Here is a 72,089-nt window from a genome sequence, read left to right on the forward strand (position 1 = left end):
AGAGACACTACAGTAGGGAGTCATTTAGCAGAGGCTCTTATCCAGAGACACTACAGTAGGGAGTAATTTAGCAGAGGCTCTTATCCAGAGACACTACAGCAGGGAGTCATTTAGCAGAGGCTATTATCCAGAGACACTACAGCAGGGAGTCATTTAGCAGAGGCTCTTATCCAGAGACACTATACAGTAGGCAGTCATTTAGCAGTCGCTTGTCCAGAGACACTACAGTAGGGAGTCATTTAGCAGTCGCTTGTCCAGAGACACTACAGTAGGGAGTCATTTAGCAGAGGCTCTTACCCAGAGACACTACAGTAGGGAGTCATTTAGCAGAGGCTCGTATCCAGAGACACTGCAATAGGGAGTCATTTAGCAGAGGCTCTTATCCAGAGACACTACAGTAGGGAGTCGTTTAGCAGAGGCTCTTATCCAGTGACACAACAGTTGGGAGTCATTTAGCAGTTTCTTATCCAGAGACACTACAGCAGGGAGTCATTTAGCAGAGGCTCTTTTCCAGAGACACTACAGTAGGGAGTCATTTAGCAGTCGCTTGTCCAGAGACACTGCAATAGGGAGTCATTTAGCAGAGGCTCTTATCCAGTGACACAACAGTTGGGAGTCATTTAGCAGTTTCTTGTCCAGAGACACTACAGCAGGGAGTCATTTAGCAGAGGCTCTTTTCCAGAGACACTACAGTAGGGAGTCATTTAGCAGTCGCTTGTCCAGACACACTACAGCAGGGAGTCATTTAGCAGAGGCTCTTTTCCAGAGACACTACAGTAGGGAGTCATTTAGCAGAGGCTCTTACCCAGAGACACTACAGTAGGGAGTCATTTAGCAGTCGCTTGTCCAGAGACACTACAGTAGGGAGTCATTTAGCAGAGGCTCTTATCCAGAGGCACTGCAGTAGGGAGTCATTTTGCAGAGGATCTTACCCAGAGACACTACAGTAGGGAGTCATTTAGCAGAGGCTCTTATCCAGAGACACTACAGCAGGGAGTAATTTAGCAGAGGCTCTTATCCAGAGACACTACAGTAGGGAGTAATTTAGCAGAGGCTCTTATCCAGAGACACTACAGCAGGGAGTCATTTAGCAGAGGCTATTATCCAGAGACACTACAGTAGGGAGTAATTTAGCAGAGGCTCTTATCCAGAGACACTACAGCAGGGAGTCATTTAGCAGAGGCTATTATCCAGAGACACTACAGCAGGGAGTCATTTAGCAGAGGCTCTTATCCAGAGACACTATACAGTAGGCAGTCATTTAGCAGTCGCTTGTCCAGAGACACTACAGTAGGGAGTCATTTAGCAGTCGCTTGTCCAGAGACACTACAGTAGGGAGTCATTTAGCAGAGGCTCTTACCCAGAGACACTACAGTAGGGAGTCATTTAGCAGAGGCTTGTATCCAGAGACACTGCAATAGGGAGTCATTTAGCAGAGGCTCTTATCCAGAGACACTACAGTAGGGAGTTGTTTAGCAGAGGCTCTTATCCAGAGACACTACAGTAGGGAGTCATTTAGCAGAGGCTTGTATCCAGAGACACTGCAATAGGGAGTCATTTAGCAGAGGCTCTTATCCAGAGACACTACAGTAGGGAGTCATTTAGCAGAGGCTCTTACCCAGAGACACTACAGTAGGGAGTCATTTAGCAGAGGCTTGTATCCAGAGACACTACAGCAGGGAGTCATTTAGCAGAGGCTCTTTTCCAGAGACACTACAGTAGGGAGTCATTTAGCAGTCGCTTGTCCAGACACACTGCAGTAGGGAGTCATTTAGCAGAGGCTCTTACCCAGAGACACTACAGTAGGGAGTCATTTAGCAGAGGCTCTTATCCAGAGACACTACAGCAGGGAGTAATTTAGCAGAGGCTCTTTTCCAGAGACACTACAGTAGGGAGTCATTTAGCAGTCGCTTGTCCAGAGACACTACAGTAGGGAGTCATTTAGCAGAGGCTCTTACCCAGAGACACTACAGTAGGGAGTCATTTAGCAGAGGCTCGTATCCAGAGGCACTGCAATAGGGAGTCATTTAGCAGAGGCTCTTATCCAGAGACACTACAGCAGGGAGTAATTTAGCAGAGGCTCTTATCCAGAGACACTACAGCAGGGAGTCATTTAGCAGAGGCTCGTATCCAGAGGCACTGCAATAGGGAGTCATTTAGCAGAGGCTCTTATCCAGAGACACTACAGCAGGGAGTAATTTAGCAGAGGCTCTTATCCAGAGACACTACAGCAGGGAGTCATTTAGCAGAGGCTCTTATCCAGAGACTCTACAGCAGGGAGTCATTTAGCAGAGGCTCTTTTCCAGAGACACTACAGTAGGGAGTCATTTAGCAGTCGCTTGTCCAGAGACACTACAGTAGGGAGTCATTTAGCAGAGGCTCTTATCCAGAGACACTACAGTAGGGAGTAATTTAGCAGAGGCTCTTATCCAGAGACACTACAGCAGGGAGTCATTTAGCAGAGGCTATTATCCAGAGACACTACAGCAGGGAGTCATTTAGCAGAGGCTCTTATCCAGAGACACTACAGCAGGGAGTCATTTAGCAGAGGCTCGTATCCAGAGGCACTGCAATAGGGAGTCATTTAGCAGAGGCTCTTATCCAGAGACACTACAGCAGGGAGTAATTTAGCAGAGGCTCTTATCCAGAGACACTACAGCAGGGAGTCATTTAGCAGAGGCTCTTATCCAGAGACACTATACAGTAGGCAGTCATTTAGCAGTCGCTTGTCCAGAGACACTACAGTAGGGAGTCATTTAGCAGTCGCTTGTCCAGAGACACTACAGTAGGGAGTCATTTAGCAGAGGCTCTTACCCAGAGACACTACAGTAGGGAGTCATTTAGCAGAGGCTTGTATCCCGAGACACTGCAATAGGGAGTCATTTAGCAGAGGCTCTTATCCAGAGACACTACAGTAGGGAGTCGTTTAGCAGAGGCTCTTATCCAGTGACACAACAGTTGGGAGTCATTTAGCAGTTTCTTATCCAGAGACACTACAGCAGGGAGTCATTTAGCAGAGGCTCTTTTCCAGAGACACTACAGTAGGGAGTCATTTAGCAGTCGCTTGTCCAGACACACTGCAGTAGGGAGTCATTTAGCAGAGACTCTTACCCAGAGACACTACAGTAGGGAGTCATTTAGCAGAGGCTCTTATCCAGAGACACTACAGCAGGGAGTAATTTAGCAGAGGCTCTTTTCCAGAGACACTACAGTAGGGAGTCATTTAGCAGTCGCTTGTCCAGAGACACTACAGTAGGGAGTCATTTAGCAGAGGCTCTTACCCAGAGACACTACAGTAGGGAGTCATTTAGCAGAGGCTCGTATCCAGAGGCACTGCAATAGGGAGTCATTTAGCAGAGGCTCTTATCCAGAGACACTACAGCAGGGAGTAATTTAGCAGAGGCTCTTATCCAGAGACACTACAGCAGGGAGTCATTTAGCAGAGGCTCGTATCCAGAGGCACTGCAATAGGGAGTCATTTAGCAGAGGCTCTTATCCAGAGACACTACAGCAGGGAGTAATTTAGCAGAGGCTCTTATCCAGAGACACTACAGCAGGGAGTCATTTAGCAGAGGCTCTTATCCAGAGACTCTACAGCAGGGAGTCATTTAGCAGAGGCTCTTTTCCAGAGACACTACAGTAGGGAGTCATTTAGCAGTCGCTTGTCCAGAGACACTACAGTAGGGAGTCATTTAGCAGAGGCTCTTATCCAGAGACACTACAGTAGGGAGTAATTTAGCAGAGGCTCTTATCCAGAGACACTACAGCAGGGAGTCATTTAGCAGAGGCTATTATCCAGAGACACTACAGCAGGGAGTCATTTAGCAGAGGCTCTTATCCAGAGACACTATACAGTAGGCAGTCATTTAGCAGTCGCTTGTCCAGAGACACTACAGTAGGGAGTCATTTAGCAGTCGCTTGTCCAGAGACACTACAGTAGGGAGTCATTTAGCAGAGGCTCTTACCCAGAGACACTACAGTAGGGAGTCATTTAGCAGAGGCTCGTATCCAGAGGCACTGCAATAGGGAGTCATTTAGCAGAGGCTCTTATCCAGAGACACTACAGCAGGGAGTAATTTAGCAGAGGCTCTTATCCAGAGACACTACAGCAGGGAGTCATTTAGCAGAGGCTCGTATCCAGAGGCACTGCAATAGGGAGTCATTTAGCAGAGGCTCTTATCCAAAGACACTACAGCAGGGAGTAATTTAGCAGAGGCTCTTATCCAGAGACACTACAGCAGGGAGTCATTTAGCAGAGGCTCTTATCCAGAGACTCTACAGCAGGGAGTCATTTAGCAGAGGCACTTTTCCAGAGACACTACAGTAGGGAGTCATTTAGCAGTCGCTTGTCCAGAGACACTGCAATAGGGAGTCATTTAGCAGAGGCTCTTATCCAGAGACACTACAGTAGGGAGTCGTTTAGCAGAGGCTCTTATCCAGTGACACAACAGTTGGGAGTCATTTAGCAGTTTCTTATCCAGAGACACTACAGCAGGGAGTCATTTAGCAGAGGCTCTTTTCCAGAGACACTACAGTAGGGAGTCATTTAGCAGTCGCTTGTCCAGAGACACTACAGTAGGGAGTCATTTAGCAGAGGCTCTTATCCAGAGGCACTGCAGTAGGGAGTCATTTAGCAGAGGCTCTTACCCAGAGACACTACAGTAGGGAGTCATTTAGCAGAGGCTCTTATCCAGAGACACTACAGCAGGGAGTCATTTAGCAGAGGCTCTTATCCAGAGACACTACAGCAGGGAGTAATTTAGCAGAGGCTCTTTTCCAGAGACACTACAGTAGGGAGTCATTTAGCAGTCGCTTGTCCAGAGACACTACAGTAGGGAGTCATTTAGCAGAGGCTCTTATCCAGAGACACTACAGTAGGGAGTCGTTTAGCAGAGGCTCTTATCTAGTGACACAACAGTTGGGAGTCATTTAGCAGTTTCTTATCCAGAGACACTACAGCAGGGAGTCATTTAGCAGAGGCTCTTTTCCAGAGACACTACAGTAGGGAGTCATTTAGCAGAGGCTCTTATCCAGTGACACAACAGTTGGGAGTCATTTAGCAGTTTCTTATCCAGAGACACTACAGCAGGGAGTCATTTAGCAGAGGCTCTTATCCAGAGACACTATACAGTAGGCAGTCATTTAGCAGTCGCTTGTCCAGAGACACTACAGTAGGGAGTCATTTAGCAGTCGCTTGTCCAGAGACACTACAGTAGGGAGTCATTTAGCAGAGGCTCTTACCCAGAGACACTACAGTAGGGAGTCATTTAGCAGAGGCTCGTATCCAGAGACACTGCAATAGGGAGTCATTTAGCAGAGGCTCTTATCCAGAGACACTATACAGTAGGCAGTCATTTAGCAGTCGCTTGTCCAGAGACACTACAGTAGGGAGTCATTTAGCAGTCGCTTGTCCAGAGACACTACAGTAGGGAGTAATTTAGCAGAGGCTCTTATCCAGAGACACTACAGCAGGGAGTAATTTAGCAGAGGCTCTTATCCAGAGACACTATAGCAGGGAGTCATTTAGCAGTTTCTTATCCAGAGACACTACAGTAGGGAGTCATTTAGCAGAGGCTCTTATCCAGAGACACTACAGCAGGGAGTCATTTAGCAGAGGCTCTTATCCAGAGACACTACAGCAGGGAGTCATTTAGCAGAGGCTCTTATCCAGAGACACTACGGCAGGGAGTCATTTAGCAGAGGGTCTTATCCAGAGACACTACAGCAGGGAGTCATTTAGCAGAGGCTCTTACCCAGAGACACTACAGTAGGGAGTCATTTAGCAGAGGCTCTTATCCAGACACAACAGAAGGGAGTCATTTATCAGTCTCTTATCCAGAGACACTATAGCAGGGAGTCATTTAGCAGAGGCTCTTATCCAGAGACACTACAGTAGGGAGTAATTTAGCAGAGGCTCTTATCCAGAGACACTACAGTAGGGAGTCATTTAGCAGTTTCTTATCCAGAGACACTACAGTAGGGAGTCATTTAGCAGTTTCTTATCCAGAGACACTACAGTTGGGAGTAATTTAAAAGAGGCTCTTATCCAGAGACACTACGGCAGGGAGTCATTTAGCAGAGGCTCTTATCCAGAGACACTACAGCAGGGAGTCATTTAGCAGAGCTTCTTATCCAGAGACACTGCAGTAGGGAGTCATTTAGCAGAGGCTCTTATCCAGAGATACTACAGCAGGGAGTCATTTAGCAGAGGCTCTTTTCCAGAGACACTACAGTAGGGAGTCATTTAGCAATCGCTTGTCCAGAGACACTACAGTAGGGAGTCATTTAGCAGAGGCTCTTATCCAGAGGCACTGCAGTAGGGAGTCATTTAGCAGAGGCTCTTACCCAGAGACACTACAGTAGGGAGTCATTTAGCAGAGGCTCTTATCCAGACACAACAGAAGGGAGTCATTTATCAGTCTCTTATCCAGAGACACTATAGCAGGGAGTCATTTAGCAGTTTCTTATCCAGAGACACTACCGTAGGGAGTCATTTAGCAGTCGCTTGTCCAGAGACACTACAGTTGGGAGTCATTTAGCAGAGACTCTTATCCAGAGACACTACAGTTGGGAGTCATTTAGCAGAGACTCTTATCCAGACACAACAGAAGGGAGTCATTTAGCAGAGGCTCTTATTCAGAGACACTACAGTTGGGAGTCGTTTAGCAGTTTCTTATCCAGAGACACTACAGTTGGGAGTCATTTAGCAGAGGCTCTTACCCAGAGACACTGCAGTAGGGAGTCATTTAGCAGAGGCTCTTACCCAGAGACACTACAGTAGGGAGTCATTTAGCAGAGGCTCTTATCCAGAGACACTGCAGTAGGGAGTCATTTAGCAGAGGCTCTTATCCAGAGGCACTACAGTAGGGAGTCATTTAGCAGAGGCTCTTACCCAGAGACACTACAGTAGGGAGTCATTTAGCAGAGGTTCTTATCCAGAGACACTGCAGTAGGGAGTCATTTAGCAGAGTCTCTTATCCAGTGACACTACAGTAGGGAGTCATTTAGCAGAGGCTCTTACCCAGAGACACTACAGTTGGGAGTCATTTAGAGTGACTTACTTACTGTACATTCATATTAAGATAGCTAGATGAGACAACCACAAATCACAGTCAAATACAAGATACGAACATTGCATTCCAGCTAAACACTGGGTATATAGCGTTTTTCATAACATTTTCATAACCATCTCAAATCTATGAATAAAAAATCAGAGAACAATAATATTTTATACACACATGAAGGTCCCCCCCATAAGAACACCTCTCCTTTGTGTAAGATTTCATTAACCAGATAGAGTAAAACTAATGATGCCCTCAAATCAGGACTTGTAATCTTGTTGTTACATTGTTATCGATATGTAGCTTTTTATTACACTGAATAGCATGAAAAGAACAATCCCCAATGATATATTGAACAAAGTGATATCAGCTTCCCAACACCACCCTTTGTCAGGTCTCAGAAAGAACGAAACATTGAGAATCACAACATGGACACACCAATCACTTCTAAAGGATTCTTTATTGCCATGTCCTCCAGTTCACAGTACATGAACAACATTTAGTCAGTTGACTTCCTGTGAGGGAAAGAACAGGTTTAGAGGTGGCATCATACTGAAAACATGTTTTTGTGTTTTACAATACATTCCCGCAGTGTGCCACTGCCTGGTTATGGTAACGTCAGCTCTTTAACTGGCTGAGCTGAGTGCATAATGTGTGCTACCGTTCTGACCTGATGTGTAGCCCAGGCCTGCCGTAAACCTACACCAGGATATGACTTCATGTGTAGTTCTACTGGTAATCATGTCCTGTATTCTATCTTGACATTCCAGCTCTGTGTGGTAAGTAGGGCATATACTGATGCCATGGTTTCCTGTAAGGATGGTGCCATGACATAAAAGGCAAACCAATAAGAGGATAACAGGAAAACACTGTTCATTTATCTGTGCTCTTACAGCATGGAGGGGAGGAGGGAACAGCCACATGTCTCTACCAGGGATCTTTCTCACAGGTTTCCTATTGGCTGGTTGGAGATCATTTGCCAGCTGAAGTAGCCTACAGCAGGTGAGAGCCTATTGAATTGTTACTATCTGTAATGTGTTGTTAGGTGTCAGACATACGTTCTGTGTTAGGTGTCAGACATACATTCTGTGTTAGGTGTCAGACATACGTTCTGTGTTAGGTGTCAGACATACGTTCTGTGTTAGGTGTCAGACATACGTTCTGTGTTAGGTGTCAGACATACGTTCTGTGTTAGGTGTCAGACATACATTCTGTGTTAGGTGTCAGACATACGTTCTGTGTTAGGTGTCAGACATATGTTCTGTGTTAGGTGTCAGACATACGTTCTGTGTTAGGTGTCAGACATACGTTCTGTGTTAGGTGTCAGACATATGTTCTGTGTTAGGTGTCAGACATATGTTCTGTGTTAGGTGTCAGACATACGTTCTGTGTTAGGTGTCAGACATATGTTCTGTGATGCATAAATGGGTCTTCAAAGTGCACTCAAGAGTGTGATTTGGAGGATGGTTTATACTTGTCCAAATGATTGTGGAAAGTTGCGTTTTTCTGCATCAAATGATTATATTTTGATAGGGTTGGAGATACTGGTCTTTAACCAGTGCTATACAGAATAATTCCCATTAGCCTAACAAAACACAAACTTCATATCGTCTTCATATAACCCATTTGACAATTTCCTGGGGTCCCTAAACCCATCTTACTCTAGGTCTTCTTTTAGATTTAATTAGGGCTGCAGAGCGGACCCTGGAGAGACCCCATACAAACCAACCGTACATCTGCGTCTGTCATGTGGCAGACACACCTGTCTATTCTGGAGGGTACATGACAACCTGTCACTGTCTGCTACCATAAAGAACTGAAATGAAGACACCAAGCTGAGTTACCGTTCATTACACTTTCAGGTAGGCAGAATGTCTGAGAGAGAAGCCTTCACATGAACCAGTCTGACCATGTTGTCTGTCCGGTCCTCTGTGGACAGTCTGAGAGTCACTCTTTGACACGTACCTAGTGGCTTTAGAGACCTTATTGAATGTGAACGTAGGAGCTCTGAATGAATAGCTCAATAGTAATATGATAATGATAACCAATATTATTTCCCCAAGAAATACTAGAACATTGCAGAAATATATTTCCTGCTGTCTTCTTATGCTTGAATTTCTAACAAAAAAAGATTATTCCTTAAAACCAACCCCCACCATACCAGTTTAACTTTTTAGCACATGTAATTGCTTCCTCCCTCCCCCCCTTGTATTAAAACATCCAACAAGAAATTCCACATTTGCAAGATTAATAAGTTATTACATTTTTATACATACATACATACATACACACACACACACACACACACACACACACACACACACACACACACACACACACACACACACACACACACACACACACACACACACACACACAGAGAGAGAGGGGAGCTAGGAAGTTGCCTGGTGCAGTATCATGCTTCAACAACCTCCTAGAATCTAAAGAACTATACAGAAGAACACAGTAAAACATCAGATATTCTTCCACTTCTCAACTCTACTAATCATTTCCAACAAGGCATCACCATTTCAGACAGCATGTATCAAACAGCCTGTTCGGCCACATTTACACTGGTCTGCATATTAAACCATTTACACTGGTCTGCATATTAAACCATTTACACTGGTCTGCATATTAAACCATCCTGCAATGGACAACATACACAACCGAATGCGCTATGTCACATTGAACACTTCAGCTGTATATGTCATATTCACATATAGATCAAGTTTAGATGTTTTATTTCATTAGAATATATGGTAATCTGCTGGTACCGGGCAATCACAGTGACTCTAAAATAAAATCACAAGAGGAAGTAAAAGGGTAGGTCTTTAAAAAGTAGCATTGAGACAGTGTGATTGACGATTGTTTGGCATCCCTTCCAAATTTTAAGTCTAGTTATTTTGGGCGTGTCACAGCTGGGTCCAGTGGTCTGAGTGGGGTGTAGGAGATCTGCCCTGGCGTCTTTTGGCAGAATAGTCTTGGAGGAGGAATAATCCCGTCCTCCTCTGATCTCATATTGTTATTGGCGTCATCAGCAGTGGACCTGAAGATGAGGTGGGGTGAGATCAAATCCACTTTCATTTTTCAAGCAAGGCATAAACCTGGGCAGGAGGTTAAATAGTGCCCTGGCCCATGCCCATATAGGTTATGCTAAAAGTGCAAAAACAACGCAGAAACACATACAGTAGTTACACACACAGAAAGATGAAATGAGGGAATCCCTCACCCACAGTCAACCACTCTAGAACCTTTCCGAATACATTTCAAATACACGAATTATCATTGTAGCCAGCAAACAAACAAACACAAAATATAATTGAACACAGATGGCTGTGTTCACTAAAGGAATCCTGTTCAGTTTACATTAAATCTCTACAATGTTTTTTTTCTTTGAAAGGAGAGCTGCCGTGTGGCAATGCATGGCTCAGTCCAGCAGGAGGTGTACTTTCTACAGTGTAGCTTCTACAGCCATTCTTTAAGGGATAAAGTTCCATTGTTTCATCCTCATCCAAGGTATTATCCACTTCCATATCCATCTCAAGTACTCGCACGGAACACCACCAGCTCTCTGAGTGCATTCGGTGAGTCAATTCCCTTATAACTAAATTGCATCTCATTCCCTGAAAGCAGATGTGAAATACTATTGTTCCATAACCCTTCAAATGAAGCTGAGGCGGTAGGGAGGGGAGAGAATAGTGTCTCTACACAATGAACTAACCATTCTGTGAGCAGGTTGGCAGAGAGAGGCAGGGTCTGTATGCATCAGTCCGTCTTTTCAAGCAGGCTGCCTGCATGCATGTCATTTTCCCTATGTAGCTCCAAGGCCATCCCCTCTAATGGTGCACAGCTGAGCTGTTTGTTCTCAGTCCGAGACGTTGCATATCATGGAGAGGGTTGAGCAGAGAGGAGAGAGACTACTGTTTACATACTGTACACACACTTTGGGTCAATTGAAATAAACAGCCATCAAACATGCTGCACATGTGTCTCTTCATCTAAATCAATTGGGTAGCTTTACGCAATTGCTATTCTGCCCAACTTGTCAAGTATGTGAAGCAAGATAAAATAACCATGGTGATGCACGCACGCGCACACTCACGGTACAAAGAAACACACTATTGGGTAAAGAGCAACCCTGGATATGCCTCTCAACTGGTCAAGCTATTGAGAAGACCATCAGATGGTGAGAAATGACTCAGGGATGTTTTTCAGTTGGTTTGACACTCATGGGCTGGTCCAGAGTTCAAATATCATTCTACAGAATGCAGAGTATTATGCATGTGTGTGTGTGTGTGTCTGTATTAATATACAGTGAGCAACAGTAATAGAGTATGTTGATGTATTGTGCATGGGTGTTTGTATACAATATTGAATGTGGTGTGTCCGGAATGTGTTTATGATCTTGATTGTCTGCGTTTGTTTGTGTGTGTGTGCGTTTGTTTGTGTGTGTTTGTGTGTCTGTGTACACATATTGTGTACTGTGACAGAACTAGCAGGGCTTGTTGACATTGCACAGCAGCTCGGTGACTTTGATGAGGCGGGCCACGGTGCTCTGGGATTCCTCCTGCAGCCGCTGGTTATTCTGCCTGAGGCTCTGCACCTCGGCCTGCAGCACCGCCTTGTCCTCCTTCTCCTGCCAGGGAGTGGCACACAACAACACCCGTCTGTCAGACCACCATGGCTGGGATGGATGGAGGGGTGAGAGGGGTCTGGGTGTGGGTGGAGGTGGGTGAGGGCTGGCTTGGACTGGGCTGGACAGCAGGCACGCACAGACAGACAGGTTCACAAACATACACATACATGCCTTGTGGTAGCAGTGCAAGCAAGACAGGGTACTAGAGAAGTATACACACACACCAGATACACGCACGCACTCAATCACGCAAATACAAACCAATTTCCTTCTATAAAAGCACTCCATAGGGAGAAGTGGAGTATGGAGGAAATGTTTAGACAGATTTACTATGGCAACCACTTGTTCCAGACCAAACAACCAATTAATAAATCAATCTCTCATTAAACGAGAGCAGAGGAATTGGCATAACATTTTATTTCCAATGTAGCTGATTGTTATACAAGTGAGATTTCCATAAAGACCCAAGCTCCAAAATGTCTTGCATTCCTCATCAACCAAGCAGCAGGGGTCACCCTAATCTCTCACTACTTGGAATTCAGTTTGAAATCAGCTATTGCAATTTTTAGAGCGGTGATTTGCCATAGTAAATGCTTCCTGTTTGCTATTTCACAAACTGTATCAAGAGTTGTGACAGAGACAGGAAATCGGAGGCTTAGGGTAGACAAACAGACAGGGGCCACTACCAGCACAACCAGTGTTACCAACAGCATTATTGTTTTAACACTAAACCTTTTAACTGACAGGTATGACAAAACATTTATTTTTACTGCTCTAATTACGTTGGTAAACCGTTTATAATAGCAACAAGGCACCTCAGGGATTTGTGGTTTATGGCCAATATACCACTGCCAAGGGGTGTATCCAGGCACTGCGTCATGCATAAGAACAGCCTTATGCTGTGGTATATCGGCCATTTACTACACCCCCTCGTACCTTATTGCTTAATTATATTGCCTCCCCACACCTTTGACTTATGTAATGATGTCGATATGTTTTAATATCTACACAGAGGGGGGGTTCTATCCAGACTGACCCCTGTCAATCTGTCTCGTCTGTCTGTCTGTCCGTCTCTGTCCATCTGTCTGTCTGGTGTGATGTGATGTCAGTGAGTCGTGGGATGAGGAGGAGACAGGTTACGGATAGTTGACAATAACAATTCATGATTGATGAGACCAGTTATCATCAATCTGGGTCAATAGGAATTATCTTTGGTAGCAGCAGTACTGTATGGCTTTGCTGGTTCAACTCCCTAGTGGACCATAATGCAACTGTGCCCTGGAGCAAGTCAATACACCTGAAATAACAAGTACTCAGCCTCAGAATTGGAAAATGAATAAATGTAAAGATGAGAGTCCACCAGAAAGCAAAGTAACCAATGATCATCACCACATCAGGTGGGTGTTCATTGGGCCATACTACACTATCTCCAGTCCCGTCAACCCTCCTGCCTTGGCAGTCAGACAGAAACCAAAGACTAACCAAAAGTAGTCCATGTTTCACATCACACTTCTGAATGGAACCTAACCAGCTACTCTGAGGTAACACAATTCCCACAGTCTCAGCTAATTCCTACTTGTTTCTGCTGGACATACTATAGGACTAGGACAGCCCATAACCAACCATGCTCACTCACTCTACCAGGGCAGAAGGTAAACAACAGAGAAAATGGATCATCTGATGTGGCATGTCCCTGTTAGGTCATCTTCCTTCCTTGTTCATTGTCCCTGACTGTTAATGTCTGTGTGTTGTCTAGATTGATGATAACACTGTGTTAATGGTGAGTGTTCAGAGGAAGAGTAGGGAGTCACGAAAACAGAGGGTAAGACTTTGTTTATGTTGGTGTTATAGCCACAGGATTGTGACCATAATATCTGCAGAGTTTGATTTGTATGTGTGCTTCATGTCTCACATGTTTCAAGAAGTTGAGCGAATAGCATTTGCACTAAAATCCTTAGAATGCCATTCACTTAGTTGGATAGCAGTTTTAAACACTGGCAGTGTGGCGTCTCTTTGATATTTGAGTGGTGAAAAGGACTACGTTGGAGATATAGCACACTGCATACCATAGGGTTTCAGTTGACCTCAGAGATGAAACACCTTCGTTACTGTAACAAAGGAATCATGTCTCACCCAAATGTGTTTAAAGTTGCTTGGGAGGCTTCCAAACCCTCTTCATTTCTCTCTCCTTCTTTCACTCTTTCTCACCCTTTCTCCTATTTGCTTCAGTCTTCCTTTCCTCTCCAGATGCTCTACATTGTGTAACCAACACTACAAGAGCAGCTAGTCATTCAGTAGTTCTGAAGGCTTCAAAGGTCATCCATCCCCAAGTCCCCATGTTTCCCAGAGAAGAGCCTGTGAATGGAGAAATGGTGCTGAGGTCCTGAGGCTGCACACAGGGATGACTGACAGCCTGTCAGACCTTCAGGGTTGCGAGGAGGAACTTTGCTTACATCGTTCACATCCATGAAGGACCCCACAGGTCATTTTGGGTTATTGGGTTAATTAACTCAGGTCTGTTTTTTAGTAGTTCCATTTCCAATTGTTATTTTGTTCTCAACGCAACAACAGAGGAAAAATCTCATGCTGTACTTGCCTCTACTGCCATTGGCCACTTAGTGTTGAGAGAGTGAGCATGGTTGCCCAAAGTCCCTCCAGCCAATCTTCTCACCTCCTCTGTTCACCCTGCCCAATGACAAGACAGGTTTCTTTTGCTTGGCCCACCCTACTTCTACATTCCGTCTGTCTGTCTGTCTGTCTGTCTGTCTGTCTGTCTGTCTGTCTGTCTGTCTGTCTGTCTGTCTGTCTGTCTGTCTGTCTGTCTGTCTGTCTGTCTGTCTGTCTGTCTGTCTGTCTGTCTGTCTGTCTGTCTGTCTGTCTGTCTGTCTGTCTGTCTGTCTGTCTGCATTAGGAATCAGGGGGTTGGGTGAGGAGAAGGGAGGGTGGGGTACAAGGTAGGGTGGGGGGTAAGTGGACGGGATGGGGGGGTCGTGGGGTCACTGTGTGGGCAGGATGCTGTGGGGGGGGGGGGGGGGGGGGTCTGGGGAGGGGCTGTGGTTGGCCATCTGAATGGGGAGTACCTTTTGCAAGTCGTCCTGCAGCCTCTTCAGCATGTCCTCCAGCTGGGACACCTTCTCCTCCAGGTGGCCCGGTGAGTCACTGGCGAAACGGGACAGAGACACACACTAAGTATAATGCACATAGTTTGGTGCTCTCTGTATGTTTCCTGTATCCAGGGTCGGCCCTAGCCTTTTGGGGGCCTTGAGCAAAATTTTGTTGGGGGGCCACACCACCTCGCAGGCAAAACATTTTAGTGGCCCTGTCGATAATTCAACCACAAGTTTAGATAGCTGGCTATTTTTTATTTTGTACTTTTTTCTCTCTTTTTTTACCCCTTTTTCATGGTATCCAATTGGTAGTTACAGTCTTGTCCCATCGCTGCAATTCCCGTACGGACTCGAGAGGCAAAGGTCAAGAGCCACGCGTCCTCCGAAACACGACCCCACTTCTTGACACACTGCTCGCTTAACCCGGAAGCCAGCCACCCCAATGTGTCGACCAAAGTCAGTGTGTATGCGCCCTGCCTGGACATCCCCGGACAAGGACATCCCGGCTGGCCAAACCCTCCCCTAACCCAGACAATGCTGGTCGAATTGTGCGCCGCCTCACGGGTCTCCTGGTCGTGGACGGCTGCAACACAGCCTGGGATCGAACCCAGGTCCGTAGTGATGCCTCTAGCACTGCGATGCAATGCCTTAGACCACTGCGCCACTCGGGAGGCCCCGGCTAGACTAAATGACCAATCAAAAAAATTGTTAGCTGATTGAGTAACTGTTAGTAACTGACATGACAAGAGAAAAACTTCTGAGGGTCAACCAAATTTCGAAAATGCACTTGATGTATTCAACTAACTCTCAACAGATTGAGTTCCAAAAAAATACACACTACCGTTCAAAAATTTGGGGTCACTTAGAAATGTCCTTGTTTTTGAAAGAAAAGCTATTTTTTTGTCCATTAAAATAACATTGAATTGATCAGAAATACAGTGTAGACACTGTTAATGTTGTAAATGACTATTGTAGCTGGAAATTACAGATTTTTAATGGAATATCTACATAGGCGCACAGAGGCCCATTATCAGCAACCATCACTCCTGTGTTCCAATGACACGTTGTGTTGGCTGATCCAAGTTTATGATTTTAAAAGGCTAATTGATCATTAAAAAAAACTTCTGCAATTATGTTTTTTATTTTTTCACCCCAATTGATAGTTAGTCTTGTCTCCTCGCTGCAACTCCCGTACGGACTCGGGAGAGGCAAAGGTCGAGAGCCACGCGTCCTCTGAAACACAACCCAACCAAGCCGCACTGCTTCTTGACACAATGCCCATCCAACCAGGAAGCCAGTGACGAAGGAAACACCGTACACCTGGCGACCTGGTCAGCATGCACTGCGCCCGGCACGCCACAGGAGTCGCTAGTGCGCGATGAGACAAGGACATCCCTGCCGGGCCAAACCCTCCCTAACCCAGACGACGCTGGGCCAATTGTGAGCCGCCCCATGGGCCTCCCGGTCGGCTGCGACAGAGCCTGGACTCAAACCCAGAATCTCTGGCGGCAAAGCTAGCGACGCAGTGCATTCGACCACTGTGCCACCCGGGAGGCCGTCTTTTGCAATTATGTTAGCACAGCTGAAAACTGTTGTGCTAATTAAAGAAGCAATAAAACTGGCCTTCTTTAGACTAGTTGAGTATCTGGTGCATCAGCATTTGTGGGTTCGATTACAGGCTCAAAATGTCCAGAAACAAAGAACTTTCTCCCACTCCTCTTTCTATTCTGGTTAGAGCCAGTTTGCGCTGTTCTGTGAAGGGAGTAGTACACAGCGTTGTATGAGATCTTTAGTTTCTTTGCAATTTCTCACATGGAATAGCCTTCATTTCTCAGAACAAGAATAGACTGACGAGTTTCAGAAGAAAGTTACTTTTGAACGGTAGTGTATATATATATATTTTTTTGACAGGTGGTCGGTCGGGCACCCTAGGAGACAGCTTATGTCGCTCATGCCTGGGGCCGGCGCTGCCTGTATCCTCTCTGTTTTGTGTTTGTGTGAAAAGACAGTGAGTAAAATAGATGTATGTTTGTGAGCTAGAGAGACTTTGAGTCAGAATGGGAGACACAATAAAGGGGGGAATGGGGTAAAAGAGGAGCATGCCATCACACTGAGTCAAACAGAGAGGAGGCTGAGGTACTGGCTGTGACCCCACTCTCTGGGGGGGTCTCAGGGGGAGTTGGGATATGCACAAAAGTACATGTCCAATTAACACGTATGAAATAGGACAAATATAAGCAACCGCCAAATGATTATTAATCAGAGAGAAAGAAGGAGAATTACATAACAGCAGGAGAGAAAGAGTTGGAGAGTTAAAGAGAGTGTGAGAGATGATGAGGGGAGATCTAAGGACAGGCAATATGCCAAAGAGCAAGTATCATGATGAGCAACAGAGAGGCTGAAATATGCACACTGTTCAAAAGTCCATCTCTGATTTACAACCTCCCACAGGAAGATCCACACAAAGGACAATGAGTCAGACACCATTTGGAGTTCACATACACAGAGAGACATGCATAGAGGTCTACAGTGATCCAATCTCAGTGTGTGCATGTATTTATTTTTCATTTGATATTTAACATTTATTTAACTAGGCAATTCAGTTAAGAACAAATTCTTATTTTCATTGACAGCCCACCGGTGAACAGTGGGTTAACTGCCTTGTTCAGGGGTAGAAAGACAAGAGTTTTACCTTGTCAGCTCGGGGATTTAATCCAGCAACCTTTTGGTTACTGGCCCAACGCTTTAACCACTAGGCTACCAGCCGTGTATAGCTAGAGACCCAAACCCACCTGTCCTTCATGTCCTTTAGCTTGCCATCTGTCAGGGAGTCTGCTCCTTGGGTCCCATCTCCTGCTTTACGTTGTGAAATATGACACATCACTTACCCATGTTAGTCACTGAGCCCAACCACACAGAGCCAGTCATACACAGCCAGCCATATACACTCGATAGAAAATAAAGTATTTTGTTTTCAACAGTGCTAATTTGACAATTTCCTGTGGTAATGTATCAAATATGACAGCTGTAGATGCATTTAGTAAAATAACATAATCTGTTGTCATCCCATGCAGATAGATGTCTTCTTACCTTCACGTGACAAGGCTTCTAGGATGCTGCGGCATGCTGTGGCTAGATCAGCTATAGACTGCCACTCCTCCTCTGAGGAATCTGTGGTCTCCGACAGGACTGGAAGAGAGAAACAGAGTTTCAATGGGCTTTCATAACAAAGGCATATCAACAAGGTGAGCAGCAGACCATGACAACACAACAGAATTGTGGGATTTATGAGCAGGCAAATGCCTTCTGTGGTTCAACAAGGACAAAGAGCCACCACCAGGGGGTGCTACCACAATGCTTTGCTGCCTCGGTGGCGCTGCCCGACTAGCTGCAGTGTGAGAGCGAGAAGTGGGTTCTTTCAATCTCTGTGTGTGACGGCCTTCTGGAGTGTGGGGAGGGAAACAGAGACCATCTCCTCCAAGAAAGCTGAAGTATCTGCTGAGAAGATGAGTGAGTGAGCTCTTACAGAAACACTGTGATGAGTCTCATAGCCTCACGGCAGAGAAAGAGAGAGCAGATGGTCCAAAAGGGATCCTTGATTTGAGGCAGCCCAAAGCCCACCCCCCATCTGGCCCTCCTTTGGTGTGTAGCTGGTAGGGGGTGGTAGAGGGGCGGGGGCATATTGGGTTATGGGGATAGGGGGCAGCCTAGATGAAAGAAGAGGGACAAAGGGGATGGAAGGGAGGGCTAAAGGAGGATAATGAGGAGAGGGGTTTAGGGGAGAAAGGGTCTGGGGGCTAAAAAGGGATTTGAGTCTCAATTACAGCAGAGAGCATTTTTGAACAGTTGTAATTGTTCCATTTCAGCACCATTCGGCATGGCCTCATCAGCTGGCACAGGGTCTGCAGAGGCCTTCAGACGGCCTGGCCTTCATAGACCTTCTCTTATCATAGCTACTCCTCTCTCTCTTTACAGTTAGCTTTCTTTTGTTTTACTGCTCTCACTCTCAAGCTGTTGTGGCAGTGGAACAACTGTCTGTTTGCCATCACTAGGAGGGTGATCAACATCGCTGAGCAGAGTCTCTAATAGACACTATTGTGTTAAAGTGCTGGTTAATAAACAGGAGAAATACATGGGAAATGGGATTCACAACACACATCACCATCCTCACCTAAAACCAGGACGTCTACCTAGGGGTAGTTGATATGTGGTGATGGTAATGAGGTGTGTAAGGACATTGGAGAGGAATTGGGATGTTATGCAGGACAGAGTGAGTGGTGTGGTGGAACACCCACTCTTGGTGATGGAGTTGTGTAGGCTCAGGGCTCGGGAGTTTCTCTCCGCTCTGTTCAGACATGACAACCGGGTGGAGGACAGGGAGGGGTCACTCGCTGATGGCCTCTCCTCACCCAACTCAGCCCCCACAAACTAGAGGGAAAGAGAGAGAGATAGAAACAGTCAGACTAGGGGGTGGGGATCTTCATCAGATTATTATCCAGATTGTCATTTGTCTCCATGCCTGTGTGTGTCTCTGTGCCTGCTCCTCGTCCAGGGGCATCTTGGGTTTGACAGCCAGGATGAGGTCAGGCGTGGCGTCTCTCAGCTCCCCTGGGTTCTCATAGATGTGATGTTTCAACTTCACACCCACGTTGTCATACACATGCCTGTCACAGAGAGACACAAAGATTGAGACATATACAGATTATAAATCCGCTACTTACACTAATGACTTTCCAATCCAATCTGGAGGGCAAACTAGTTAATCTAGACCTCTTCAGGATAGCTGAGATTTGGGCTAAAATTTGAGTTCATTCGATGAAACCATAAACACACACAATAATACCTAGTGAAAACCATGATGTTTGACAAGGATGTCAGAGAATCCTCTGAGGAATAAATAACCTGAGGTTTATGATGGGGCTGAGGGTGGAGGTCACATACCTGTCACATATGTCTCGGCAGGACGGGTGCCTCTCTAGGGAGTAGCTGCGTGTTAGCTGGGAGGGGGTGAGCTCCACGGTCTGGTTGAGTGGGTGGTCCTGCAGGGAGGTGGCCCGTAACAGAGGCAGGCTGGGTGGGGAGAGGAGGGAGCCCTGGTCCCCCTGGTCCTCCTCACCCTGTCCAGTCTCTGACAGCCTGTCCTCAGCCTCTCCTCCCTCTGCTGGTCCCTCCATCGTCTCCGCCTCCTTCCCCTCTCCCTGTTCCCGCTCCTCTTCCTCCATGTCTTCCTCCTCCTCCCTCTCGTCCAGCACCCAGGCCTCTCCAGACTGGCCCTCCCCAGGCTTACGCTCTGCATCCTGGATGGCTTTCTGGTATAACTCTGAGAAACTCCTGGAGCCATTAGAGACAGCAGGAGAGCAAGAAATGTTTCACTAACAAGATGGTATTACTGAATAAATATTACAGAAATGTATACCTCCCTTTTAATACACTCCGTTTATTCATGAATGGTACAGTATTCTAGAGCAGTACCTCTGAGGATTTTGCAGAACAATAAAAACATATATTTACCTATGAAAAAACATTGAAATCCAAGAGGTGTCCTTCCCTATTATAAGATGTAACAACATTCTGAGAGTGGCCACACTTTTGGGGTTGTTCTTAAACACGTCAGAACCATATCTACCAATGAGGGGTTCTCTCTCTGTAGATAGCTCCACCAGCCAGTTTGACATGTACATAGCGAAACCTGTTAATAGTGTTGCCTTTCCTCTGTCTGAGAAGTTCCTCCTTTACCAGGCTGCAGTAACACTGTCCATCTGGCTGACATTAGAAGAATGTAGAGGTCTTTGCTAACTGCCACTACCTGGGTCACTATCATTAGAGGCCATTAGAGACATTGATTGGTGGTTAACCAGCTGGTGGGACACTGACTACAACACACCATAAACAACAGAGTGAGCTGTGACCCTGGAATGGTGTGTCTCTGACCTCCTGAATTCATCTGTTCCCCTCCCTCCCTCACTACCTCCCTTGTCCTTTAACTCATTATCAACATTAGTCTTCACCTACCAAACTTCCTTGAACCCTGACCCCCATCCTTCTCTCCATATCTGCCTCTCCCCCAGCCTTCTCACCCCTTAATTCTCGCCATGTTACCCTCCCCTCCCCACTGTCATGTATCCCCATCCATCTTTCACTACCCCTGACCCCCCTTCACCCCCCTCTCTGACCTGCGGGGCTTGCCGTTCTCATCTGGAGGGATGACGGTGATGTGGATTTTGTGGGCGGTGCGGAGCAGTCTGGTTCTTTCCTCTGGTCCTAGGTGCACCAGGGCGTGGCCACACAGACGCACCACCCGTGCCCCCAGCTGCAGACCCCCGCTCTCCGCATAGCCGAACCGCTGCAGATCCGTCACAAAGCCCTCCTCGCTCATCAGGAAGCCTGGCTGGCCGACCCCGTCACGCAGGGGGGTCACCTCCCGTGCCTCGCACCCCCGCGTCACCAACTGGACACAGAAACAGGACACAGTGAGTATCCAGTAATGTATCATCAGAACAGAAACAATGATTCACTAACTTAATAGTATATGAGCAGCGGTGTTTGATAGACTTCCCACCTCCAGTCTCTGCACCATCTCCCGTATCTCCTCCGCCTGGCTGTCCATCACACTGATTGACACAGCCTCCCCCCTCTCATAGAAGATATCCAGGCAAGGCCCGCCTATGGTCCTGCTGTCTATCACCGCCTTCCAGCCAATCACATCGCGGCAGCAGCAGTTGAACACCACCCTCCGTGTGTATCTCTCGATCAGCACCACTGATTCAGCTGAGACCCCCAGTAGACAGGGCAGCTTGTGTCCTCCTGTCTCCCCCTCATTCCCACTGGTGGCCATCACAGCCCAGACCAATGCCCCAGCACTGTGCAGCTCTGCCCCCTTGGCCCCTTTCAGTTTGTCTTTGCGTTTGCTCCCCAGGGACAGCAGGGGGAACTTGGTGGAGGAGTCGATTGGCGTGGTGGTCACGTAGTTCTCTGCCAGGTCCTTCAGGTACTCCTGCCGTGTCCGCGTGGCCATGGAGCGGAACTTCTCCGCCTTCTCGGCAGCGTTCTCAGCGTTCACCGCCTTGGCCAGCAGGAAGTCTCTGAAGGCAGGGGAACGGGGGAATCGAGCACCCTTAGGGAACAGAGGCCCAAATAACGGGATGTCTTTGGAGCGTGTCACCGCCACCCTGAGATGGAGGGAGGGAGAGAGAGAGGAGGTGGAAAAGGATAGTCAACAACAACAGCAGAGGGAGAAGGAGAGAGGGGGGGGGATGGAGGTGGAAAAGGATAGTCAACAACAACAGCAGAGGGGGAAGGAGAGAGAGGGGGGGAGAGAGAATGGAGGTGGAAAAGGATAGTCAACAACAACAGCAGAGGGAGAAGGAGAGAGGGGGCGGGAGAATGGAGGTGGAAAAGGATAGTCAACAACAACAGCAGAGGGGGAAGGAGAGAGAGGGGGGGAGAGAGAATGGAGGTGGAAAAGGATAGTCAACAACAACAGCAGAGGGAGAAGGAGAGAGGGGGGGGGAGAATGGAGGTGGAAAAGGATAGTCAACAACAACAGCAGAGGGGGAAGGAGAGAGAGCGGGGGGAGAGAGAATGGAGGTGGAAAAGGATAGTCAACAACAACAGCAGAGGGGGAAGGAGAGAGAGTGTGTTAGGGTATAAACCTCATAGAAAAATTAATCCAGCCTCATAATCATAGTCTTGCTAAACAGTCCTAGTTTTGATTCCCAACATGTTGTTACACAGTTCTTACACCTGTAATCTCTGATTGATAATGCTGAAAGAAAATAAACCAACTGGGGCAGTTGTGGAGCAGCCAGGTACAGTGGTAGAGCAGGAGAGAAGGTTCTTTTCTCACCTGTAGTAGGTGTGGTCAGAGCAGGACTGTTCCACCTGGACGATGATGAAGACATGTTGGAAATGGGAGCGGATGGCCTTAGGAGTGAAGGGCAGAGCCCCTGGCTCCTGGAACACTATGGTTACTATGTCATTCCCAATGTGCCTCTTTCTCAGCAACTACCAAACAGAGAGAGGGGGGGGGGGTAGCAGGGAGAGGGAAAGAGAGAGAGAGAGAGAGAGAGACACAGAGAGAGACACAGAGAGAGAGAGACACAGAGAGAGAGAGAGAGAGAGAGAGATAGAGAGACACAGAGAGAGAGAGAGAGACACAGAGAGAGAGACAGAGAGAGAGAGAGAGAGAGAGAGAGAGAGACAGAGAGACAGAGAGAGAGGGAGAGAGAGACACAGAGAGAGAGAGAGAGAGAGAGAGAGAGAGAGAGACAGAGAGACAGAGAGAGAGGGAGAGAGAGACACAGAGAGAGAGAGAGAGAGAGAGAGAGAGAGAGAGAGAGAGATAGGGTTAGCGAGGTAGTCAAGAGAGTGGGGAAGCTGTTTTGTTTTGGTTATTTGATCCACTAATGATCATGTGCAGTTAGTTATTTGGTGTTAGTTATTTGCATGGTGTCATGTTTCCAAATCACTCCACCAGAAGAGCTGACATGTGAGAGGCTCCCCAGCCTGACTGCCAGCCAAATATACAGAGAGGCAGTATATCAGTAGCTATAGGCAGACACAGCATGCTTTTAGAGTGGGTGTTGGACATAGAAACGCAGAAGAACAAAGAATTTGTCTGTCATGCTTGCTGTGCGACATTACTCAAGCGTGAAAGCCTTCATTTCAATATATTACTATGGGGAAATGTGTAGCTTTTACCACCAAAGAATAACCATGACATAAACACAGAATCAAGAAGATTATTTTTTTAATTGTGATTTACTACAGGAATGCTGCTTGTGAAAGTTGATTATTCTCTTCAACATAAAAAGACAGTGCTTGAATAAAAGATCAGGACCTCTGCTTCTGATCGCATTAAGGCTCAAACACACCAATTGCATTTGCTGGCTAAGAGTACTTAGTATCTCTGAAAGTCATTTGTAGAATCTCGTGAAAAACATTGTCAGTCAGACGTCTACAGCGGGTGGTCCCTAAAACACAGCGCGCTGAACGATTAGCAAACGAACACTAGATCCACATCTGGTCGGTGTGATGTGCGCGAGCCTTCAGATTTCAAAAGTACCTTCTAAATACTATGTTATTACACCATCATTGCTATAGCTGATCATTTATTTATTTAACTAGGCAAGTCAGTTAAGAACACATTTTTATTTAGACGGTCTACCCCGGCCAAACCCTAACGACCCTGGGCCAATTGTGCGCCGGCCTATGGGACTCCCAATCACGGCCGGTTGTGAGACAGCCTGGAATCGAACCAGGGTCTGTAGTGACACCTCTAGCACTGAGATGCAGTGCCTTAGACCACTGCGCCACTCGCGAGTCCCTTAGTTGACTGGGTTTCCTTGGTGTCCTGTAAAGCAGTGTGTATTGTTACCTGTTGTGTGTTGTTGGCCGTGTAGGGCAGCATGGTGGACACATGGAACATCACCTCATAGTCCTGGTAGTGTGTGTAGAGGGACTGGGTCCCTGTGGAGTCCGCTGTACACACACACACACAGAGAAAGGTTTACACACGTCGCTCTCAGCCTAGTAGTTAACAGAGTGAGAGACAGTCTCCAGATAGTTAAACACAGACTAAACTGTCAGTACACTGTGGTCTGACTCTAGGGTGCTGAGATTACACAGTGATGGACAGCATTAAGATGGAGGACAAACACAGAGACTATACGACCTCCCCCAATACTGCTACGATTACACAGTGTTAGACAGTGTTAATCTTATGCGTTCCCTGGCAAATAATGCCCCCTAGATAGTGTGTGTCTCCAGACAGGGTGAGCTATATCCAGCCTATAGATAATGTATTGATAGTGTGTTAATGACTGTACAAGTGTACTATCTTAATTTGTCCAGTTTCTCACAGCAGGAAAATTAATCCTGCAGAAACAGGAAATGTGAATTATTATGTGGATTATAATTAATGGAAAAATATTTTGGGGGTTGGTAAATTTTGTTGCTAGGGCTAATCAAGTCCAACATTTATAAATTCGAAATTACAAAATTACAAACGTTAGAAGCCTTGTTAAACCTTGAATACACTACAAGTGTGCATCCTGCTATGCTGGAAAATTCCCTGCAACACCAGTGATCAAATTAAGAGAGCAGATCTGTATGTGCAGTGCTCACTCTTGGTGTCCAACTGAGCTCGGTACTTCTCCCAGCCTTTCAGATTCACCCGCTCCCCCAGCAGATCCAGGAACTCCTCGAAGGCCGGCCCCGAGCTCTCGTTGTTATACATGTCCTCCTCAGAGCTCTGGCCTGCACGGCAGTACATCACCCCCACCTTCCTCTGGAAGTTCAGCTGGAGGGGGGGGGGGGGGGGGGATTAATTAAATCTTACCTGTTCATCAAACCGTAGGAAGTTTACATCTAACAGAGTATCCTGAGCAGTGGAGGCTGCTGAGGGGAGGACAGCACATAATAATGTCTGGAATGGAGTAAATGGCATCAAACACATGGAAACCATGTGGTTGACTCCATTCTAGCCATTATTATGAGCTGTCCTCCCCTCAGCAGCCTCCACTGATCCTGATGGAACTGACCATTTTTGGGCCAGGCCATGCAGAGTGCCAGAACACTGAGTGGTCAACCCAGCACAGTTAGTGTTACTAACCATGAACAATTCATCCAGTATGTTTAGGATGAATCTCTGAATGACAAATAATAGACCATGAATTGAAATTACAATGTCCTTATCCATTTCTATTAAATATATATATATATATATATATACACAACTTATTATTATTTTTACCCACTTTTTCTCCCCAATAGCCTAGTGGTTGGAGCGTTGGTTAACTGTCTTTGCTCAGGGGCAGGAAAAACAGATTTGATCCAGCAACCTTTCGGTTACTGGCCCAACACGCTAACCACTAGGCTACCTGCAGTCAACCCCCTGCACCACTCTGTTTCAGAGGGGTTGGGTTAAATGCAGAGGACACATTTCAGTTGAATGCATTCAGTTGTACAACTGACTAGGTATCCACCTTTCCCAATTTTGGCTCGGGAGAGGCGAAGGTGGAGTCACGTCCTCCGAAACATGCCAGCAGACTTACAGACTTACACCCTCCAGCTTAACCCGGAAGCCAGCCGCACCAATGTGTCGGAGGAAACACTGTTCAATTGGCAACCGGAGTCAGCCTGCAGGGCATAAGAGTCACTAGAGTGCGATGAGCCAAGTAAAGCCTCACCGGCCAAATCCTCTCCTAAACCGGACGATACTGGGCCAATTGTGCGCCATCCTATGTGACTCCCGGCAATGGACGGTTGTGGCACAGCCCGGGAAATGAACCCGGGTCTGTTGTAACGCATCTAGCGATGCAGTGCCTTAGACCGCTGAGCCACTCAGGAGGCCAATTTCTATTCATTCTAATAATCTATCTATATATTCCATTTCTATGCCACTGGCAGTATGGCGGTGTAAGCAGCAGCACCATGGGTGGGACCTACTCACCCCTTGTTCGTCCAGCTTGAGCAGGGTGTCTCGGACCTTGGGTGAGGTGGAGGCCAGGCGCAGGCAGTGGAGGTTGAGCTCTGGGATGATGAACTCCAGGAGCCTCTTGGGAGACAGGCCTCGGGGGGTGGTATGGCGGGCCGCTGAGGGCACGGACTCCTCCAGGATGGAGCCTCGCAGAGTCTTCAGCTGGGAGGAAGAGAAAGGCAAGAGGGGTGTGAGTGACTGAAATGGATGAGTGACTTCGTAATGCCATAATGTGTCAGTCTGGGTTTGTGTATGAGTGAATGCCAGTATGTTTGTCATAAAAGGACCTGTAAGTCTGTCAATACTGTCTACTCTTTTTGACCACGAGTCTGCGGTGTAGACTGACCTCAGTGGTTCTGAAGATTATCCTGTAGTTATACTGAGCTCCACTAGACCCCTCCTTCTCCTCTCTACGGAAGCTGATGGCCACTGGACCAAGGCGGTCATCCATGCCAAAGAAGTTCTGATGATCTGAGGAGTGAAAAGAGTGTTTTTACACATCTACAACAGGTTTCCTTATAACACTGTTGTTGACTAACACTATTAATTCAAGAAAAGCAAACAACCTCTCTCACACACACCTACACAGCACTCACCTTTCATGTAGAAGTATTTGCGGTAGTAGTGGGCTCCCAGGTCTGCGTGTTCTATGAAGTAGTTGCTCTTGCCCTGCTGTTGGACGTGGCTCTCTCTGGGTTCCTCCAGTACTGAGACCGCATCGTTGGGGTTCCTCAGGCTTAGCCACAGACCCTGCGTATGCCCCAGGCCCGCCCGCTCCTCACCCCCCATCTCATTACGGAAGTGGGGGCAGCTGAGCAGCAGCTCGTTGTCGATGCCATCTCCTTCGTCCAGGGAGGGGTCCTCCACAGCCCCCCCAACACCGCCCCCGCTCTGCGAGGGCGTGGCCTGGGTGAGGGGACGCATCGTCGAGGCAGCCGATGCCCCTGAGGTGATGTTCTTTTTGCGGCCGATGCTGTCTCGGTTGCTGGCCGCCTCTGTGAGGTCAAACAAAATGCTCTGGACATCATAGTGGGCAACATTCCTGACCCAGGCTCCTCCACCCAGGTTGTCATAAGGACCTGGTTGGGGGATCTGTGGAGGGGAGGGCTTGGCCTTCTTGCTCAGCCCCTCAGGCTTTGGGGGCTTGGCTGGTTTTGGGGTGTCTCCTGCGGGGGTGGACAGAGCCCTGAAGAAGCCGTCAGGCTCTGGGGGGGTTCCCTGCAGGCCCAGCAGCAGAAAGGGGTCTTTGAAGCGGAGGGCGTTGGGGCTCAGAACGCCTTGGTCCTCTGCACTCGGCTCCTGGGTTCCTGACAGACCTATCTGTCTCTCCAGTGAGGAGAGGCTGCCATACTCCCTGTGCAGCACCACCCCTGAGTCCTCCTGGGCCCCGGCACCTGCCTTCTCCCCCACCGCCCGTGTTGCCTTCCCTCCCGCCTTACCAGAGGAGTCCAGGTCTCCCAGCGTCACGTCACTGTTGCTTCTCTGCATGATGTGTCCTCGGCCCACTGACCTCAGGTTCAGACCCACACAGCTCGGAGTAGTAAGACTCTCCCCATCTGTTCCATCCCTCCTCGGGGGCCACTCCCCTGCCACCACCCGCGCCCTTACCCCACCCTCCCGCTTAGAGTCAAAGTTGACCGTTGTCAGTGGGGGTCGTGGCCTCTGCCGGCAAAACTTGCGTAGAAAGAGGTCGTCAGACTGCATGGTTCCTCAGACTCCGACTCCAACTATCTCTCCTCACTGTGTCAAGCCTGATGAGTAAGAGGGCTACACGTGGTCTTCATCCACATTCAATAACAAAATGCAAAGGACTATTAGATGACTGTATCAGATACAATAATATGTTTTAGGTCTGGAAAACGTACACCCATTCCAAGTTCCTTTAGGACGTCCTCCAGCTTTGGCTTTGCAGGTGACTACTATTCTGGTGTGCCTCAGTCGTGGTGTGGTCCAGTCGTGGTGTGGTCCAGTCGTGGTGTGGTCCAGTCGTGGTGTGGTCCAGTTGTGGTGTGGTCCAGTCGTGGTGGGGTCCAGTTGTGGTGGGGTCCAGTCGTGGTGTGGTCCAGTCGTGGTGAGGTCCAGTTGTGGTGTGGTCCAGTCGTGGTGTGGTCCAGTCGTGGTGGGGTCCTGGTGTGGTCCAGTCGTGGTGTGGTCCAGTCGTGGTGTGGTCCAGTCGTGGTGGGGTCCAGTTGTGGTGTGGTCCAGTCGTGGTTTGGTCCAGTTGTGGTGTGGTCCAGTCGTGGTGGGGTCCAGTCGTGGTGTGGTCCAGTTGTGGTGTGGTCCAGTCGTGGTGTGGTCCAGTCGTGGTTTGGTCCAGTTGTGGTGTGGTCCAGTCGTGGTTTGGTCCAGCTCTCTGTCCTCTGGGTTGGGGAGGATTTGCGTGTGTTTTGGCCTCTCTGATCTGTCATCCATCAGCTCCCACCCCTCAGCACCTGCTTGCTTCTCTTTGGTCTCTTCCACTGGACACCTGTACACAGCGACAAAGCAACGGTCATTTTTAAGTATGGTTTGACTGCAGACACCCATCTTGGCTTGACACTGCTATTATGCTTCCTGATACCTCAGATTTCATTCAACGGTTGCAAAGCAAACCGTAGACCAGTGTTTTAGCCCCTTTGGCCAAAATATTACCATGCATTTATTTTCAACAATGAAGTGTAGAAACGTGAATAGGAAAACCAGAAGCTCTGACGTGTGTTGTATTTTTCAGTAGCGTTTCACCTCTGAATACTTGCATTAAAAAAAAAATCCTTTCCAAAAATAGCTTCCAAGCAAGTCATATGGCCCACCACATCCACCCTACAGACAATCAATAGAACCCTGTGGGCTGGAGGAGGGGGCCTTCCTGTCCAAAGACAATTTAAGAATACAATCAGAACATGTAGAGAAGCATGTTTAGTTAAAAATATATATAATAATAAACAGGATATTAGACGTCTCAAGAAGTATGATTCAATATGCAGAAAAATAAACAAGTTGATGTTGTTTTTTTACATAGAATTATGCATCATGACTATGGCTCTAGGTTGCAGGAAAAAGCTGTTTCAGAATTTACTCTGGACCACCCCCCAGCCATCCTCGTACTTTGTGCCCCCTCAAATTCTTGCGGTGCATGACGCCCTGAATAGAATAGTCATAAACCTAACAATGCTGGCCAGCCTGCCAACAGAATAAGATCTCTCTCTCTCTCTCTCTCTCTCTCTCTCTCTCTCTCTCTCTCTCTCTCTCTCTCTCTCTGTCTGTCTGTCCTGTCTGTCTGTCTGTCTGTCTCTCTCTCTCTCCCTTTCATGCTCTCAGTCTGTTCTCTATGCCTCTCTGTCTGTCTCTCACCCTTCTCTCTCTGTCTGCCTCTCTGTCTGTCTCTCACCCTTCTCTCTCTGTCTGTCAAATGTACCTGCTCGTAAATAAAGCATCCTCCATTCAAGCTGCAAAGGCAAGATCTTCAAATGGCGAGCCGCCGCAAAAGAAACGGGGAAAATATGTGCACTATGTGTCTCTCAATATGTGTCTCTTTATAAAACACAATTTTTCACCACCATTTTCGGACAATTTAGGATGTTGCACACCGCGTTCAGTCAAGGGAGGGGGATAGCCTAGCCGTTGGGCCAGTAACTGAAAGCTTGCTCCCAGAACCAATTCGAATCAGTGAAACATCTGTCGATGTGCCCTTGAGCAAGGCACATAAGAGCGTCTGCTAAATGACTAAAATGTCATGTAAATGTAATTATAGCTAGTTAAGGCGGGAAATTATGCCTTTTCAGCTTTTCAGAATAGTGGATGGGGGACACCAGTGTATTACCGGGAATGCACATCGTTCCTAGACGATTGTGCAAATCTAGCCAATACTATCGGCTGCCTAGGCTACATTGATACCAGATCTTGGCAACTCATTCATTATTTCTGTCATCATTTGGGTTGGGCCAGACTTTTCCAGACCCCGCGACAAACACATTGATTGATACTTGTACAGTACAAGTGAGAGTTCCCTAGGTGACAAGGCCAGCCTATTGCTAAAATATGCGTAATTTCATCATCTAGTTAGGCCTAATTTAAACATCCTTATTCGTTTTCATTACAGACCATTGATTTTATTTTATGTTTATATTTACTCACCGGCGAAAATAGGTTGTTTGCAAATGAATTGCTTCGGTTCCTGACATCCCCTTTCCCTTTTCCCTTGTCTATGACCAAATTGACGTCAATCACACGATATCGGAAAACCGTTTGGCGTTAATACGAAGATGAGATAAGGCATTCTTCTACGGTCTTTGCTGTCTGGAATCCTTGGTACATCCCTACCCATTGAAGTTAACATTTAAAATTGTTAAGATAAGGGTTACGTTTAGGGTTCTCAAAGTTGCTTTGCTGTCTCGCTATTTATCATGCAACTCCTGTCTCCAGATGATATGCAGTCTTGAGAGCAGGTGCAGTGATGCAGCTCAGCTCAGCTTCCCGGCGCGCCACCACACAGCACAGAATGCTGCAGAGACGTGTAGCTGATTGGTGAGTGAGGAAGTAATATCTGTCTCAGTCTCTCTCGTTCTTTATTTTTATCTCGACTCTTTCTCTCTCTCTGTGCCTCTGTAAAAGTGAATGTAAATAGCCATTCCGTTTATTGACTGAATATTGGAGATGACAATTCCCTGTATGTCCACAAAAGGAATAATACACCTGTAACCGGTGGTATAAATACAGTATTGTAGGCCTAGACCTAGACCATGATGACATGTGAAACATGATAACATTTTGGACATGCATACTGAAATTAAGCCTCCATCTATGAATTGCACTATCTACTAGATGCCTTTAACCACAGTAATTCACTCTGATATATTTTCTGGATAATATCCATTTCTTCTGCAGCAAATCAGGTTTGACTTGTTCAAGGACAGAGCAGCAGCATCCATCTCCCTGCTGGTACCAAGCCCAGCCACTTAGTTTCCATCCAAGGATTATGAATCCCCCAGCCTATAGTCTCCTGACATGCTGTGTCAGTCAAATGTTTGGTACAGTCTGAGAACAGGATAGAATTTTCTGAAATGTGAGCATTACTGTAGTTCCAAACAGGACCAAGGGATCTGTATGTGTTCATCGAGAACACTCAGAGTATTTTTTGTGGACTATAGTTCAAGCAGGTACATCCACTGAATAGCCATGCACCCCCCCCCCCCCCCCCCCCCCTCCTGCACCCCTCATAGAGATACAGTGCCTAGCGAAAGTATTCGGCCCCCTTGAACATTGCGACCTTTTGCCACATTTCAGGCTTCAAACATAAAGATATAAAACTGTATTTTTTTGTGAAGAATCAACAACAAGTGGGACACAATCATGAAGTGGAACGACATTTATTGGATATTTCAAACTTTTTTAACAAATCCAAAACTGAAAAATTAGGCGTGCAAAATTATTCAGCCCCCTTAAGTTAATACTTTGTAGCGCCACCTTTTGCTGCGATTACAGCTGTAAGTCGCTTGGGGTATGTCTCTATCAGTTTTGCACATCGAGAGACTGACTTGCTGCTTTTTGTTTTATCCTGCTCTGTCTGTATGCTACGTCTTGCTTGTCCTATGTTGCTCTGTCTGTATGCTATGTCTTGCTTGTTCTATGTTTCTATTGTCTATATTGTAATTGTTTTTAATAACCTGCCCAGGGACTGCGGTTGAAAATTAGCCGGTTGGCTAAAACCGGCACTTTTACTGAAATGTTGATTAATGTGCACTGTCCCTGTAAAAATAAAAATAAACTCAACTCAACTCAACATTTTTTCCCATTCCTCCTTGCAAAACAGCTCGAGCTCAGTGAGGTTGGATGGAGAGCATTTGTGAACAGCAGTTTTCAGTTCTTTCCACAGATTCTCGATTGGATTCAGGTCTGGACTTTGACTTGGCCATTCTAACACCTGGATATGTTTATTTTTGAACCATTCCATTGTAGATTTTGCTTTATGTTTTGGATCATTGTCTTGTTGGAAGACAAATCTCCGTCCCAGTCTCAGGTCTTTTGCAGACTCCATCAGGTTTTCTTCCAGAATGGTCCTGTATTTGGCTCCATCCATCTTCCCATCAATTTTAACCATCTTCCCTGTCCCTGCTGAAGAAAAGCAGGCCCAAACCATGATGCTGCCACCACCATGTTTGACAGTGGGGATGGTGTGGTCAGGGTGATGAGCTGTGTTGCTTTTACGCCAAACACAACATTTTGCATTGTTGCCAAAAAGTTCAATTTTGGTTTCATCTGACCAGAGCACCTTCTTCCACATGTTTGGTGTGTCTCCCAGGTGGCTTGTGGCAAACTTTAAACGACACTTTTTATGGATATGTTTAAGAAATGGCTTTCTTCTTGCCACTCTTCCATAAAGGCCAGATTTGTGCAATATACGACTGATTGTTGTCCTATGGACAGAGTCTCCCACCTCAGCTGTAGATCACTGCAGTTCATCCAGAGTGATCATGGGCCTCTTGGCTGCATCTCTGATCGGTCTTCTCCTTGTATGAGCTGAAAGTTTAGAGGGACGGCCAGGTCTTGGTAGATTTGCAGTGGTCTGATACTCCTTCCATTTCAATATTATCGCTTGCACAGTGCTCCTTGGGATGTTTAAAGCTTGGGAAATCTTTTTGTATCCAAATCCGGCTTTAAACTTCTTCACAACAGTATCTCGGACCTGCCTGGTGTGTTCCTTGTTCTTCATGATGCTCTCTGCGCTTTTAATGGACCTCTGAGACTATCACAGTGCAGGTGCATTTATACGGAGACTTGATTACACACAGGAGGATTGTATTTATCATCATTAGTCATTTAGGTCAACATTGGATCATTCAGAGATCCTCACTGAACTTCTGGAGAGAGTTTGCTGCACTGAAAGTAAAGGGGCTGAATAATTTTGCACGCCCAATTTTTCAGTTTTTGATTTGTTAAAAAAGTTTGAAATATCCAATAAATGTCGTTCCACTTCATGATTGTGTCCCACTTGATTCTTCACAAAAAAATACAGTTTTATATCTTTATGTCTGAAGCCTGAAATGTGGCAAAAGGTCGCAAAGTTCAAGGGGGCCGAATACTTTCGCAAGGCACTGTAGTTCCCTGGTGTTTTTAGTGAACCAATGGCAGATTGTAAGCAAGCAATCAACAATCTCAAAATCTGCACGCACCCACAACAATTACCCATAAATGTAGGTCGTCTCTTTTAACAACACGATAACACATGCTAAATATTTGATCAAACCAGTCTCATTTTTTTCAGTCTCATGCATTATAAATTGATTGCCAGCTTAAAACTGGAAATCCAGTGGTTTTGTTGCCTTGTTCATTACAACCACATAAAGGGCTGCAGAGGAGGCTGCCCTGCAGGCAAATCATTATACTCCCATGTTCTGTGGATTGACTTAGAGGCATACTGTACATATTTAAGTTATGAGTCAGATTGATGAAGGGAAACTCTAACCAGTCTAGTGCTGTACAGATGTAGGATCTTACTTTGAGCCAGTGCGCTACAGCAAGAAAATAATCCTGCAGCAACAGGACATTTGAATTATTATGTGGATTATAATTAATGGACATTTTTGTAGGGGTTGATCCATTTTTCTTAAGGGAAAATCAAATCAGAATTTTCAAAGTGGAAATCACAAACTTCAGAAGACTTTTTCAAGCTGAAATATATCACAAGTTTAACATTTCCTACATTGCAGGGAAGTTCTCCTGCAACAGGATGATCCGATTAAGATCTTATATTTGTATGTGATGTTCTGCCCACCCCAAGAGAGGGGCTTGAGATCGCTAGTTTAAACTATGCAACAGGGGACCATGGTGACCACAGGTTCCTGCTCATCTCACTTCTGTGCAGAGCTGCAATGTTAATTTCTCCATCCCTCACAGACTACTAACCAACACGGAAGTGACTTTGTTGAATGTATCAACATTATAGTGTGAAAGGTTTCCTCACCCTAAAGGTCATGTGAACCTATTTCTGTCGCATCTGTCCCTTCCTTTAACCAAATTCAATATCTATTTAGATCTGCATGCTGGCCTTTCATTCAAACAAAAGGTAGAGGGCGGGATGTTAGTTTTGAAACTTTGTAGAAAATGGGTTAATGTTTTCACGTGAAATCATGATATGACGGAGAGTTTAATAGATCAATATGCATTCTCCACTTCATTGTATGCAGTTCATATTACAGTAAATCACAATAACCTACAAACTGCAGTGTATTTCCTCCTCTAGCAAAGGATTAAGCAAAGAGGGATTACCAAAGACATGCAGCCAAGGGATTAGAGTGTTCTCCAGGACTTTCTGAAGATTGGGTGCGTTTATCGTGACCGTTCAGCGGTCCCACTCCACAGTCAACAGATCCTCTCATGAAACCAGAAAGCAGAGCAGTCTCACTGCCTCAGAAGCCCAACCAGCAACGCACTGCCTCGCTACATTATTAAGCCTCAACATTGGTGTTTGATGCACTGTCTAACTACGCTGATAAAACATTGCTAGCAGTGAGTGGCTGCTAATGATCTCAGATCTCAGTCACTATACTGAGTATCTTTGCTCTCTGTGTGACCTGTGTTGATCCAGTCTTTATAGCAGGACTTTGCCTTGGTACTCCAGCAGACTTCCCCTCTACAGGTACTACAGTATGTCTGTGTTGGGCTCATGTTTTCTAGTGTTGTCTATCTTTCACCAGCTCTGCTGGGACCTTAGTGGTTTGGAGGCCATGAGTGCTCAGCGCAGTGGGGTCTCCATCCTGTTTGGTGTACATGTAAAGCCCAGGACAAGACTACAGGGCTGCTGGTGTGTGCTGTCCGGATGTGGCCATGGTGACTGTACACCCACTTTAGGGAAGCCATGTTTCCTGGACACTTTTCTTTTTGTGCCATCTCTGACCCCTACTCCCTTCTAGGCTTCGTCCTGTGCAGCAGGAAGTGATGTCACATGCATCCTGACCTTTTAACCGTCAGAGGATGGGTGTCGTCATCATATCCCTGCTCTGCTCTCCCCCTCCCATCACGGCTAACTGGACTACCAGAGAGAGACCTGGCAGCCTTCAGCCTGCCAACCACAAATCTCTGTTTAACTCCTGACCTCCATCTCACATGCCTTCATCAAGCTTAAATCTGATGCATTTTTAAACCCCTTCTTATCAGCAAATCATTTTGAGGGGGAAAACAGCAACAACAAAAGTATTTGTAGATCATTATAAATTGTATTTGCTGTAGCCTACAGTAGGGTACATTCATTAAATGTACTGTATAAATGTATTTCCTTCAGGCCCAGCTCTGTGAAAATCAGCTTAAAAGCTCACCACAGGCAGCCGTTAAATGTGATCAATGACCAGGGTAGGTATCCACCCCACGGCCATATCCGCTCTCTCACGTGATAAACTGGTTCTCTATGTCAGGTTTCAGTGGCTGTCTAGGCTTACAGATCCCTTATGGACTCATTGATTTATTCTACTGTATGTTACGGTGTCTGTTGAATATTCAAGCTGGTTCCTGTGTTATAAAACAGCTATGCCGTCAATGACTATGTAACCTGCCGTTGAAAATATCCGACTCCCCTGACCTGTTTCTGTTTTTGGCTCATGGTTACCTACACACATGTGGCATTCAAATTATCTGTTGAAATGGGGAACAGGCCAGATTACTGTGATAGATCAAACCAAAGGCCATTAAGAGTATATATTTCTGTACTTCTGGCATGATTTCTAAAACCCTCATTAGAACTGCAGAGAAGTGTGAAACTTTAACAAGGATTCCAAGCAGACATGTTAGATGAAAAACAAAGTACTTGTGCTTAATAGGAGTATATTTTATTAAGTATAGAAGTGTAATGAAATGATTCTCTCTCCCTCTTAAATACTATCACTAGACTTGAGAGCAACATCGGGTTTCCCACAATTTTCCTCATTGAATACTAGTATTTTTATGCTGAATCACAGTACTGCCACCAGCTACACAACCTCAGTCCTCCAAATCACAGTGATTGGTGCTTACGGTACAATGGGGCCTAAATTGACTATTAAGGATAATTGATTTAGGTTTAGCCAACTAACCTCGTATTCTCACTATGCCCGGCAGCCAATCCCAGGGCCCGTTATTGATCCCAGCTCTGTCTGTTACATTTGGACTGACACTGCACGACTACCGTGTCATTAGAAACACAAAACTGGTTGAAAAGACTAAAAACAGCCCGTGGGTGTATTATTGCGCACAAAATTGGTTTCAGGAAATAAAGTAATCCTAATGCCACTTCACCCCTCCTTTCTTCTGCTGCCCGCTGAGTAGGGCCTGTGCCAGGTCCAGAGAATGCTAAGTGATTGGTTCTGGCGCACTCTCTCATTTTGTCCTGCATTTTATCTCCGTTTTTTTTTTTTCATATAGTTAGCAGACGTCCGTCTGGTTTATTGGTCTCCAAAGTCACATAGCTCCTTTACTCAATAGATTGCCTCAGAAAAGAGGTTCGCTGTCAAAGTGGCAGAGGGGAAGGTGGAAAACTTCAGGACTTTTTGTTCGTTTATGAACTCATCACCCCTCCCAGAGCTTTGGTCAGCTCACTCAGTACCAGTGGAGGCTGCTGAGGGGAGGACAGCTCATAATAATGGCTGGAATGGAGCGAATGGAATGGCATCAAACACATGGAAACCATGTTTGATTTATTTGATACCATTCCACCTATTCCGCTCCAGCCATTACCACGAACCTGTCCTTCCCAATTAAGGTGCCACCAACGTCCTGTGCTCAGTACAGTATCACATCATCAAGTCTCAGAGATCAGATGTTGATTTAAGGAGTGGTGATTGACATGTTATAGCATGATAGCAACGGGGAGAGCAGTTCGTCTCGCTGGCTTCTGGCAGGTCACCAGGCTGAGTCACTGCAGCATGTGGGAGTGTACAGATATGACCCTCCCTGCCATCACACATGCTTTTTTTATCACTTCCCACCCTGCTACCTTCCTACCCTGGTGATTTTAAAATATGCGTCACATTGGACGCACAAAGGAAGTTGGATCATTTTTTGGGGCACCTTTCACATTTCCAATGTCATTTTGCTAAGTCTATTTAATGTCACCTTACAGAGTGTGTTGCCTGCTGTCTGCCTGTGTGTCCTCCAGTGGGGGACATAGTGAACTGGGTGTCTCTCACTACTGTCGATTGGTGTGTGCAGGTCTAGCCCACCTTTAGGCTTAGGCTAGACTGAAACAAGGCAACAGTAAACATGTCCCCCACCAAGAATGCACCACAAATGATCCATTATATTGACCAGATACTCAAGTGGCTGCTTTAACAATGAAAGTTAGCCTGGGTACCAGTAGTTTTAGTTGATCCACTCCCTGTAGTCCATATCATGTGCCAAAGACTCTTTGGCAGTGACAAGGAGTGGCAAGTGGAATATTAGCTAAAGAGACCTCTACTCAGACTAGAAGGCAGTCGGGAGGAGGCAAGATCAGGTGGGTCCATTCTAGCCAATGAGAGGGCAGATACAAGTGTGAACAACAGGCACAACTCTGAAATAAAGTGTTTTTTCTCAAAGTTGTCAGGATGTCATGTGTCCTACTTATCAGTGTACTTGTAACAACCTAAGCTCTACAAAACGTATATTCGATCAAATAAGACACACGTAGCAAACTAGCAATTCCATGTTTTGTTAGCCGATTTCGATAGATTCGGGAGTCTCGTCCAGATCATCATGGCATTTGTACAATACAGGCTACACGATTATCAGAACATCACGCTAGGGTAAGCCTACACAAAATACAGCGCTTCTTTTAAGTCTTACTAACATCCCATATGGGAAAAATGTATGGTGGAAAAATGATTGGAACCAAGTCCCTGTTTGACCGCTAGGTTTTATGAGTATTATACTGTGGTACTCTATAGCCTATAGATCAGATCTAGGAACCAAGCAACAACACTGCCCTCTAGGCTGCGGATGGAATGATACGGCGTGACACAATTATCAGGTAGTAAAAAAGTATGTTGAATGCCAGAATGTATTACAAAGAGCAGTGATGAAAAACAACATTGCAACACTCCGGATCTAGCGTCTGCAAAGACCTTGTAGGAAGCTTTAATTGTGCATCCATCATCCTCATCCACTACACTCTAGCAAGCCCCCAGACTACTCGAATGTAATAGACACTCACATTGCCCCTAGTGGATGGTATAGCTTCCACATTTCGCCAGGTCCAAACGTAATATGGTAACTGCAGAATTCGGCACCTCTTGTCGTGTTCCATAAGAGGCCCTCATACCATCGTGGTCACCTAATCCTCTCCAGCTTCCAATTGGCTCATTCAACCCCCTCCTCTCCCCTGTAACTATTCCCCAGGTTGTTTCTGTAAATGAGAACATGTTCTCAGTCAATTTACTTGATAAAATAAGGGTTAATAATTCATAAATAAGAGAATGGGCTGGTGTGTTTGTGTACATAAGTGCATGTTTGTGTGTTCACTCGTGTATGAAAAAGAAACCAAAGTATTTTTCTATTTTTCAGTTATTCTGATCATTGATAAAAACAGACTGTGTGTTTTAACATGCTTATTGAAACATATACAGTAGCAGTCAAAGGTTTGGACACACCTTCTCATTCCAGGGTTTTTCTTTATTATTACTATTGTCTACATTATAGAATAATAGTGAAGACATCAAAACTATAAAATAACACATATGGAATCATGTAGTAACCAAAAAAGTGAGATTATCTTAGATTATTCAAGGTAGCCACCCTTTGCCTTGATGACAGCTTTGCACACTCTTGGCATTCTCTCAACCAGCTTCATGAGGAAGACACCTGAAATGCATTTCAATTAACAGGTGTGCCTTGTTAAAAGTTATTTTGTGGAATGTATTTCCTTAATGCGTTTGAGCCAATCAATTGTGTTGTGACAAGGTAGGGGTGGTATACAGAAAATAGCCCTATTTGGTAAAAGACCAAGTCCATATTATGGCAAGAACAGCTCAAATAAGCAAAGCGAAATGACAGTCCATCATTACCTTAAGACATGGTCAGTCAATCTGGAAAATTTCAAGAACTTAGAAAGTTTCTTCAAGTGCAGTCACGAAAGCCATCAAGCGCTATGATGAAATTGGCTCTCCTGAGGACCACCACAGGAAAGGAAGACCCAGAGTTACCTCTGCTGCAGAAGATTAGATCATTAGAGTTAGCTGCACCTTAGATTGCAGCCCAAATAAATGCTTCACAGAGTTTAAGTAACAGACGCATCTCAACATCAACTGTTCAGAGGAGACTGTCTGAATCAGGCACTTCATGGTCGAATTGTTGCAAGTAAGCCACTGCTAAAGGACACCAATAAGAAGAAGAGACTTGCTTGGGCCAAGAAACACAAGAAATGGACATTAGACTGTTTTTTTGTGAAATGTAAAGTAGGTGAACGGATGATCTCTGCATGTGTGGTTCCCACTGTGAAGCATGGAGGAGGAGGTGTGATGATGTGGGGGTTCTTTGCTGGTGGCACTGTCTGTGATTAATTTCGAATTCAAGGCACACTTAACTAGTATGGCTACCACAGCATTCTGCAGCGATACGCCATCCCATCTGGTTTGCGCTTAATGGGACTATCATTTGTTTTTCAACAGGACAATGACCCAAAACACACCTCCAAGCTGTGTAAGGGCTATTTGACCAAGGATAGTGATCATGTGCTGTATAAGATGACCTGGCCTCCACAATCACCCAACCTCAACCCAATTGAGATGGTTTGGGATGAGTTGGACCGCAGAGTGAAGGAAAAGCAGCCAACAAGTGCTCAGCATATGTGGTAACTCCTTCAAGACTGTTGGAGAAGCATTCCTCATGAAGCTGGTTGAGAGAATGCCAAGAGTGTGCAAAGGTTGGCTACTTTGAATAATCTCAAATATAAAATATATTTGTTTAACACTTTTTTTGGTTACTACATGATTCCATGTGTTATTTCATAGTTTTGATGTCTTGACTATTATTCTAGAATGTAGAAAATAGTAAAAATAAAGAAAAACCCTGGAATTAGTAGGTGTGTCCAAACTTTTGACTGGTACTGTAAATGTATAATATGTCATGAACTGAGCATGTTTAAATCTGGTGTTACCTCCTATTTCAGTAAATGCAGCCAGAAAGAGGAAGTTGGCTTAGAAAAGGCTCTTTCTATGGCATCGTCTGCGTTTTCTGCATCTAACCCTGACTTCCTATTTTACTGAATACTGCCAGCTTAAAGAGGGATGATACATCTCTTTCTCTCCATCTTACATTACTATGTCCATCCATCACCACTGTGAGAAAGCCTATGAACATTTTGACTAAGGTATTGGTAATGTGCATGCTCAAAGAACTATATTGTGAGGTTATATGGGAGTACATGGCATGCGTGCAAGAGTTAGTCAGAGTGAATGTGTCTGTCTGTCTGAATCTGGCACACTGCCCACAGTGGCAGGAAGAACAGCTGTCCCTCTGCAACGGCACTGTGTGTGATTCAGCCCATGACTGTGTGTGTGTGTGTGTGTGTGTGTGTGTGTGTGTGTGTGTGTGTGTGTGTGTGTGTGTGTGTGTGTGTGTGTGTGTGTGTGTGTGTGTGTGTGTGTGTGTGTGTGTGTGTGTGTGTGACCGGAACAAGAGAGGAACTGACCCTCACTCCATCACTGCTGCTATTATGTGGAGCTGAACTGCACACTGTGGTTCCTCTTCCATACGTGCAGCTGGCTCTGAGGCCGAGGCAGAAACACTGCCCACACTAGCATTTATAGTAGTCGAAATGGTACCCCTACCCTGTCTGCTCAGAGAGGAAGAGACACTGGCCTCCCTCACTTCCTCACTATCCCCGCTATTGTGCTTCGAAATGAATCTTGGTGCCCCTGAAACGGCTGCACCGCCCACACACACTCTCTCTCTCTCACACACACACTCACCCAGATAGGCTCTATGTATTACCACACATTCTTTCATCATGAATCTCAGATCTGGCCACCCCATGCACAGTGACTATTAAAGACATTGGTTTAATTTAACTTATGCTTTGCTGTAAAAGTCTGAAACAACACCAACTGCAACAGCATATGTCCTCTTGCATACCATTTTCTGCATGACATTGATGACTGAGAGGGCAGTGGTTACAGTTGCTGTCTTCCACATTCTAGGCAGTCAGACACCTTCCTCCTGTTGCTCTGTCTCTAGTCTCTAGCAGCGCTGGCCTCTACACCGCCTGTTGCTCTGTCTCTAGTCTCTAGCAGCGCTGGCCTCTACACCGCCTGTTGCTCTGCCTCTAGTCTCTAGCAGCGCTGGCCTCTACACCGCCTGTTGCTCTGTCTCTAGTCTCTAGCAGCGCTGGCCTCTACACCGCCTGTTGCTCTGTCTCTAGCAGCGCTGGCCTCTACACCGCCTGTTGCTCTGCCTCTAATCTCTAGCAGCGCTGGCCTCTACACCGCCTGTTGCTCTGCCTCTAATCTCTAGCAGCACTGGCCTCTACACCGCCTGTTGCTCTGTCTCTAGTCTCTACCAGCGCTAGCCTCTACACCACGTGCTGCTCTGTCTCTAGTCTCTACCAGCGCTAGCCTCTACACCACGTGCTGCTCTGTCTCTAGTCTCTAGCAGCGCTGGCCTCTACACCACCTGTTGCTCTGTCTCTAGTCTCTACCAGCGCTAGCCTCTGTGCCTGGTGATACAAGCCAATATGCTAACTGTGCCTGGTGGTACAAGCCAATATGCTAACTGTGCCTGGTGGTACAAGCCAATATGCTAACTGTGCCTGGTGATACAAGCCAATATTCTAACTGTGCCTGGTGATACAGGCCAATATGCTAACTGTGCCTGGTGATACAGGCCAATATGCTAACTGTGCCTGGTGGTACAAGCCAATATGCTAACTGTGCCTGGTGATACAAGCCAATATTCTAACTGTGCCTGGTGATACAGGCCAATATGCTAACTGTGCCTGGTGATACAAGCTGATTTTGCTCCTTTCCGTGTGTAGGCTGTGTTTGCGTGAGTCTTGCATCATGCTTTAAACACTGAACAAAAATATAAACGCAACATGCAACAATTTCAAAGATTTTACTGAGTTACAGTTCATATAAGGAAATCAGTCAATTGAAATGAATTCATTGGCCCTAATCTATGGATTTCACATGACTGGGAATACAGATATGGATAAGTTGGTCACAGATACCTTTAAAAAAAAGGTAGGGGTGTGGATCAGAAAACCAGTCAGTATCTGGTGTGACCACCATTTGCTTCATGCAGCGTAACTCATCTCTTTCGCATAGAGTTGATCAGGCTGTTGATTGTGGGCTGTGGAATGTTGTCCCACTCCTCTTTAAAGGCTGATGCGAAGTTGCTGGATATTGGCGGGAATTGGAACATGTCGATTCAGTGCATCCCACACATGCTCAATGGGTGACATGTCTGGTGAGTATGCAAGCCATGGAAGAACTGGGATATTTTCAGCTTTAAAGGAATTGTGTACAGATCCTTGCAACACTGGCCGTGCATTATCATGCTGAAACATTTGGTGATGGTGGTGGATGAATGGCACAACAATGGGCCTCAGGATCTTGTCATGGTATCTCTGTGCATTCAAATTGTCATTGATAAAATTCAATTGTGTTTGTTGTCCGTTGCTAGCCCCCAGCAGAAGGTGCACCTGTGTAATGATCATGATGTTTAACCAGCTTCTTGATACGCTAAACCTGTCAGGTGGATGGATTATCTTGGCAAAGGAGAAATGCTCACTAACCGGGATATAAACACATTTGTGCACAACATTTTAGAGAAATAAGCTTTTTGTGCGTATGGAACATTTCTGGGATCTTTTATTTAAAGTTATGAAACATGGGGCCAATGCTTCACATGTTGCGTTTATATTTTTGTTCAGTGTAGTTCAACCATCAGAGTATCACCTCGCCATGAGTGTCACTTTAATGGAGTGTGAGAAGGAGACTGTAACACAAGCACATTGATTTAGTTGAAATCAATGGCAAGTGGCTTTGTAAGGTATGATAATGTAGTGAACAGACGCATATGCTAGTACCCTGGGATCTCAAATCAAATAAAAAAAATGGTCACATGCTTCGTAAACAACAGGTGTAGACTAACAGTGAAATGCTTACTTACAGGCCCTTCCCAACAATGCAGAGAGAAAGAAAACAGAGAAATAATAGAAAGTAAAACATGTAGTAGAAGTAATAATAAATACACAATGAGTAACGGGCTCCTGAGTGGTGCAGCAATCTAAGGCACTGCATCTCAGTGCTAGAGGCGTCACTCAGACCCTGGTTCGATTCCAGGCTGTATCACAACTGGCCGTGATTGGGTGTCCCATAGGGCGGTGAACAATTTGCCCAGCGTCGTCTGGGTTTGGCTGGGGTAGGCCATCATTGTAAATAAGAATTTGTTCTTAACTGACTTGCCTAGTTAAATAAAGGTTCAATTAAAAAAAAAAGTTAAAATAAATGATAACTAGCTATATCTGGTTCTCTGAGCTCTGTTAGTAATGTTAGTAGTGTTTCTGATTCTGACCCAGCTGTGCGGCCCTCCACCTTGGTCTGTGAGGTACATCCTGTCTGTGTGTTTCCTATGTGCGGCAGCTGTCTGAGAGGAGCCTCTCAGGCACACACAGGCAGGACCGATCTACCAGTGCTACAGCTAAGCGCTTCTAATTAGCAACTCAGTTTTTTTGTTATGCTCTTTTTCCGCCAACGCCTTTAATATGAAAATGCAGCCAGTTGCACAGTGACTCTTTCCACCCTTATTGACTGTAATAGAATGGACATGAAGTGCTTTTCCGACATGCCTAGAGCAGTAATGATTTTCACTGTGTTGTATGTATCTGCCGATTAATGTGATATTGTGTGTGGAGGTCTTTCTTTTTCTTGTTTTCTGCCTTTTTGATCAGACTGCTCAGGATGGGGAAGTAGTGATGTCGTGGGAGTGTATTGAGTGTATTAGATCTTCTTTCTGCACCACTGAGTGTCACTGAGGGCACTTCTCCTATAATGGGAATTGGAATAACGAGAATAGGTGTGTGTTTGTGTGTGTTGTTCAGTCAGTGTATGTATGATATAACTTTATTTAACCTTTATTTAACCAGGAAAGGCTCATTGAGATTAAAATCTATTTTTCAAGAGAGCCCTGGCCAAGATAGGCTGCACCAAGTCATTACAAAAAAATTACAGACAGACAACATGAAAAACTACAAGTAATCTAGTAAAAACCATTGAATTCACAAGAGTATAAAACAGCAAATTAAAAACATTGACAGGTCAGGGAATCAGCCTCAAAATCCTTCATCAGTGATTTAAAAACACCAATCGGGACAAGTTCTTCCAGTTTAAAAGTAGTTTGTAAGGTGTTCCAAGAAGATGGTGCAGAGTACATAAAAGCCCTTTTACCAAATTCAGTTTGGTCATTTGGAACAGTTAGCAGGATAACGTCCAGAGAATGAAGAGAGTACCCATCACATTTCTGAACAATAAAAATGCACAAATAAAAAGGTAGTAAACCCAAAATGGCTTTGTAAATAAAAGTATACCAGTGACTGAGCCTACGATTGACTAGAGAAGGCCAGCCAACCCTGGTATAGAAAGTGCAGTGGTGCGTAAGGGTTTTGCAGTTTAAATAAATCTCAAAGTGTCATGGTAAAGAGTGTCAATTGATCTCAAACACTGAGCGGAAGCATTCATATATAAAATATTCCCATAGTCTAGTAAAGGCATAAATGTAGCTGATATTAGCCTCCTTCTGGCTTCAAAAGAAAAACAGGCCTTATTCCTAAAATATTTCAGCTTCAATTTTTTGGTAAGTTGTTGAATATGCAATTTAAAAGAGAGGCCATCATCAATTAAAATTCCAAGATATTTATAAGAGGTTACAAACTCTATCTCCTTGCCCTGACAGGTAGTAATAGGTGAAAGGTTCAGAGGTCTATTTCTTGCATTAGAAAACACCATTAGTTTAGTTTAGTCAGTATTGAGGATAAGCTTCAATTGACACAAGGTATGTTGAACAGTATAAAAAGCAGTTTGCATGTTCTGGAAAGCATTTGTAAGAGACGAGGCACAACAGTAAATAACAGTATAATCAGCATAAAAATGAAGTTGTGCAATTTGGAAATTTTTGTCGAAATCATTTATATAAATAGTGAATAAGAGAAGGCCAAGTACAGAGCCTTGGGGCACACCATTAAAGACAGACAATTTAACAGACATAAGCCCATCAAATTGAGTGCACTGAGTTCTATCAGACAGATAGTTAGAAAACCATGCAACTGCATGCTCCGAAAGACCTACACTCGACAATCTCTGCCTTATTATAGCATGATCAACTGTATCAAAAGCCTTAGAGAGATCAATAAAAAGTGAGACACAGTGCTGTTTTTTGTCAATGGCTTCAGTGATATCATTTAAAACCTTCATAACTGGTTGATTAACAACATTGACGACAGCAAACTCCACACACCCACTGCCTACAGTATTTCTGACTAGTGGGTTATTTACAGAGTGCAAATCTGTGATGAGCAAGCGAACCTCCCTAGTGTGAATTTATTCAAATATTCAGCAGATGTTTTATTATCATAATCCTAATGCACTTTAAGATTTCATTTAGCTGAAATGACAAACACATAAACCTATACAGGTCAAAACGTGTTCTTTCCAGTTACACAAATGTAGTAGTACAGTAGTATAGTAGTATGTAGTATAGTGGTATAATAATGTAGTAGTATAGTAGTATGTAGTATAGTGGTATAATAATGTAGTAGTATAGTAGTATGTAGTACCTTTATTTGGCTCATTTTCTACTTCTCACTATCTTTTTAATACTCCTCCTTGCCTTCTTACTCCTCCTTGCCTCCTCCTTACTCCTTTCTATTTCCCCATGAACACTCTCGCTCTCCTATGTCTCTCCTCTCTAGTCCTGCTCATTGTGCAGTCAGGCCCTGTGTGGCAGAGCAGAGCTGGGCCGGCCAGAGCCCAGGGACAGAAATCTGAGGGTGACTCCACTCCAGAGAGGGCTGAGCTCCCATTAAGAGCATGGCCACAGAGGACAGGTGACAAAGGAGAGCACAATCCGATTAGTGGATCCACCCAGTGGCTTCCACTGCTATCTACCATCCTACCATCCTCTGCTCTGTCCACCAGGCTCCCTCAGTCACACAGACACACTGCTCACTGGGAGAGATAGAGAGACACAGTCTGGCTAGGCCTAGTAACGCAAAATGGCTCCAACTGAGGGAGACGGTGTAGTTCTGCTGACTCATGTTTCAGTGGAGAGGATAATCTGCCTCGTAACCTTAGAAATATTTGATCCATGTTGATGAGGTATCATTAACTGGACAAATGGATTATTTCTCTTGAGACACCACTGAAATCATTTAACTATTGTATTTGCCATATTATATATGTCTGGATGTAATTTTCGCCCTTATTGGTCAGTTAAAATATATCAGTTTGGCACGGCACAGTGTGGGAGCACCATGGTAAATGTCCTCTCTCGTGGAGCACAGTAGGCCTAAATGTAGATTGAATAGCCTTTTCAGATAGTCTTTCCGCCTCAGGTTGTTGTCAGATAGGCTCCTGTCCACGTTGTGTTATGTAAAGACAGTTGGTTGACTGTTGAGAGGCAATTTTCTGCAGCGGCCCTATGGAGAGGAGTTGCTTTTGGCATGGAAATATAATTTGGTATGCAAAGAGGGCAGCAGTGTAAGCTGGAGTTGAAATCCTGGGTGACACATCTGAGGCAGGCAGGATCTGTTAGCCCTGTGGCTCTGCTAGCATCCTGCAACACTGCTGCTCTCACTATCATTTCCATCATATACAGTTGAAGTCGGAAGTTTACATACACCTTAGCCAAATACATTTAAACTCAGTTTTTCACAATTCCGGACATTTAATACTAGAAGAATTCCCTGTCTTAAGTCAGTTAGGATCACAACTTTATTTTAAGAATGTGAAATGTCAGAATAATAGGAGATAATTATTTATTTCAGATTGTATTTCTTTCATCACATTCTCAGTGGGTTAGAAGTTTACATACACTCAATTAGTATTTGGTAGCATTGCCTTTAAATTGTTTAACTTGGGTCAAACGTTTAGGGTAGCCTTCCACAAGCTTCCCACAATAAGTTGGGTGAATCTTTGCCCATTCCTCCAGACAGAGCTGGTGTAACTGAGTCAGGTTTGTAGGCGTCCCTGCTCGCACACACTTTTTCAGTTCTGCCCACACATTTTCTATAGGATTGAGGTCAGGGCTTTTTGATGGCCACTCCAATACCTTGACTTTGTTGTCCTTAAGCCATTTTGCCACAACTTTGGAAGTATGCTTGGGGTCATTGTCCATTTGGAAGATCCATTTGCGACCAAGCTGATGTCTTGAGATATTGCTTCAATATATCCACATAATTGTCCTCCCTCATGATGCCATCTATTTTGTGAAGTGCACCAGTCCCTCCTGCAGCAAAGCACCCCCACAACATGATGCTGCCACCCCCGTGCTTCATGGTTGGGATGGTGTTCTTCGGCTTGCAAGTCTCCCCTTTTTACCTCCAAACATAACAATGGTCATTCTGGACAAACAGTTCTATTTTTGTTTCAGCAGACCAGTGGTCATTTCTCCAAAAAAGTACGATCTTTGTCCTCATGTGCAGTTGCAGACCGTAGTCTGGCTTTTTTATGGTGGTTTTGGAGCAGTGGCTTCTTCCTTGCTGAGCTGTCTTTCAGGTTATGTCGATATAGGACTCGTTTTACTGTGGATATAGATACTTTTGTACCTGTTTCCTCCAGCATCTTCACAAGGTCCTTTGCTGTTGTTCTGGGATTGATTTGCACTTTTCGCACCAAAGTACGTTCATATCTCTTTCCTGAGCGGTATGACAGCTGCGTTGTCCCATGGTGTTTATACTTGTGTACTATTGTTTGTACAGATGAACGTGGTACCTTCAGGCGTTTGGAAATTTCCAAGGATGAACCAGACTAAATAATCTGAAATAATCTGTCTGTAAACAATTGTTGGAAAAATTACTTGTGTCATGCACAAAGTAGATGTCCTAACCGACTTGCCAAAACTATAGTTTGTTAACAAGAAATTTGTTGAGTGGTTGAAAAATGAGTTTTAATGACTCCAACCTAAGTGTATGTAAACTTCCGACTTCAACTGTAAGTCATTTAGGGCTTCAATGTTTTGGGATCTCCACTTATTAAACTGGCAAAGGACAAACATGTAACAGCTCCTTAACATTTAAGATGTCTATTAAAGACATCAAGTGGTTCTGTACTTACAGCCTTGATTCGTCTAATCAGATGCATCATACTATTGTAACTCATTTTAGTTGGATAGATCTGTTCTCTGTGGCCAGGGGCTGGTGTAGGAATGGACAGTGATGTGGAGCAGTTTGATTCTGCAGGAAATACAAGTGGGCCTGATCGATCACAGAGATTAGCTGCTCTGCCTCACCTCTTCTCCCTTCTCCTCTGATCCCCTCTCCTTCTCTCCTCCCACTCAGCTGAAGAATGTGTGCCACACATGTCCCTGCTGACTGACAGAGAGCCTCTCATATTTAAAAAGAGTCCCAGACACCCACGTTTTTTTTTAGCTCCATACTGTGACGATACTATGAGTCCTCAATAGATGAACAAATATAGACGCCTACACGCTCTGACGCCAACTGCTAGTTCCCATCATTTGGGTCAAAACAGCATATTTAAAGAGCAACATTTTTAACATGTTCTATGAAAAGGTTTTCTTTTTTAGAGCGCCTGAGTGCTTCAACACACTTCAACACCAGCTAGAACAGGAATATTTATGTCACTGACACACACACATCTGATAATTATATTATTGTAGGTATAGAAACATCTACCTACTGTCCACAAACTATTGAAGGCTGAGGGGAAAGCTTTTTTCTGTTATGTTGTCAAATAAAAGAGAAATGTTGGAGTCTACTTTATCCTAAAATACAGGCGGGTACATCCATTAACCTTAATTTGACTGACAAATAAATGACTGTTGGGTTGAGATTGCTGCATTGAATAATGGTATGTCTGTTTAGAGTTGACACATTCATTTGGCCTAATTAACCTAATCAAAGGCAAGTTAACAATACATTTGATCCTAAATTGAATGCCCCTTTGCAACTCTATTTTCTAATTACTACATTAGTATTCTGATATTATTACATCATCAATGATTTTGTAGTATTTGAGTAGCATTTCATGACAATTTAAGCACCATGGTAAGGTCCATTTTCCACCCCATCATTGGCACTGTGACCTCAAAGCATCACTAGACTCTTGTACCTATACGTCTTGTGTGCAATGCCACAGTGGTTGTGTGTCATAGTCGCCCATAAATCTGCTGTTTGCATCTGGGCTCAGTTACCCCCTGTCACATATATATTCATTCTCAGATAGTCAATGTTAATCTTCTGTAAACAAGCTATGTTCTGTATTTTAGATACATTTGTCAGATGTGTCGCTGTCAAAGTGAGTCTATGATTGGAGAGCAGAGGGGCTTACACACACACACACACACACACACACATCCATGGGCACATCTGGCCAACCATGCAGATTAGCAGTCTCGGATGGATAACGTCACACCCTCTGCCAATCTGGCCACGAACGCACAAAGACCGCGACCAAGTCAATAGCCCTGTTTATACCTGCCGTTAACATGCGTCCTTCATCCTGATCTTGACCTGATTTGTCTGTTTACACTTATAAGATCTGTTCACAGTCAAATCACAATGAGTCTTTTAATTGTCTATAATTGTCTAAAATGTGGCCAAAATCAGAATGTGGACAAGATAAGGACAAAGGCCGCATGTTAGATCCAGGTATAAACAGGGCTTCTGTCATCAAATTTAGACAAGCACACGACCTGCCGCACTCCTCAGGAAAGAGAGCGAGGACTTCACCATGTCAAGTCTCAATGCATTCATCATCATATGGAATGAGATTGTCCGCTACTGACAACCACAGTGAAAACCACATATGATGAGGACTCATGTGGTGCAAAATAAATTAAATGGTTCGTCCTTTTAGTGCACTGGCTTATGTAAGCTGTCCCTCAACCCTCTCCTCTTCATCTCCCTCAATAATTTGCCTGTTCTCTTTCTCTACCAGACCTCACCATCCCTTGCATCCCCGACTCCAAAAAACACAACCCCCCTCACAGACAAATTGAGAAGAAGAAAAATCTCCTGCATCCATCCTTTTCTTTGCCACCTTGAAAACAACACCCTGATCCTGGCTCTGGTTCTCCATTCCATCATTGTCTGTGCACGTTACATGCAGTACCCTCTCAGTCCTCTTTATCATCCATATCCCCCACACAAAACAGGCAGGGGCTGCAGACCTTTGTTTGTAAAATAAATAAATAAATAATAACAATATATATATTTTTAAAACCTATTTATCTTGTCTTTTTGTTTCTGTATCACTATAGCTCCTCTCTATTCCTTTTTTTCCTTTTCCCTGTTTCTGGTGCTCTTTCTGTCTCTGCTCCCTCCCTTCCTCCACCTGGCCCACATCTCTGGGTCCTGCAGCCCAGAGCGCCCTACACAGCAATGTCTGCAGTGGCTTCATGTCAATGTCAGAACAGCGTTTTTAAACGAGCCCACAACACCAGAGAGAGGGGGGAGAACGAGCATGAAGATAGCAGAATGTTGCTTAGACATCCTTTCCTACCCCTGACAAAGCGTTCGTTCATTGTGTTGACACATCCTCTGCTCTCTCACTTTTGTACTGCAGAATGCTCTGAATCTCTGGTGGAACCGACTGGAAATAAGAGCATATGTATGCCCACATCGAGCCATCTAGGTTGTCCTGATCAAGCCAATCACATTCATTATCACCAGACCACAGGACATAGGGAATTAGGAATGTGGCATTCTAAAGGGTCTGATTAGAGAAAGACAGGACTTACCTCCACATTTCAGCTCCGCTCCACCCTGCCTGGTCTCATTCTGTTCCTTTCTGTCTGCTCCCTCCCCCTCTCCCCATGACAGCATTTTTCTGCTATCTATCCCCACTCTGATGCCTTTTCTCCTTCTTCTCCCTCTTCGGTTCCCCTTGTCTGCTCCCTTCTTCCCCTCTCCAAAAATAAAACTCCTCTCTGATCAGTGTGGCTAGGAGCTCAGCTCTTCCATCCCGTTGTTCAGTCAAAAGAGGCAGGTTGATTTGCTCAGTCCCTCACGCTCTCTCTCACGCCCATTCAAATCACACTAAAGCCAACCCCCTCCTTCTCCTCCCCTCACACACACCACATCACCGATCTCTCTCCTCCCCCTCTCTCTCTCTCTTTCGCTCTGTCAAAGAGAGGCTGAGGCAGCAATAGACCGCAATAGGCAGGATGTGCTCTTCTCTCTCTCTCTCTATCTCTTTCTCTCTCTCTGAGTCTAATCTGTTTTCTATATTAATGGTTGGATGATTAGGGCGACTAGATTAAGCGACCAATGACTAAGTGCATCTAGCCTGTCAGCCTCAATGTGCTATTCTAAGCAAATTTGTGTGTTTTGGGTGGAGGAAGGGTTGGGGGGCAAATTGTATTTATTTATTTTTTATTTAACCTTCACTTAACTAGGCAAGTCAGTTAAGAACAAATTCTTAAGGAGCATATGTTTGCATGTTTGTGTGTGTTTAGGGGAGACTTAGTGTGTCCACACTAAACAATGAAATGGTTGCCCAATAATAACAGTACATGGTTTACTAGACTGACCATTAAGAGGACTACCATCACTGTTCACCTCCCCCTCCCATCCTATCCCCTCCCCATGCCTTTCCTCCCAGCAGGTGCTCTGCCACCTGACCTTGTCCTGCATGCGTTTCCATAGACATTACCTTGTCTTCCTAAGCCCAGCCATGGCGTGCTCTGATTATGTCATCCTACCAAAGCACAGGCGTCAGTCCCAGACTGAACACGGGAGATGTTTATGAGAGGGGAGAATTATGCTGCGCTTTGTGAGCCTTTTACTGTGACAAATGAAGGTGTTACCACTGAGGATTATGGTGTTTTCCATTTGTCTTCGATGTGTTGTGCCAGCACGGTCATTTTCCTCCCTTTTTTCAGATGGATTTTTGTCCCTATGGGGTAAGGAAAATCACAGCCTACAGTACTGTGTACCTCACTTTAGAATACAAGACTGAGCCCCTAATCCCAGATGCTCCTCCTCTCATCACGCTCAAATGCATCCTCATGTTGGAAACACAGGGCATAAAACAACATGTAATGTATGCTGCATGACTCATAACATTACAGGCATATCCAATATGTGTGTAATATAGTCACAAATATGTGTATATTGTAAGCATTAGTACATGGTTTCTATACTCAGTTAGGTGCTTCTTTACCCTCACTAACTAATAGCCTTAAAAGTCCAGCTTTAAACAACCCTTTAGCTTATGTGGCAGTGTAGCTGGGGCCCGACTCCAGCCCCTAATTACTGTATATAATCCCCCCCTCGCCTGACCATGTGGCCCTGTTAGGAGGTCACCAGCTCTGGCCAAGCCCACAACAGAGCCGGGTGTGGGGGTAGGGTGGGGATAGGAGGACGGTGTTGGGGATAGTGAGTCTTCAACGGATTACAACAAAGGAATAATGATCATAGTTTAGCATACACAAGACAAGCATTTTAGTGGTGGCACTAGAATGACATTGGTGTATATCATCGAATGACACTTTATATAAAAAAATATATAATGTACATTCACTATTACTATATTGCATTTGAAATGTGTTCAAGATACCATTCACACATGGCAATGCAAAACCCAATGAGGAAAACATGTACTTTTCATCAACAACTTGTTTATTTAACATCATGTAGATGAAATGTCTCTTTCAAATAAGTGTTACCATCTATTGGTCCAACCATTTAAGCAGAAAATAGTTTGTAAGTATTGATTGTGGATCAGATAAATATTATTTTCTATTATACATTTGTATTTAACTAGGCAAGTCAGTTAAGAATAAATTCTTATTTTCAATGGCAAACTAGGAGCAGTGGATTAACTGCCTTATTCAGGGCCGGAATGACAGATTTTTACCTTGTCAGCTCGAGGATTCGATCCTGCAACCTTTCAGTTACTAGTCAAACAGTCTAACCACTAGGCTACCTGAGTGGTGTTGTTTTTGTCAAAGACCAGACTACCCCCAGCTCATTTACTCTGGGCACTATTTCCCCTTCCCATTTTGTTAGAAAATCAGGAAATGTGGCCCAATGAAGCGAGAAGCTGACTGCTTCACTTTATATCTCTATTAGAAACAATGGCTGAACGGAATTCTACTGCTGTCACATTCTCCAACCAAGACCATCATGCTAGAACATACTGCATCTATAATATTTAGCAAGTCTAGCTGCCTGGCTAGTGTGTTTTATTAACAGGAAAATGTAGAGTGGTTGTGTTGGCATTGATATAGGCCTAACATAATTACATTCCACCCTATACAGAGAAATCAAGTTCCTGAATAAACATTCTCTTATAGGCCCAAACAAAGTGAGATCTGGAAATTAACTCAATTTCATGGTTGTTGTTACCCATTTCATGTGAATACATGTTGACAGTGACACAAGGTTTCCACATCCTTTGTCATCTCGCACATCCTGTGTACCGTTAAATTGTCAGTACTAGCTCACAGCAATAGTCAGTACTACAGCGACATCTATTGGCAAAGTGATGTGTCGACAACCTTGTGCCATTGTGACCAGGGCCCAGACTGGGCACCAGTTATTCTCAGAAGAGACAAAAAGGGAAAAGAAGGTGTGTTTGATATATCTTACATCTTACACCTTCTCTGATCCTTAATTTACATTTCCTTCTCATAATAACAAGTACATAAATACAGCAGGCAGGGTAGCCTAGTGGTTAGAGCAACCGAAAGGTTGCAAGTTCAAATCCCCTAGCTGACAAGGTACAAAATCTGTCATTCTGCCCCTGAACAGGCAGTTAACCCACTGTTCCTAGGCCGTCATTGAAAATAAGAATTTGTTCTTAACTGACTTGCCTAGTAAAATAAATAAAAATGTATTATGAGTATGGAGATAGATGGTCACTATGACTTCTTTCTAAATCATATTTACCAGCTGCTAAGACCATGACCAGAGATGCATAGGCCTACAGAATGTGGTCTTAAGAAACAACACCGGGGCTCTTTTATCAAGATTAAACATGTACATTAACTCTCTAGTCAAGGACAAATAAGATTTCTCATGCGGAGGTTAAGTTGGTATTATGATGAGTCACTGAAGGTTTGTGGGAGAAGAGTGCACGACTAGGAAAGTTACATTTCCTGAAGTAAATGTGTATGCTTGCTTCAGCTATCTTAAAGAAATGGTATGGTATTGTAAGTTTAAATTGTTATTTATAACTTAAGAATATTGTAACAACGGTAACAACTGCTATAGAAATGATAACCCTAACCCTAGATTAATGTACCCACGCCAAATCCATCTTGTCCACATCCCGGTTCAAACCTAACCCTCAACCACAGCCCTAACCCTAGCCTCATGTCCACGTCCCAGTTCAACTCTAACCCTAGCCTCAACCACAACCCTAACCCTAGCTTCATGTCCACATCCCAGTTCAACTCTAACCCTAGCCTCAACCACAACCCTAACCCTAGCTTCATGTCCACATCCCGGTTCAACCCTAACCCTAGCTTCATGTCCACATCCCGGTTCAACCCTAACCCTAGCTTCATGTCCACATCCCGGTTCAACCCTAACCCTAACTTCATGTCCACATCCCGGTTCAACCCTAACCCTAGCTTCATGTCCACATCCCGGTTCAACCCTAACCCTAGCTTCATGTCCACATCCCGGTTCAACCATAAACCTAGCTTCATGTCCACATCCCGGTTCAACCATAAACCTAGCTTCATGTCCACATCCCGGTTCAACCCTAACCCTAGCCTCATATCCACATCCCAGTTCAACCCTAGCCTCATGTCCACATCCCGGTTCAACCCTAACCCTAGCCTCATGTCCACATCCCGGTTCAACCCTAACCCTAGCCTCATGTCCACATCCCCGTTCAACCCTAACCCTAGCCTCATGTCCACAACCTTAACACTAGCTTCATGTCCACATCCCGATTCAAACACAACCCTAACCCTAGCTTCATGTTTTCCGCTAGATGGGCCAGCTGCAAAGTCAAAATTGGCTATATTGTAAAGATTAATGAAAAAATGTAAGGTTAGGGTTAGGCATTAGGTTTAGCAGTGTGGTTAAGGTTAGGGTTAAGGTTAGGTTTGACTTTGTGCCTGTGCCAGTTAGAGAACACTCTGAAGAGCAGCCTCCAGAACAAGTTGCATGAAAAAAAATGCTAACCTGCAAAAATGACATGAAAGTCGAATAGGCCTATACCTAGCCTACATTATATTTGTCCCACTATTAAATCGGGGAGGGGACTGTGGATTTTTCTCAGTCCATCAGTACGTTCCTTTGTACATTATGCTTACGCAATATCCCAGACAGCACTGGGATGATTTTGATGTAACTTGATAGTGAATGATGCGTCTTGCCGTAGAGATCAGGCATTTACAAAGTTACACTGGCCCTAGGTGGGAGCTGTGGTCATTGACTGAAATGTGTTCGTCATATGCAATATCTCAATTGGCCCAAGGGGCGCTGCATCATTTGTGGGGGACGACATGATACTGCAACCTCTTGCCTTATTTTTTATAAATAGACACAAAAACATATTTAAAAAATAAGGGTTTCTATTTTGAAGGAATTCAGATAAAAAAATCCACAAGAGGGGTCAAGAACACATCTGTGTTATCACTGCTACCTTCTCCTAATGTATCACAATTTCTGTCTTTAGATTACCCCCCTGCCTGTACCATATTTCATCTGACTGAATGGTTGAAACAGAATTGGAGAGTCATGGTGCTGTAGCTGCATTTAAGTTGATTCTATTGTTGTTAGAGGGCTGTGTATTCATGTCCTCGGGAAACTGTACAGCTGTATGTAAATAAGACAGCACGAACTGCACATGGCCCACGAGTGCCACGGGCCAATCGCAGGCGCTCCTACATCCTTTCTCGTAGCAACAAGATTACACATTCCGAATTCCTCCTGCCCAGGCTGTGTGCTGAACAAAGGCAGTGTAGGCCGAAGTTGGTGGTGCCTCTGTATAGCCCATAGGCTGCTCTAGAGCCAGGCATTGAGGATTCTTCTAAGTACATTTTCAAGCAATTGCTAAGACTATGAAGAATCATCAATGATGTGCGTGATGATGATGATGATGATGATGATATCATTGTAGGCATAGTGGGTCACTTAATAGGCTAAAAATATATATATAATAATAAACAAAATATATATTTTTTAAACCTACCTTACCTATTGAGGTTGAAATGAAATGTCAAATGTAGGACAGGCTCATAAACACCCCGAGGGCCCATGCAGCAATGCTCTTTTTGAAACAACATTTTGTAGGCTAACATTGTAGTTGTATTCGGTGGATTTAACATATTGCTAGATATTACTGCACCGTTGGAGGTAAAAACATAAGCATTTCTCTGCACCTGCGATAACATCTAAAATTTGATTTTGAGGTTAATGACATTAGTTTGAACGTGTTGACCAGTGTATATTGCGGGTGGCACATTTTTTTAAACTAGTTTTCCCTTATAGGCCTCAGTGGAGAGATAGGTATTCCGTTAGTTTAAAAGCGCCACATTTGTGATTCCGTTTAATTATCCCACCGCTGAACAACCAGCCAGTAATTGACTAAGTCAGGCAGGTCACGTCAAAGAATAGGACCGAATTCAATTCTCCAGCTTTATGCAAATAGGGTGTCACAGAGGTCAGGGCAGGCGCGTGGCTTGTGCCTCCACACGCTTCAAACTTCCAATTCCAACAAAGGCGGAAAGTAAAATAATGGGGGAAGTCCCCCTTTCAACCCTGAACACATAGGCCTATTCAAATACATGCCCTACGCCTCTCCCTAGTGCTATCCTCCTCGCGCGCCAACTTTTTTTTGTCTACTATCCCCAAAGGATGAAAAGAAAATCCAATAACAATCAAAGCTCCCGAGATAACAGACCGGTTGGGAGACACCATACAAAGGCTGGGGTGTGTGTGTGTGTGTGTGTGTGTGTGTGTGTGTGTGTGTGTGTGTGTGTGTGTGTGTGTGTGTGTGTGTGTGTGTGTGTGTGTGTGTGTGTGTGTGTGTGTGTGTGTGTGTGTGTGTGTGTGTGTGTGTGTTTGGCCGTGCATTTGTGCGTGTGCGTCCTGAGCATATTCCAAACTAGATTGCTGCTGAGGACAGTGTCGGTTTCTCCTATTGTGGGACATGCTTATTCTTCATAACAACATTATCTGATGCCTATTTTAAATCAATGTTGACAAGTTAAAAGGAAAGGCATAAGGAAACGGGCTGAAGGTAATGATTTTGTCTGGGTTGATACCCCTAATATATAATTTCTCTATCAAAACAGGAATGTTGTATTTTATTTCAAGGCACAATAACACATTATCCACAGGCCTATTTCATACAGGAACTTATAGAATTGCAACAATAGGCCATAGGCCTACACGCCATTTTGATGTTAAGCACAAAAGAGGCTAAAAACATGAATCAATGCAACTGACTGCTTAGATTGATTAACATTATCAATATATATATATATATATATATATATATACTGACTTGCCTAGTTAAATATATATATATTTAACTAGGCAAGTCAGTTAAGAACAAATGATTATTTACAATGATGGCCTACCCTGGCCAAACCCTAACCCGGACGACACCGCCCTATGGGTCCTTACACTGTAAAACGAAGTGCTTAGGATCTGAACACATAACTAAAAACTTTTCTGTAACACTTTTTAAATGTGTCAAGGATTTCAATGAAAATGTGTAAACACCGGAACATGCTTATTCCCTGTAACACTAAACAATGGAGGTGTTGTTTTAACACTGTAGGGTGTGAAGAGGGAATTGCGTATTTCCCAGCATGCCTTTCAGGTGAATGTGAGAGATACCCACCCATGATTGTGTTTGTTAGTGACCGAGACATGGTTGTTGCATTATTGCTAGCACTTTCACCAAAGTGATTGGCTAAGTGAATGTGTTTCAATTAGAAGTAAATATTAGCATAAGGCTGTTAGTTATTGTCTAGTCATTCTCAACATTGTGGTCTGAAAATCCTGGCTCATAGAACTGCAAGTTTCTAAAGTGATTAGTTAGTCCTATCAGAATACAGCCAGAGGGAGGATATCCAAGAATTTGAATATTATATCACTCACAATCTGCACACAGAATGACTGCTATGGTGAATAACTTAATAAACATGACTACCTATCAATTAATCAATGTGCAAGAAGAAACAGATATTAAAACAAACTATTCTAAAAATCAACCTGCAACAAAACATGCTGGGAAATATTATAATGCGGCCCCTCCCATTTATTTTTCAGTGGGCGGGTTCAATTATATTAAGACTGCGGGGCACTGGTCTGTGGCCCGCAGGGTTGGGGAGTAACGGATTGCATGTAATCCGTTACATGCAAGGGATTACAAAAAACTGTAACTATAATCCGTTAAATTACTAGCAAAAATATTGTAATCAGATTACAGATACTTTTGAAAAACTAGATGATTACTTCAAGGATTACTTTTAAATTCAGAAAGGATGTTTGCGAAAATAAATCTGACACTTCTCTGTTTTCTCAGTGACATTCAAATCAGCAATGAAAAAAGGTGCAAGTTTAAGTTTGTTCCACCTGAGCGAGTCTGACCACAAGTCAGAGACCACTATGAAGGTAGGCCTTGAAATACATCCACAGGTACACCTCCAATTGACTCAAATTATGTCAATTAGCCTATCAGAAGCTTCTAAAGCCTTGACATAATTTTCTGGAATGTTCCAAGCTGTTTAAAGGCACAGTCAACTTAGTGTATGTAAACTTCTGACCCACTGGAATTGTGATACAGTGAATTATAAGCGAAATAATCTGTCTGTAAACAACTGTTGGAAAAATGATTTGTGTCATGCACAAAGTAAATGTCCTAACTGACTTGCCAAAACTATAGTTTGTTAACAAGAAATTTGTGGAGTGGTTGAAAAACGAGTTTTAATGACTCCAACCTAAGTGTATGTAAACTACCGACTTCAACTGTATATATATATCAACTCAGCAAAAAAAAGAAACATCCTCTCACTGTCAACTGCGTTTATTTTCAGCAAACTTAACATGTGTAAATATTTGTATGAACATAACAAGATTCAACAACTGAGACATAAACTGAACAAGTTCCACAGACATGTGACTAACAGAAATGGAATAATGTGTCCCTGAACAAAGGGGGGGTCAAAATCAAAAGTAACAGTCAGTATCTGGTGTGGCCACCAGTTGCATTAGGTACTGTGGTGCATCACCTCCTCATGGACTGCACCAGATTTGCCAGTTCTTGCTGTGCGATGTTACCCCACTCTTCCACCAAGGCACCTGCAATTTCCCTGACATTTCTGGGGGGAATGGCCCTAGCCCTCATCCAACAGGTCCCAAATGTGCTCAATGTGATTGAGATCCGGGCTCTTCGCTGGCCATGGAAGAACACTGACATTCCTGTCTTGCAGGAAATCACGCACAGAACGAGCAATATGGCTGGTGGCATTGTCATGCTGGAGGGTCATGTCAGGATGAGCCTGCAGGAAGGGTACCACATGAGGGAGGAGGATGTATTCCCTGTAACGCACAGTGTTGAGATTGCCTGCAATGACAACAAGCTCAGTCCGTTGACTCTGTGACACACCGCCCCAGACCATGATGGATCCTCCACCTCCAAATCAATCCCGCTCCAGAGTACAGGCCTCGGTGTAATGCTCATTCCTTCGAAGATAAACGCAAATCTGACCATCACCCCTAGTGAGACAAAACCGCGACTTATCAGTGAAGAGCACTTTTTGTCAGTCCTGTCTGGTCCAGCGACGGTATGTTTGTCTGGTGAAGACCTGCCTTACAACAGGCCTAAAAGCACTCAGTCCAGCCTCTCTCAGCCTATTGCGGACAGTCTGAGCACTGATGGAGGGATTGTGCGTTCAGGGTGGGTTGGCAGGGTTGCCTAGTGGTTAGAGCGTTGGACTAGCAGCCGAAAGGTTGCAAGTTCAAATCCCCGAGCTGACAAGGTACAAATCTGTCGTTCTGCCCCTGAACAGACAGTTAACCCACTGTTCCTTGGCATTGAAAATAAGAATTTGTTCTTAACTGACTTGCCTAGTTAAATTTTTTTAATTAAACAGTTGATGTTACTTGAACTCTGTGAAGCTTTTATTTGGGCTGCAATATCTGAGGCTGGTAACTTATCCTCTGCAGCAGAGGTAACTCTGGGTCTTCCTTACCTGTACCGGTCCTCATAAGAGTTAGTTTCATCATAGTTCTTGATAGTTTTTGCGACTGCTATTTCCCAGATTGACTGACCTTCATGTCTTGAAGTAATGATGGACTGTCGTTTCTCTTTGCTTATTTGAGCTGTTCTTGCCATAATATGGACTTGGTCTTTTACCAAATAGTGCTATTTTCTGTATACCACCCCTACCTTGTCACAACACAACTGATTGGCTCAAACACATTAAGAAGGAAAGAAATTCCCAAAATTAACTTTTAACAAGGCACACCTGTTAATTGAAAAGCATTCCAGGTGACTGCCTCATTAAGCTGGTTGAGAGAATGCCAAGCTTGTGCAAAGCTGTCACCAAGGCAAAGGTTGGCTACTTTGAAGAATTTAAAATATAAAATATATTTTGATTTATTTAACACTTTTTTGGTTACTACATGATACCATATGTGTTATTTTATAGTTTTGATGTCTTCCCTATTATTCTACAATATAGAAAATGGTAATAATGAAGAAAAACCCTTGATGAGAAGGTGTGTCCAAACCTTTGACTGCTACTGTATATCCATTGATTCATAAAGAATATGGTCATAGTCATAGTTCAACTGTCACACCTCATGAGAACCCAAAATGTAAGTTTATCTTTGTAAATGTAAACAAACACTGTATAGCCTCATAACATGGTTAAAACAATAATGTTGATACAATGGATGGTCAGTCCTTGCATCCATAGCTCTGTCTATTAATCTGACAGTGGTTGCATTTCTCCAGTCCTATCCCTCAATTTTTTACCAAAACAGAGGTGTGATGACTGTTTTGTTATTGTTTCATCTCTGGATTTGCCCTTCAAACCGCTGCATATTATCAAGATATCAAAGTGTCAACAACAAAAAGGTAAACAATTGGCCTATAACTCGAATCAATGAGCCCAGTCAGTCCTCCATGACATCAAAATCATAAACAACAGAGTACGGCTGGCTAATAAATCCTTAGTTTTGGGGTTATGCTCGGGTAAAACCATTTGGCTAATCTATACTTTCATATTTCCAAGTCCTATTCTTGAAGATCAAGAGGTATAACATTTATTGGAATGACTGGAATTCTGATTGACTTTGTTTTTTTCATGTAAAGATATCATTTAATCATATTATTATATGTAGTAGAAAGCGATGGGTTTCAAGAAGCCTACATAACCAACCTATAAAGTAAAATGTAACATCCATATATGGCCAGCTATGTAAACTTTAACATTGATTTACCCTGCAATAGATGTCATTCAATTGGTAACATACATTTTTGTCTTCTTCTCATGCCTCAGATTACATTACTGAGTTTGGGTAATCCAAAAGTTACTTTACTGATTACAATTTTGGACAGGTAACTTGTAACTGTAATTACATTTAGAAAGTAACCTACCCAACCTTGATGGCCTGTGATGTGAACGGGCAAAAACGGTGAGGGATGAGCGCCCTTCTCAAATGGAACAGTAATCTGTGCCGCTCGGTTATGTTGTCAACAAGGAAGCATGGTGCACCATCCAGAAACATACGACAAATTTTCAAACTAGTTTTCATTGGGGAGGCAGATAAAGCGTTTTTATCAAAAGCAATCACTTTTTGTCATGTATTGTCTTATTATGTCTTGTTCCTGTTCTTTCTCTTCACTCCATTTCCCTCTGCTGGTCGTATTAGGTTACCTTCTCTTCCTCTCCTTCCCCCAGCTGTTCCTCATCTTCTCTAACTACCTCGTTCACTCTTTTCCCACCTGTTCCCTTTTTCCCTCTGATTAGGTCTCTATTTCTCTCTCTGTTCCTGCTTCTTTCTTTGTCAGATTCTCGTTTGAGTTTCTCATGCCAGAACCAAACTATTGTCTTGTTTGCTTCACCCTTGTCCCATCCTGTCGGAATCTGCCTGTTCTTCTGATGCTACGTGTGATCAGGTACCTCGGTCCGCTACGACCCGCGCCTACCCAGAGAGACCAGCAGTCTGTCGCCGCAACCCAGCTATTCTCCTCTGCTGCTAAGAAGGGGACTCTTTTGTAAATATCAGAAGGACTTTCTGTTTCATTTGTCGCCCTCTCTGAGGGTTGTCTATTTTGCCATTTTTCTACATCTGAAGAGGATCTATGTCTTCCCTGTGTTTTTACATTAAAGGACTCTGTTTTTGTTAAACCGCTTTTGGGTCCTCACTCAAGTACCCAACAGAAGAATCTGACCAAGAATGGACCCAGCGATTTCGGATCCTTTCCACTCAGCCGTCGAGATCCAGGGAGCGATGCTAGGCAGACACGAGCAGGAATTGTCTGTTGCTCGACATGCCGTTGAGATCCTGACCGCCCAAGTCTCCGACCTCACAAGACAGGTTCACCATCTCCGCCTCGATCCACCGGCCACTTCCAGGGCTTCCGAATCTCCGGAGCCCAGAATCAATAACCCGCCGTGTTACTCTGGGGAGGCCACTGAATGCCGCTCGTTCCTCACCCAGTGTGATATTGTGTTTTCTCTCCAGCCCAACACTTACTCCAGGAGCACAGCTCGTATCGCCTACGTCATATCTCTCCTTACTGGACGGGCTCGTGAGTGGGGCACGGCTATCTGGGAGGCGAGGGCTGAGTGTACTAACCAGTATCAGGACTTTAAGGAGGAGATGATACGGGTTTTTGATCGTTCTGTTTTTGGGGAGGAAGCTTCCAGGGTCCTGGCTTCCCTATGTCAAGGTAATCGATCCATAACAGATTACTCTATTGAGTTTCGCACTCTTGCTGCCTCCAGTGACTGGAACGAGCCAGCTTTGCTCGCTCGTTTTCTGGAGGGTCTCCGCGCTGAGGTAAAGGATGAGATTCTCTCCCGGGAGGTTCCCTCCAGCGTGGATTCCTTGATTGAACTCGCTATTCGCATAGAGCGACGGGTTGATCTTCGTCACCGAGCTCGGGGAAAGGAGCTCGTGTTCTCCGTTGCCCCCCCTCTCCGCATCACTACCATCTTCCTCCGCTGGCTCGGGTGCTGAGCCTTTGCAGCTGGGGGGTATCCGCATCTCGACTAAGGAGAGGGAACGGAGAATCACCAACCGCCTCTGTCTCTATTGCGGTTCCGCTGGTCATTTTGTCACTTCATGTCCAGTAAAAGCCAGAGCTCATCAGTAAGAGGAGGGCTACTGGTGAGCGCTACTACTCTGGTCTCTCCTTCAAGATCCTGCACTACCTTGTCGGCCCATCTACGCTGGACCGGTTCGTCAGCTTCCTGCAGCGCCTTGATAGACTCTGGGGCGGAGGGCTGCTTTATGGACGAGACCTGGGCTCGGGAACATGACATTCCTCTCAGACAGTTAAAGGAGCCCACAGCCTTGTTCGCTCTGGATGGGAGTCCTCTCCCCGGGATTCAGCGTGAAACGCTACCTTTAACCCTCACTGTCTCTGGTAATCATAGCGAAACCATTTATTTTAAAAATTTTCGTTCACCTTTTACACCTGTTGTTTTGGGTCATCCCTGGCTAGTTTGTCATAATCCTTCTATTAATTGGTCTAGTAATTCTATCCTCTCCTGGAACGTCTCTTGTCATGTGAAATGTTTAATGTCTGCTATCCCTCCTGTTTCCTCTGTCTCTTCTTCACAGGAGGAGCCTGGTGATTTGAGGGTGCCGGAGGAATATCACGATCTGCGCATGGTGTTCAGTCGGTCCAGGGCCACCTCTCTTCCTCCGCACCGGTCGTATAATTGTAGTATTGATCTCCTTCCAGGAACCCCCCCCCCCCCCCCCCCCCCCCCCGGGGTAGACTATACTCTCTGTCGGCTCCCGAACGTAAGGCTCTCGAAGATTATTTGTCTGTAGCTCTCGACGCCGGTACCATAGTCCCCTCCTCCTCTCCCGCCGGAGCTGGGTTTTTTTTGTTAAGAAGAAGGACGGGTCCCTGCGCCCCTGCATAGATTATCGAGGGCTGAATGACATAACAGTTAAGAATCGTTATCCGCTTCCTCTTATGTCTTCAGCCTTCGAGATCCTGCAGGGAGCCAGGTTTTTCACTAAGTTGGACCTTCGTAACGCTTACCATCTTGTGCGCGTCAGGGAGGGGGACGAGTGGAAAACGGCGTCTAACACTCCGTTAGGGCACTTTGAATACCGGGTTCTTCCTTTCGGCCTCGCAAACGCTCCAGCTGTCTTTCAGGCATTAGTAAATGACGTCCTGAGAGACATGCTGAACATCTTTGTTTTCGTCTACCTTGACGATATCCAGATTTTTTTTTTTCACCGTCACTCCAGATTCATGTTCAGCACGTTCGACGTGTCCTCCAGCGCCTTTTAGAGAATTGTCTTTATGTGAAGGCTGAGAAGTGCACTTTTCATGCCTCCTCCGTCACATTTCTCGGTTCTGTTATTTCCGCTGAAGGCATTAAGATGGATCCCGCTAAGGTCCAAGCTGTCATTGATTGGCCCGTTCCTAAGTCACGCGTCGAGCTGCAGCGCTTTCTCGGCTTCGCGAATTTCTATCGTCGTTTCATCCGTAATTTCGGTCAGGTGGCAGCTCCCCTCACAGCCCTTACTTCTGTCAAGATGTGCTTTAAGTGGTCCGATTCCGCCCAGGGAGCTTTTGATCTTCTCAAGAATCGCTTTACATCCGCACCTATCCTTGTTACACCTGACGTCTCTAGACAGTTCGTTGTCGAGGTTGACGCGTCAGAGGTGGGCGTGGGAGCCATTCTTTCTCAGCGCTCCCTCTCTGACGACAAGGTCCACCCTTGCGCGTATTTTTCTCATCGCCTGTCGCCGTCGGAACGTAACTATGATGTGGGAAACCGCGAACTGCTCGCCATCCGCTTAGCCCTAGGCGAATGGCGACAGTGGTTGGAGGGGGCGACCGTTCCTTTTGTCGTTTGGACTGACCATAGGAACCTTGAGTACATCCGTTCTGCCAAACGACTTAATGCGCGTCAGGCTCGTTGGGCGCTGTTTTTCGCTCGTTTCGAGTTCGTAATTTCTTATCGTCCGGGCTCTAAGAACACCAAGCCTGATGCTTTATCTCATCTCTTCCGGTCTTCAGTAGTCTCCACCGACCCCGAGGGGATTCTCCCTGAGGGGCGTGTTGTCGGGTTGACTGTCTGGGGAATTGAGAGGCAGGTAAAGCAAGCACTCACTCACACTCCGTCGCCGCGCGCTTGTCCTAGGAACCTTCTTTTCGTTCCCGTTCCTACTCGTCTGGCCGTTCTTCAGTGGGCTCACTCTGCCAAGTTACCCGGCCACACCGGCGTTCGGGGTACGCTTGCTTCCATTCGCCAGCGTTTTTGGTGGCCCACTCGGGAGCGTGACACGCGTCGTTTCGTGGCTGCTTGTTCGGTCTGCGCGCAGACTAAGTCCAGTAACTCCCCTCCTGCCGGCCGTCTCAGACCGCTTCCCATTCCCTCTCGACCGTGGTCTCACATCGCCTTAGATTTTATCACCGGACTGCCTTCGTCAGCGGGGAAGACTGTTATTCTTACGGTTGTCGATAGGTTCTCTAAGGCGGCTCATTTTATTCCCCTCGCTAAGCTCCCTTCTGCTAAAGAAACGGCACAAATCATCATCGAGAATGTTTTCAGAATTCATGGCCTTCCGTCAGACGTCGTTTCGGACAGGGGTCCGCAATTCACGTCTCAATTTTGGAGGGAGTTTTGCCGTTTGATTGGAGCTTCCGTCAGTCTCTCTTCCGGCTTTCACCCTCAGTCTAACGGTCAAGCAGAACGGGCCAATCAGACTATTGGTCGCATCTTACGCAGTCTTTCTTTTCGTAACCCTGCGTCTTGGTCAGAACAGCCCCCCTGGGCAGAATACGCCCACAACTCGCTTCCTTCGTCTGCGACCGGTCTATCTCCTTTTCAGAGTAGCCTCGGGTACCAGCCTCCGCTGTTCTCGTCTCAGCTCGCCGAGTCCTGCGTCCCCTCCGCTCAGGCTTTTGTCCAACGTTGTGAGCGCACCAGGAAGAGGGTCAGGTCTGCACTTTGCCGTTATAGGGCGCAGACTGTGAGAGCCGCTAATAAGCGTAGAACTAAGAGTCCTAGATATTGTCGCGGTCAGAGAGTATGGCTCTCCACTCAAAACCTTCCCCTTAAGACAGCTTCTCGCAAGTTGACCCCGCGGTTCATTGGTCCGTTCCGTATTTCTCAGATAATTAATCCTGTCGCAGTGCGACTTCTTCTCCCGCGATATCTTCGTCGCGTCCACCCGGTCTTCCATGTCTCCTGTGTTAAGCCCGTTCTTCGCGCCCCCGCTCGTCTTCCCCCCCCCCCATCCTTGTCGAGGGCGCACCTATCTACAGGGTCCGTAAGATTTTGGACATGCGTCCTCGGGGCCGTGGTCATCAGTACCTAGTAGATTGGGAGGGGTACGGTCCTGAGGAAAGGAGTTGGGTTCCCTCTCGGGACGTGCTGGACCGTTCGCTGATCGATGATTTTCTTCCGTTGCCGCCAGGTTTCCTCCTCGAGTGCGCCAGGAGGCGCTCGGTGAGTGGGGGGGTACTGTCATGTATTGTCTTGTTCCTGTTCTTTCTCTTCACTCCGTTTCCCTCTGCTGGTCGTATTAGGTTACCTTCTCTTCCTCTCCTTCCCCCAGCTGTTCCTCATCTTCTCTAACTACCTCGTTCACTCTTTTCCCACCTGTTCCCTTTTTCCCTCTGATTAGGTCTCTATTTCTCTCTCTGTTCCTGCTTCTTTCTTTGTCAGATTCTCGTTTGAGTTTCTCATGCCAGAACCAAACTATTGTCTTGTTTGCTTCACCCTTGTCCCATCCTGTCGGAATCTGCCTGTTCTTCTGATGCTACGTGTGATCAGGTACCTCGGTCCGCTACGACCCGCGCCTACCCAGAGAGACCAGCAGTCTGTCGCCGCAACCCAGCTATTCTCCTCTGCTGCTAAGAAGGGGACTCTTTTGTAAATATCAGAAGGACTTTCTGTTTCATTTGTCGCCCTCTCTGAGGGTTGTCTATTTTGCCATTTTTCTACATCTGAAGAGGATCTATGTCTTCCCTGTGTTTTTACATTAAAGGACTCTGTTTTTGTTAAACCGCTTTTGGGTCCTCACTCAAGTACCCAACACTTTTGTATGTAAAAACAGAATCCTACTTTTTACTGCACATGCTTAATAACGTCACTTTTGTTTTGAGACGACTTCGGGCATTTGACCACCATTTTTCCTCATGCAGCGCAACACATCCTTTGCATAGACTGGATCAGGCTGTTGATTGTGGCCTGCAGAATGTTTACCAACTCCTCTTCAATGGCTGTGCGAAGTTGCTGGATATTGACAGGAACTGGAACATGCTGTCGTACACGTTGACCCAGAGCGTCCCAAACATGCTCAATGGGTGACATGTCTGGTGAGAATGCAGGTCATGGAAGAACTGGAACATTTTCAGCTTCCAGAAATTGTGTACAGATCCTTGCGACATGGGGCCAGGCATCATCATGGTTAAACATGAGGTGATAACGGCAGAGGAATGGCACGACAATGGGCCTCAGGATCTTTTCACTGTATCTCTGTGCATGCAGATTTCCATAAATAAAATGCAATTGTGTTCATTGTCCGTAAATTATGCCTGCTCATACCATAACTCATACCATAACCCCACCCCACCCCACCGCACTCTGTTCATAACGTTGACATCAGCAAACCACTCATCCACACAATGCCATACACGTGGTCTGTGGTTGTGAGGCCGGTTGGACATACTGCCAAATTCTCTTAAATGACATTGGAGGAGGCTTATGGTAGAGAAATAAACATTCAATTATCTGGCAACAGCTCTGGTGGACATTCCTCCAGTCAGCATGCCAATAGTACACTCCCTAAAAAATTTGAGACATCTGTGGCATTATGTTGTGTGACAAACTGCACATTTTAGATTGGCCTTTTTTGTCCCCGGCACAAGGTGCACCTGTGTAATGATCATGTTGTTTAATCATCTTCTTGACATACCACACCTGTCAGGTGGATGGATTATCTTGGCAAAGTAGAAATGCGCACTAGCATGGAAGTAAACAAATTTGTGCACAACATTTTAGAGAAATAAGCCTTTTGGAAATATGGAACATTTCTGGGATCTTTTATTTAATCTCATGAAACATGGGACCAACACTTTAAATGCCGCATTTATATTTTTGTTCAGTGTAGGTAAGATGACAGATTCTTAACCCTGATCTGAATAAAAGGCACGGAAAGTCAATCAATTTCTATTGACAATGCTGCACTCTAAACAGGATGATGGGGAAGTAAACAGTAGTGGTTGAAATCTGAACACAGGAGATATAGGTGTTCTCCTGGTTGGAAAGTGACTGGAAAAAGCTGACTATCATGTTTATTCTTGCATACTAAACAACCTGTGTTGAAGATAAGAACATTAATTGGCAAATATAAATGCCTTATGTTTAAGTTTTAAACACTGACATTTAGTGAATAGGTAAACCTGTCACATGTTTCATGGCTTTACAGTGGGGCTATGGAAGATGTTTGGTCTGTGACCTTTACCATTTATTGATTTCAAACGTTTTTTTTTTTTGCTCTTTTACAAGACAGCCCTGATTCAGATAACTTTGCTGCTAATAATATGTATTTTGTTATGTTGGGGGTTGGGTCTGTATATGTCATGTGTTTTTTTCCGCCAGATTGTAGACGTGTGATGAAAATGGTTCATTTCACTGACAATGACATGGCAGACTGTTTCTATTGTTGAGTTGAGACGTTTGACGTTGGAGGTATTCGATGTTTGCCACAACTAGGGAGCTTTTTAAACGTTGATGATGAAATAATTGGGATCCCCTTCACATCAGGGCCTGAATTCCCAAAACGTTAAATAACTTCTCAAATGGAGTTACTTTTTTGGTGATTTTTATTGTCTTGATGTTGAAATCACATTAAATTAAATTGTTCAACGGGTTGAATGCCCCTGGACGTCTATGTTTAAGGCGCATTTGAGCAGCGCATTGAGCACTGATCTGCATAGATGTACTGGTGCTGTGCCTCTTCCCTCTGCCTCTTTACCCCCAAACTGGCACAAGTCTGACCCACCCCCCCCCCCTCCCCCCTTCTCCTTTTGAATCGTATGTTTTGATGAATGGATGGACGGCTGCGGTACGTGTGTGTTGAATAGTCTCAGAGGACATGGGAGGATAAAGGCTGGATAAGTGTGGTGTGGCTCTGTGTAATCTGCATAATGGCAAGGGACCGTCAAGGACGGGACAAGTGGTCTGGGGGGGACTCCGCAATGGGGGAGGCTGACATCTGTCGCTGTGCTCCTCAGAGACTCCCGGTGGATCATGTTGCCGGGCCTTTCTATTGACGGCTGGACTGCTGCCATCTGCGTCCTAACTGACGCACAATGACCGCTCGGGGCCTTTATAAAGACGGAGACAAACGACAGAGGGCCAGTGTGGACAAGTACTGCAGAGCGAATAGGGCGCACTGTGATTAGACACGCCTCATTCCAATTTCTGGGCTCGACTTTAACAGCAAAATCTTATTGAGGTTGTTTATAACGCGTCGAGTGTGCTTCCTGACAGTCACCATGCCAAAGGGTTTCCTTATAAAACGTTCTAAAAAGGCTGGTCCTGTTTCATACAGGATACGCGAGGAGGACTTGGCGCTGGACGCCAACTGCTCTTCGCTGGTCGAGAATGCCCCGGCTCATGCACTGCCTTGCCACAACTTTATCAGAGTTCCCAGCCGGGGTATTTTCGGTGGAATGCCAGAGTGTCACTGTGCGCCTTCACTGAGCCCGACCCGGCCTGACAGCGAGGGATATCAATACACACCCGTGGACGCCGCTCATCAAATGCTAAGCTCTCTTTCTTCTGCTCCAGCAGATACCTTCCCCGAGGCAAATTTGGGAAGTTTCACCATTGATGGTTCCCCAGTGTCGTCGTCTCTTCAGGAGATGACCACCAGACTGGACACCATGTGCGGGAATGCTAAATATGCAGCAGTGAAGCGGCCTGCCTCCTCCAACGCTAAATCTCCCCATACGAATTCTAAAAAGCGCAGGTCCTCAAGCTCCCAAAACCAAGAGAAGAAGTCCAGCCTCCGGGATCAGGTAACCACATCTCCCGTCCTCGGATTGCGCATTACAGAGGAGGCAGAGGATGAGGTGAAGCAACGCTCCAACACCAGCATTCCGCTTGGAGAATTCATCTGTCAGCTTTGCAAGGAGCGGTACGCAGACCCTCTCACTTTGGCCTTCCACAAGTGCTCTCGCATCGTCCGAATCGAATATCGCTGCGACGAGTGTGACAAAGTGTTTAGTTGTCCCGCTAACCTGGCCTCCCACCGACGTTGGCACAAGCCAAAGGGTTTCCAAGTGGAGAGAGTCTCATCACAGAGAGAGGAGAACCGACCTGACACACCAACAGCCAGAGAGGCGCTCCCACCCTCCCCGCCACCCTCAGACTCGGGCTCTGATGAAGAAATTATGTTCAGCTGCCCACAGTGCTCAAAGAAATTCAGAAAACAAGCGTACCTGAGGAAACACTTGGCCTTGCACAATAGGAAGGCAGCTAGTCATCCTCAGAATCAGTCTCATTCGGCCAAAGTCTCCGACCAACAACCCAGCAGCCTGCTCGAGTCCCGCCCAGAAACACCCGAGCCCTCCTCCAAATACGCAGGGACTGAGTGCATCACAAAGGTGACAGGAGAGGTGTTTCCGTGTCGATTTTGTAGTGAAAATGTATTCTCCTCCTCTGGCCTCACCAGACACATAAACAAATATCACCCAACGGAGAGCAGACAGGTCATCGTTTTGTCTCAAACGATTTAATAACATCAGACTGTTTGTTTCGGGCATTATGACTGAATTCCATGTTTGGACAGAGTTCTTGTAAACAATTGTTGTGAAATCAGAAATATTTCTCCTGAATAGTTGGCTATAGTTTTGTGTAAATTAGTTTTGTTTTCTACAAAGTTATATTTATCTATCTATCTAATCAATTATTTATTTGATATTTATTTATTTGTTTATTTAATAATGTATGTGTTTGTTTATTTATCTGCCCACATTTGTATTAATCATGTTGCTTTTGACTGTGATGATTTGCGTAATGATAAAAAAGCTATTTCGCATTGCCTCTAATTACCTCTGACCAAATTAATGTCATCTTTTTCGTTGAAACAATATTACCATGCCAACTTCTTCCTAAAATAATAAAGGGAGTATAAATCTACTATGCAATTGTGTATTTGTGTATTTATTATTATTTTTATATATTTATATGTATTATATTATATGTCATGGTGTTTTTACTTTTTGTTAGGTTAGATCCATTTCCTGCAACATATACTTAACATATAATCTCCAACACCAATTCTAAAAGTATGCTCTTTATTTAGAGCAAATAGACTATTAAAAAAGATGGACTATTCCATGTCCCCATTTGATGTAGAATAGTCCTTATCAACAATACATTTTTCCAACTTTACGCATCGACCTTGACAGTGGTCATTAGGTCCAACTTCAGGGGAAGGGTGCAGTAGG

General features: G+C 45.1%; 1 protein-coding gene and 1 pseudogene across 7 annotated transcripts; one reads left to right on the forward strand and one right to left on the reverse strand.

Annotated features, from left to right (window-relative positions):
• Positions 1-7,502: 7,502 nt before the first annotated feature.
• Positions 7,503-51,513, reverse strand: LOC109873763 (signal-induced proliferation-associated protein 1). Of its 6 annotated transcripts, XR_004206141.1 has the most exons (17): positions 51,181-51,513; positions 26,883-28,753; positions 26,633-26,757; positions 26,260-26,448; positions 24,933-25,107; positions 24,184-24,287; positions 22,654-22,811; positions 21,367-21,976; positions 20,981-21,255; positions 19,749-20,138; positions 19,327-19,471; positions 19,103-19,235; positions 17,898-17,996; positions 17,600-17,663; positions 14,781-14,859; positions 10,786-11,748; positions 7,503-10,110 (listed from the first exon to the last, which is right to left on the reverse strand). XR_004206141.1 is itself a non-coding variant. In XM_031809042.1 (16 exons), exons 2-16 carry the CDS (start codon positions 27,988-27,990, stop codon positions 11,557-11,559), a joined length of 3,846 nt encoding a protein of 1,281 aa, XP_031664902.1. In that variant the 5' UTR covers positions 27,991-28,753; positions 51,181-51,513; the 3' UTR covers positions 7,503-11,556. The 6 variants fall into 6 exon arrangements, 5 of the variants coding, with proteins under 5 accessions (XP_031664902.1, XP_031664905.1, XP_020321051.2 ...); XM_031809042.1 differs by having other exon boundaries at positions 7,503-11,748; XM_031809045.1 differs by lacking the exon at positions 10,786-11,748 and having other exon boundaries at positions 51,181-51,512.
• An 18,180-nt stretch (positions 51,514-69,693) lies between these two features.
• LOC109873887 (insulinoma-associated protein 1a pseudogene) lies at positions 69,694-71,777 on the forward strand (annotated as a pseudogene). Its single transcript, XR_004206142.1, has one exon. The product of XR_004206142.1 is annotated as an insulinoma-associated protein 1a pseudogene (transcript).
• Positions 71,778-72,089: the final 312 nt, after the last annotated feature.

This window comes from Oncorhynchus kisutch, linkage group LG29 (assembly GCF_002021735.2).
Source record: "Oncorhynchus kisutch isolate 150728-3 linkage group LG29, Okis_V2, whole genome shotgun sequence".
In the NCBI taxonomy this organism is placed as follows: domain Eukaryota; kingdom Metazoa; phylum Chordata; class Actinopteri; order Salmoniformes; family Salmonidae; genus Oncorhynchus; species Oncorhynchus kisutch.

Bases quoted from the DNA above. Each gene is read 5' to 3' on its own strand.
- LOC109873763 (XM_031809042.1), bottom strand. From the start codon at position 27,990: ATGCAGTCTGACGACCTCTTTCTACGCAAGTTTTGCCGGCAGAGGCCA. The intron at 21,256-21,366 runs GTGGGAAGTCTA...TTCTGTGTCCAG, and splicing joins AGATGGTGCAGAGACTGGAG to TTGGTGACGCGGGGGTGCGA. The intron at 17,664-17,897 runs GTAAGAAGACAT...CACAACGTAAAG, and splicing joins AGAAGCCTTGTCACGTGAAG to CAGGAGATGGGACCCAAGGA.